At 34.6% G+C, this 72,089-nt stretch overlaps 4 protein-coding genes and 1 pseudogene across 8 annotated transcripts; 1 reads left to right on the top strand and 4 right to left on the bottom strand.

Moving 5' to 3' along the window:
* Positions 1-10,126: 10,126 nt before the first annotated feature.
* On the top strand, positions 10,127-11,303 carry LOC122274643. The gene is made up of 3 exons (XM_043083663.1): positions 10,127-10,386; positions 10,545-10,601; positions 10,703-11,303. Exons 1-3 carry the CDS (start codon positions 10,127-10,129, stop codon positions 11,301-11,303), a joined length of 918 nt encoding a protein of 305 aa, XP_042939597.1.
* Positions 11,304-16,164: 4,861 nt separating this feature from the next.
* Positions 16,165-19,436, bottom strand: LOC122319142. Of its 5 annotated transcripts, XM_043137071.1 has the most exons (6): positions 19,296-19,432; positions 18,848-18,897; positions 17,901-18,542; positions 17,638-17,696; positions 17,337-17,393; positions 16,165-16,637 (listed from the first exon to the last, which is right to left on the bottom strand). In XM_043137071.1, exons 3-6 carry the CDS (start codon positions 18,471-18,473, stop codon positions 16,481-16,483), a joined length of 846 nt encoding a protein of 281 aa, XP_042993005.1. In that variant the 5' UTR covers positions 18,474-18,542; positions 18,848-18,897; positions 19,296-19,432; the 3' UTR covers positions 16,165-16,480. The 5 variants fall into 5 exon arrangements, 4 of the variants coding, with proteins under 4 accessions (XP_042993005.1, XP_042993003.1, XP_042993004.1 ...); XM_043137069.1 differs by lacking the exon at positions 18,848-18,897 and having other exon boundaries at positions 19,296-19,436; XM_043137070.1 differs by lacking the exon at positions 19,296-19,432 and having other exon boundaries at positions 18,761-18,890.
* On the bottom strand, positions 19,017-22,623 carry LOC122319144 (annotated as a pseudogene).
* LOC122319140 (pentatricopeptide repeat-containing protein At1g09820) lies at positions 22,598-24,597 on the bottom strand. The gene has a single exon (XM_043137067.1). The coding sequence runs from the start codon at positions 24,493-24,495 to the stop codon at positions 22,678-22,680; it is 1,818 nt and encodes a 605-aa protein (XP_042993001.1). The 5' UTR covers positions 24,496-24,597; the 3' UTR covers positions 22,598-22,677.
* Positions 24,598-64,747: 40,150 nt separating this feature from the next.
* LOC122274642 lies at positions 64,748-67,379 on the bottom strand. The gene is made up of 6 exons (XM_043083662.1): positions 67,194-67,379; positions 66,386-66,637; positions 66,119-66,292; positions 65,927-66,033; positions 65,495-65,811; positions 64,748-65,380 (listed from the first exon to the last, which is right to left on the bottom strand). Exons 1-6 carry the CDS (start codon positions 67,377-67,379, stop codon positions 64,923-64,925), a joined length of 1,494 nt encoding a protein of 497 aa, XP_042939596.1. The 3' UTR covers positions 64,748-64,922.
* Between the last annotated feature and the right edge of the window lie 4,710 nt (positions 67,380-72,089).

The following is a 72,089-nucleotide window of genomic DNA, read 5'->3' as shown; positions in this document are numbered from 1 at the left end:
TAGAATTACTGGTATAATTATATATTAGATGGTAATACATATCCACATTTGACTTTGGGGGCATGTGAATATGAAATTTATTTATTTTTTTAAAATAAATATTTGAGACTTACACACTATAAAACTACAAATATTTTTTTCTCTCAAATTATTTAAAATGAGCCACGTTAAATTGTGAGAGGAAATGACAAATGTAAGATTTATTTATTTTCTTTAATAGTGTTAGCTTTTTTGACAAGTCCTCAAATTTATAGTAAATTTATATCTTGTTCTTAGGAAATAAATCTAAGATCAAGAGAGAACATTATAATATATATATATTTTTCTATAATAATAAGCATCTATGCTTCTGCTACAGTAATGAACAGTACAATCCCATTCCGTTTCCGTATTTCATGTCTTCACTCTTTGCTTCAATTTGTGTATTCCATCCGTGCAAAAGTCTTTAAATTCATTGGTTGTGCAGTCTAAATATGTGTTGTTTCATCAGTCAATGATTGAATTCTGTAATTTCCACCTGTTGCATTGGTACCAAGGCCTGCTGTTGTCCCCTCTTGTCAGTTATCAGTGCATGCGTATAGAACCTCCTTCAACTGGTCAGTGCATGCCTGTAGTTAATTGTGACTTTTGCATGCATATAGGTAATTGTGACTTTTACATCTATAACACATAGAATCACAAAAATCATTAAAAAAAATATTCTTAATCTGGATAAAAATAATAATTAAAATCTTAAAAACAAATAAAAAAAATCTTGCCCATTCAGGATAAAGAAGAAAAAATTGCTCAGTGTGTAGAAGAAAAAACAATTGCCATATGATTAATTAGGACAAAGAAAACAGTGCTCACTCCCTAAGGAGAAAAAACAAATACCATATGAAAAAATCACAAATATTTAATCTTGATAAATAAAAATGCAAGAAATAAAGAATCATAAAAACATTAAAATGTATAGTTAATCAGGATAAAGATTCATATGATGGCATGCCTTAGGAGGCTCCCTGGTCAGTGCATCAGTGCATGCATATAGTAACGTTTAAGACATGCATGTCTTACACGTGTTCTCTGCTGAAAAAGGAACAAATCATAGACATGCACACAATCTACATACAATAAATACAATCTCTGCTGAGAAAGGAACAAATCAGACATGCATACGGTAGGCTACTTTCGCTCAATCAATTATAACAATATTAATAATAAAAGCACTGCGTGTGTATTGCCATCTCTCACTAAATTTTGTCTTCTGTAATGAAAGCAATGGTGTCAAGTAATTGGGCAGACATCATACAAATATGACTCATGTTTTTTCTTTTCCCATACCTGTTTCATCGGTTTTCCATCAGTTTATTTGGTTGCAGCAGTGGTTTTGCAGGGTGATATGACATCTGGATGATTGAGGACAACAGGCACCTTAAAAGGGTCTTTATGGCTCATTTGTGTTCACTTCTAACTTGGTTTCTAACTTGGTCTCGTATAGCTGATTTGGTTTTTCTTTCAGAAGGTACATATTTCCTTAGTTTTATTTCTTTCTTCATGGTAAGGAAAATCTGCCTAAGAAAATTTTTATACTTTCCTGTGTATTCTTACAGTTTGTGAGTCAAAGTGTGGGCTGTATTCAAGACTTTCAGGGTTCCACACATTTCTAGTTTTTATCTTTGTAAGTATATAGTATGGTTTACTTTGTTATATTTCATTTGCTGTTGTTCAGATTTGTGCTATTTTTTGATTTGGTTCCTTGGTTATGTTCAATGTTGTGCTTGGTTATGTTCTTATGTTCTAAGAAGATGACAAACTCTACACTAAGCAAACCAAAAAGTTGTATTTGTTCTGTTCTTATTTCTACTTATGTGTTTTGTTGTATTTGTTTTTTTTTTTTTTAAACAATGACATGCAAACCAGAAAAAGTTGTTCTCGATATTGAGGGCAATACAATGTAGATGAGTTATATACCAACAAACCAACATAATAGATGAGTACATAGATTATGGGAAAAAAAAAAAAACTTACCCAAATCTGTTCAACATATGCATTGAACATAAGTAGGCCTTACCCAGATGTGTTATATACCACATATTTCAACATATGCATAAAGTCCATCAAGTAGGCCTTGAACAAAGTCATAAAAGTAATCAGGGTCGTCACAAACAGAGAATACATGAACCTACAAGTGAAAAATAGATATGAAATTAATTGACATGCCATGAACAGCAGATACGAAACTACATTATGAAGGACAAACCTTTGCATCCAACGTACTCAGTGATGATCCCAGAGAAAGACCAGCAATAGTACCTCCACTGAAAATCAACAATATATTAGTATAATCATCAACTTTATTTTTTCTGCATCATAATTTTTTATCATGCCTATCATCTTCCCACAAAAACTACAAATAAGGTGATTTTATTTTGCACTAAAAAAAAAAGGCCTTTCAGAAAAAGGAAATAATTGATACAAACCCAAGTTATACATAGAGCCTTCCCTATTCTCAATGTACAATGAGGCCTAAACTAAACTTTTTTGTTTCTCGATAATCTTCCTCAAGTCAAATATCCCAGTACTCTTTTTGCCATTTTCTTCTTACCGTTTTCGACTGTATGCTATTTAACTACCTTCAAAACATAAAACACGAAGTTAATCTGATTATTTAGTAAAGTTACTTCGTAATATCCCAAAACTAACATTTAAAATCTGCTTTTGAAACGTCAAAGCTTACTACGTTTTTTACTTTATCTCTTCTCTCATGCTTTGCATTTCTTAATCTGAAAAAAAAATAAAAAAAGAGAAATAAAAATCACAACTTTCAACCCACAACAACATCCCAAACCCAAATGAAACAATCGGTAAGACCTGCAAAAAAACCCACAAAACATAACGCAGAGAACCAAAGGCCCTTGCTCTTCGACAAGCACCACTGATTGAGTTGAAATATTGCATGTTTTAGCTATTTAAAACCAATGTATTTTAAATTCTTCATGACACTATTATTGGTTTTAGATGGAAAAATAGTTAATAAGCATACATACGAGTTGTGATTTTTAATTGATTGATATTATGTTTATGCTTAATTTTATAATTATGATTTAATGGGACAATATTTCCTCACATATATAGTCTGTTTTTGATAATTTATTTTTTAGTGTTATTTCTTTCTTCTTATTTTCAGTTTAAATAAAATTCAAATGAGATCTGGTTGGAACTTTTGATAAAAAATGCATACTAATTGAGAGGAAGGAAGGACGTACTTAGCAGCTGAAAAAGAAGACACAAAATGAAGAATCAGTGGTTATTTTCTTCCTTTGATTATTCAAGATGCATGTGATCTTCATGGTTGAACGAAACTCACGGAGGCTTGAGAATTTTTGGAGGTGCAACATTAAAGTCTAAAAATGGAGCTGAAACGTGAAGGCATGTGGGCTGAAAAAAAAAAGAAAGAAAGAAGGTTGGTGCAGCTAAAGTGGACGGAGAGAAGAGATAGGAAAGTGGGTGAGTAGAGAAGTGCCGTGTTTAATTTTTCAACAAGGGAGACGTGTAGGAGTGATGAGAGAAAATAGATGCTTGATTGAATTGAAGAGAGAAATCGGTGCATGAGTTGAATATTAGTTGGTTGGTGTGTAAAGAAAGAGAGGTGCCGTGATTGAAGGGAAGTGAAGAGGAAAATCGGTGGTGATTGAAAGAAAAAGGAATTGTGATTGGAGGAGGGAGTTTGGACGACTAGAAGCAGCTATATATATATATATGTTGCTGGACGTAAAGAAAAAAAGAAGTAATCGGTTGGAGAGGTGTAGAGTGAGAGGGTTACGTGGGGGATAGAGAGGGGTTGAGGTGTGTTGGTCATGAGTAGAGAGCGAGATTTGAGGTGAGAAGAGAAAGGGGAGCAATCGGTGTAGGGGTTGAGGTGTAATGTACGGGTTGGAATTGTGAGAAGAGAGGGGTACGTGGAGAGATATTGAGAGAATTAGAGTTGGATGTGAGTGAAAGAAGGCAGTCGGTGCATGATTAGAGTAGAAAGGAAAAAGTCGGTGGGATTAGAAGCTGGAAGTATAGGTGTTCTGATTTCATTGGATTTATTATTTTGGATGTGAGAGAAGCAGCTGGTCGGTGCATGATTAAATGGGGTTGAGAGAAGTGTCGGTCAGGTGAGGCTGGGGTTTATTTTGCTTAAGAGTTGAGAGACAATGAAAGAGTATGGACGTGGAAGGGAATTACTCTGTGGAGGAATTTATTTTTCTGCAGTTCATTTTCTTTATTTATGAATGGAAGGAAGTTAGGTGGGGACATTTGAAGTGTTATGTTGTGCTGGAAGTGAAATAAAGCAAAGTCGGTGGGTTTATTCTCTTGAAAGAGTTGGTGCATGAGCTGGAGTTTATTATTGAAGAGGGGACTTGTGAGGGGAAGAAAGGGAGATGTTTGTGTTGGGATAAAGAGGAAGACGTGGAGGGAGTTTGATGGGAGATGAGAAGTGGTAGTTAACTTTTTGTTGTTTTGTTTTGAGTCGGCGTGAGACGGACTCAACTCTCTGTTCTTATTTTCATTATGTTGGTTTCCATTTCCTTGCTTTTCATTCGGAGTGGATGTTTTTCACTTGTGGTGTAAAGCTCTTGTATTGATTCATTTTCATTTAGAAGAGACGGATGGAATTCAATCTCTGATTTATTCCTCTGTATCAATTGGATTTCAGATTTTGTTGTTTTTAAGTTATTGCTTAGTATTTCTTGTGTTAGTTATTTAATGGAGAATACTTATGTGATTTCTATAGTATTTGTAATAAATATGTTTGGCTAAATTTTCATACTAAGGTTAGAGGTGAAGTTTAATGATTTAAATATTGTTTCCGAATCCACGTAAAATTTATTTTGCGAGCTTGATCAATTGAAAGATTTTATTATTGGATATTTTGATTATCTATATACTCGTCTTGATTCATTGTGATTTCTAAATACAGTGAATGCTTGAGGAATCCCTGTGGTATTCAAATAGATTTGTAAATGTTTTAATCATCAATCGTTCACGCTCAATCATAAGCGACTATTTTTCTTGATCTTAAATGCTAAATCTTCCAATTAAACGGAATCATTATTTTAGTTTAATTGAAGTAAATCAATCAGAAACAATATCATAAATTATTAGACGGATCCTCGAAACCTTAGTCTTTCTCCATATCAATTCATTTTATCATTTTAGTTTGATTCAGTTATTTTATCAATCTTCATTTGATTGCATGTTTTTTTTAGTAATTTCGTTTCATTGTCTAAATTTGTTTCCTTTATCACAAAAGTCAATCCCTGTGGATTCGATCCTGTAAGATACTACAACACCTGTATACTTGCAGGTAAAACTGCACTAAATTTTTGGTTCATTAATTTGAGTCAAAGTTTAGGCGCAACAACCACCGAAAACAATATTAAAGCATAAACGCAGTGAAAGAGAAGTAAATACCAAGAGCCAACACATAAGGCAATATATGCAGAGAACGAAAGAGAATGAGAAGTTGAAAACCTGGAGAAACCAAGAGACAAAACCAACTACAGTGGATGGACGAAATGAAAGGCAACCCAAACAACCTAGGTAAATATCGAGCTAAAAGACAAAAAAAGACCTAAACACACTGAAACAAACTGGTATAAATCCATGTTAAAGGAAAAAAAAAAATTGGAAACGTAGGACTTACCGAAATGCTTGCTCAAAGATGGGGAGAGAGAGAGACAGAGGCTTACCAAAATGCCAGCGGTGAGGGTTTCGTCTGTTAGAGAGAGAGAGAGAGAGAGAGAGACGGGAGCCTAGAGACGAGATCACTAGGGTTTCTTTTGCTCGTGAGTTCTTCACTGCAGGAAGAAGGGAAGGGGGTCGGGGGTCGGGGGGGTTGCGGCATGGGTGATACGAATGAGGGGGAACTTTTTTTAGGGTTTTAATTAGTCTAAAACGGCACCGTTTTGAAGAGTTGGGACTGGGCTTCACATGCCACACGGGCTGGGCCCTAACTCATACACATAGCAGCCCAAGCAAACATCACTCAAAACACAATACACCAGCCAAATGTAAACGGCCCAATCCGAAAAACAAATTAACATGTTGTGTTGTGATTTACTAGTTAAAAAACACCTTAACACAAAATACACAATAATTTTTACAATAGTAAAATAAAATAAGGAAAACAATAATAATAAAATAAATAAATAAATTGAAATTAAAGAGTCAATAATAATATAAAATGTTATTAGAAAATTGAAGTTTATATAATTATATATTATTGTGACAAAACAAGTCTTTTTATATTTATTCTAACTATAAGTATAAAAATATACATTTCATACTATATTTTTAATCTTTGTCATTAATCCATTCATCTTTTAGTGCTTTCAACTCTCCTTATTTCACTTCAGTGGTATTATTATGGCTTTTTGCAAATAACGGATTAATAAATATTCTAAACCATAAAACTTATTCTTTAAATAAAAAACAAAGAAAAAACATGTGATATTTACAACCAGCAAATGGCGAATGCAAAATATTTTCCAACCATCTCATGGGATGTTTTGATTAAATTTGTCATTTGAATTATACTATTTATAGTTTTTTGTAAATTCTTCATCATGAAAGGCAATGGTTTTTTTGAATTTGTTAATTTGCTACATTATTAAAAAAAATTATGAAGTAATGATAAAACCAAAAACACTTAGGACATTCTTCCTTTCCAAGAAAAGAGAATATAATTTAACATATTTTTGAATTTGTGAATTCACTACATTACTCAAAAAATCAAAATTTATATTTTGATGATAAAACCAAAAAAACTTAGGATATTTTATGAAATATCTGTTTTTTTTAATCTCTTTTTCTATGCAAGGGATGAAAGTTTTCAGTGTTTTGAAAATTATTATTATAATAAGTTTTGTTATTGCTAAAAAATGTAATAAATATGCCAAATTCTAAATCTTTTTTCCTAAGTATTTTAGAAAAATTTTGGTTTTTTTTCCATTGTTTAATTTATTACTGAAAAGTTAAAAACTTTTTGGTTAATTTTATGCAACCAAATTTGTTACAACATACATTTTATTCTCTATGCATTAAATTATCGATTGAAATCAATTTTTAAGAGAAGAAAAAAAAATTCAACAATTTATATATGTGTGTGTGTGTATATATATATATATAATACAATTAAAACTTACAATGCCTTTTGTGTCTAAACAGGAATTGTCCTCATCAAGAGATCTAAATATATAAAAGACTCTCTATTGTTCATTTCAAGACCTGTAAGTGCCTTTATATATATATATATATATATTATATCTCTTTTTGCTGGTCCCTACTTATAATTGTTTTGTGGGTACTTGCTTTGAATAGCAAATTAATTTTGAGAAATATTTTATCCAAGAATTTTGATATGTGATATCAATCTATGCTTTTTATAAGTTCAATTTTTATGGTATTTTTTCATTCCATGTGTTATTTTGTTATCTTCATTTTCTTGTTGATTTAAAGTATAAATAATTTCGTTGTATGTATTTTTCAATATATGAATAAACGAAATTGTTTATAGCATTTAAAATGCATCATGGAGGTATGGATTTCGCATTAAGCAATTGTTATTTATTCATTTAGTTTTGGTTGTGTGGAACAGTATCCAACTTTTGGAAGAATCATTTGCTTCATTAACATAATGAGAAGTGGTAAGATTATGTTAATAAGTTATGTAGCATTTGTTTTGAAATAGTAAAAACAGTACAAGAATTTCAATGTCGTCTCTATTGATGCTGTACAGGATGAACAAAATGATGGATCAGAGTAAAAACATCAAATGACTCATATTTTGAATTGATGTTTTTGTTGGGCTCGTATTAAACTTATCACATGTGTTGGACTAAGTTATGTTTTGAACTAATGTTTTTGTTGGGCTTGTATTAAATTTATCACATGAAACTTTGCTAAAACTATCGATGTTATAAATATGTGTTAGACTATGTCATATTTTGAACTAATATTTTTATCTTTTAATCTATACAAGCATGTAATTATTATTAATACTTAACTATCATTATCTTAAATATTTGCTAGATTTCACAACTTTTTCTATAAGCTTTAAATTATTGATTGAAATCAATTTTTTCTATAAAATATATACTCTTTTTTTAAATAATTATTTCATTAAACTAGATCAATGTACACTGCACCTTGCTCCTACCTAGTATATATATATATATATGTGTATGTATGTGGGTGGAGTCAGTCATTTTTTATGTCATCTTCTTATACAATATTAAATAAGTGAAAAATGAGGTTGAGTGGTATTATCAATCTCCTTATTTCTTAAAAATGGCATTAAATGCAAATTGCACGATGAAAAAGACACTTTCCTTCTTTCCCAACCAAGAAAATAAATAAATTAGGACAACCTGATTTTATTTTCTAATTTTTTTTTTAATTCTATACCAATGAGGGATTTGACTAGCTTAATTAATTAATTAATTAAAGGGCTTTCTTTTTGATAGTCAAGGAAATGCAAATTGGATTACAACTTGAGATTAAATATAGTATACATAAATGGTGAGTCTCTCTCTCTAACATTTTCTCTGAAAACGACGGAGGAGAGTTTGTTAGTCCGTTTAATCTCTAAAGTGGCTTGCTACTGTGGACGAAGGCGGGAGTGTCTCTGTGTGCTGAGGTAGGCAGATGATTGACTATGGAGGAAATGACGAGGATCTGGGAGCGATTGAAGTTGAGTGAGGAAGAGAATACGCTGGTGGGAGTTCAGTGCATTTCCATGGAAAAAGTTTGAGATAAGGGAAAGAGGAGCGTAGTGGGGAAGATATGCTCTGAAAGGAAGATAGGGAAGGAAGTGATTAGATCTACAGTGGAGAAAATATGGAGGGTGGAGAGACTTATGGAATTTCAAGAAATTGGGAATAACAATTTTATTATTACTTTTGCATCGAAGAATGATAAGGAGAAAGTTATGGGAGGCTGTCCATGGTTGTTTAACAACTATTTGTTTGTGCTGAAGGACTACGATGGTGATACACAACCACATTTAATAAGCTTCGATAAGGTTAGTTTCTGGATTCATATGCTTAATTTGCCATTAAGTTGTATGACAATTGAGATGGGAAAGCAGATAGGTGATTCTGTAGGATTGGTTAGAGAGATTGATGTTCAGGAGGATGGTGTGGCTTGGGGCAGAGTGTTGAGGGTACGAATTGAATGTGACTTGAAGCAACCTTTGGCTAGGGTTCGAACCATTGATGTGGATGGGAAGAGGATGTGGATTCCTTTTCAGTATGAGAAACTACCAAAATTCTGTTACTGTTGTGGTAGAATTGTACATGAAAAGGGGGGGCTGTGGGGAAGGACAGAAGGGTAGACAAGGGTCAAAGGGAGGGGACTTGCAATATGGTGCTTGGATGAGATCCATTACAGGGAATCGTAGATGGATGGATAGGAAGAGAGAGTCAATGTTTACTGAATCTGGAAGTGATGATACTTAAGGATCATTTACAAGTTCAAAAGATGTGGGGGATTCTATGGATGGAAAGGAGAGGGAGAAGGAGGCTGAAGGGAGCAATGTGGAAGAGAAGGGGGTGGAAGGGAGTGTGGAAGGAAGTGGAAAGAAAAATATAGTAATTCATGAAGTAGTAAAGGAGGGTGAGGGGGTGGTGAGGAGTTCTAGTAAGAAAGAGAAGCAGGACAATCAGTTGATCCTAATTAATTTAGCTGTGCAAGATGAAGATGAAGTAACAAGGGAGGAGATGGTGGTGGAGGCAGTACAAGGAAGTCAGGAGAATTTGCATGAAGGTAAGAATACTAGTTGGAAGAGAAGAGCAAGAGGTAGACCACCCTTAGGTAAACTGAAATTTTCAAATGCTATGAAGAAAAGAGGGTCTGATTGTATAGAAAGAGAGGAGGTTGTTGAAGATGCTAAGAAAATTAGAATGGATGGGATGCGGGCTTTTGAGATGGAAAGGTTGGGGGCGGTGTCCGCTGAGTAGCCCCGCATGGCATTATGAAAATCATCAGCTGGAACTGTAGAGAGATTGGCAACCCTCGGACAGTTCAAAACCTTTGCCTGATGGCAAGGGAGAATAAGGTCAACATGGTTTTTTTTTTATTTTATTTTATTGAAACCATGAGTAAAGCAAGTAAATTAGAAAGATTAAAAAGAGGACTTGGTATGGAAGGTTGTTTTGTTGTAGATTTAGTTGGGAAGAAAGGGGGATTGGCTTTGTACTGGAAAAACAATGAGGAAGTGGAAATTAAGAGCTATTCTACTTGGCATATCAATGCTGAGGTTAGTGAGGAGGGACAAGGCACAAAGTGGTTATTCACTGGGTTCTATGGACATCCTGAGATAGGGAAGATGATGTTTTCTTGGGATATGTTGAGAAGGTTAAAACCTAGGGAGCAGGAACCATGGTGTGTGGTAGGAGACTTTAATAAGATTCTTGTTCAAACTGAAAAGGTAGGGGGTCGACAAAGAGCTGAATTTCAAATGAATTAATTTAGAGGAGCTTTAGAGGATACTTTGTTGTATGACTTGGATGCAGAAATGGTTTCTATACGTGGAGTAATAGGCATAATGACCTCTCTTTCACAAAGGAGAGGTTAGATAGATGTGTGGCCGATAACAAATGGATGGAAGTGTTCAAAAGTGCTAGTTGTCAACAAGTAGTTCAGACCATCTACCTTTGTTGGTATTAACAAGAGGAAATGAGGAGAGACTGAGAAGGGGGAAGATTCCTTTCAGATTTGAGGCAAGCTGGGTGAAAGAAGAAGATTGCGAAGAGAAAATAAAACAAGAATGGGTTAGAGGGCAGCAGTCAACTAATTTTGTCAAGAAAGTGCAGGCTAGGCTGAAATTCTGTTGTAGAATGCTAGTGAGATGTTTCAAAAGGAAAGATAAAGAGAGAACAAGTGAAATAGACCAGATTACAAGTAGAATAAAAGAAGTCCAAGAAGATCTGGGGCATCATAATATAGAGGAGTTGAAGAGCTTGCAGAAGCAAGTAGGGGGTGTTTTGGAGCAGGAGGATATCAAGTGGAGGCAAAGAGTAAAAAGAAACTGGTATAGCCTTGGTGATAAAAATGCAAGGTTTTTTCATGAGTGTGCAAACCAGAGAAGGAGTAGGAACAAGATCTATACAGTGGTTGACAGGAGAGGCTTCTCGAAAGAAGGGGAAGAAGAGATTGAGAAGGCTTTTCATGAACATTTTAAAGATGTGTACAAGAGTATTAAGCCAAAGGAAGAGTTGATCAGCAAATGCTCAATTACAGTAGATAAAAATGTTACTTGTGAGATGGAATGATTTTCTAGAAAAAGCTTTCAGGAGGGAGGAGGTGGAAGATGCTTTGAAAATGATGGGACCTCTAAAATCCTCAGGACCAGATGGGTTTGGAGCTTGTTTCTTCCAATCCTTCTGGCATATTGTTGGTGATGATGTGTGCAGTGCTGTGCTTCAGTTTCTTAATGGAGGAGAGATGGATCCTGCTCTAAACTATACCTATATAGCCCTTATTCCCAAAGTGAGTGATCAAAAAACTGTCCATGATTTTAGACCAATAAGCTTATGTAATGTGATGTACAAGCTTATAGCCAAAACACTTGCCAACAGATTAAAGAAAGTAATGGATGCTATTATCTCTAGAAGCCAAAGTGCCTTCATACTAGGGAGATTAATTTCAGATAATGTGATTGCAGCCTATGAGGTACTTCACTCTATGAATTTAAGGCAAAGAAGTAAGGGTGGGAGCATGGCTTTAAAACTGGATATTTCTAAGGCCTATGATAGGGTAGAATGGTGCTATCTTGAGGTAATAATGAGGAAGATGGGTTTTGGTGAAAGGTGGATTGGGTGGATAATGAAGTGCATATCATCTGTTACATATGTTGTTTTAGTTAATGGCAAGCCAGGGGAGACTATTGTGCCTTCAAGAGGATTAAGACAAGGAGATCCATTATCTCCTTACTTGCTCCTTTTGTGTGTTGAAGGACTAAGTGCTTTGCTTAATAAGGCTGAAAGTAGTTCAGAACTAAAAGGTGTGGCAGTGGCTAGAGGAGGCTTAAGGGTTACCCATCTGTTATTTGCAGATGATTGCATCATATTTGGGAAGGCTAGTTGGGTGGAATGGAGGAAGATAATGGATATTCTTGGAACTTATGAAGCAGCATTAGGCCAGAGCCTTAATAAACATAAAACCACAATGTTTTTCAGTCCAAAAGTCAAAGCTTCTGTGAAGGAAGGAATCATAAGAGAAATGGGGGCCAGGCAGCAGAGTTGTTGTGAAAAATACTTGGGTTTGCTAATTACAGTTGGTAGATCAAAGTATAAATCTTTTAGAGTTATCAAAGACAAAGTGTGGAATAAGTTTCAAAATTGGAAAAATCAGTTCTTGTCTCCCTCAGGGAAGGAAGTGTTGCTAAAGGTAGTTATACAATCCATCCCAACTTATTATATGAATGTTTTCAAGCTTCCAAAGAAGTTATGTAAGGAGATAGCAACACAGATGTCAAAGTTTTGGTGGGGCTATAAGAAAGAGGATAGTAAAATACAATGGAGAAGCTGGACCAAGATGGGGGTTTGGAAACATGGTGGTGGATTGGGATTTTGAGAGCTTGAGAGTTTCAATACGGCTCTTTTGGCCAAGCAATGCTGGAGAGTGTTAGTGAATCCACAAGCTTTGGCTGCAAGGATATTGAGAGACAAGTATTTTAGGCATGGGAAATTTCTAGATGCAAAGTTGGGTTATAGGCCTTCAACTATGTGGAGAAGCTTATGGGGTTCTTTGGATTTACTGAAGGAAGGATTGGTGTGGAGAGTTGGTGATGGGGAAAACATCAATATATGGGGTGATAGGTGGATACCAAAGCTGTCTACTTTCAAAGTTCAAACTCCCAGAAACTCTTTACCAGTTGATGCAAAGGTTTAAGATTTAATTGATGGGGTTACTAAGACATGGAAAGAGGAGATGATAAGGGATATTCTTGATGAAGAAGAGGCAAAACTGGTCTGCAGTTTACCAATTAGTCCTTCTAGTAAACCAGATAAGTTAATATGGGCCCCTACAAAAAATAGACAGTTTAATATAAAAAGTGCATACCACCTGGAGATGAGTAGGAAACATAGAGGAAAGGGGGAGGTATCGAAAGGTGTAACAGATATTTGGAAGAATATGTGGAAACTGAACATTTCTGGAGTAATTAAGATGTTTTTATGGAAAGCACTGAATAATTGCTTACCTACAATGTGGAATCTGGCTTGCAGGAAGGTTGTTAAGGATTTTTTCTGTCCAATATGCAAACTACAGAAGGAAACAGTTACAAATGCTCTTTGGAGTTGTGGTGTGGCTATGGATGTATGGGCAGACAATGCAAGTCCAGTACAGAAATGGGCATCTACTGAAAGAGATATGCAAGATCTATGGGCAGACTGGTGTGAAAAGATGCAGAAAGAGGAACTGGAGCTTATGGCTATAGTGTTGAGGAGGATATAGTTAAGGTGAAATCTCTTTATTTTTGAGAATAAATTTGAAGGGCCTGATGTGATATTTAGGCATGCTGCAGACATTTTATTTGAGTTTCAGCAAGCTCAGAAATAGAATGCAAGGTGTCAAATGGTTGGAACAAGGCAAAGAGACTTTTGTAGATGGAAAGTTCCTGCAACTGGTAAGATAAAAGTAAATTGGGATGCAACATTAAAATTAGAAGAAGGGAGAATGAGAGTAGGTGTAGTGATAAGGAATGAGAATGGGGACCTTATGGTATCTATGTGTTCTCAAAAGCAGCATGTATGCAGTTCTTTGGTAGCTGAGCTTCAGGCATTATGGTGTGCCTTGCAGATTTGTGCAGACCTTAATTTGACAGAGGTAGTTTTTGAAGGAGATGCTTTGAATATAGTTAAGGTTGTTAATAATACTGAAACTAATTGGGAATGGCATGGTCAACTGGTTGAAGATGTCAAGGATATACTGAGGAACAGACCAACGTGGAAGGTTATACATACATATAGAAAATGTAATAGAGTAGCTAATTTTCTTGCTAAATTTTCCTTAACTGTAAATGAGGAGCAAATATGGATAGAAGAAGGTCCTGCAGATATTCAATACTATGTAATGAAGGACAAAACTGTAATGACTATAGATGAATGAATATAAGATACAGAGGTTTTGTTTTCAAAAAAAAGGAAACACAAATTGGGTGAGATTGAATGAATGCATATATGATTCTTGTCCACTTTGAATATCTCAACTTGCAAGAAAAATAAAATAAAAAGAGTATTTGATATATTAAGAACAAAATGTCTTCTATTGTGTATTATTAATTGATACATAAAAAAATGTTCATTCAAATTCAATTTTCAAAGCCACGGCGTTCTTTTCCCACCTATACGACTACATTACTACCATTCTTTTTCTTTTATGAAGGTGATGGAAATAGGTAAGTTAAACAATTTGGGATGAGCCAAAATACACATATATAGATGCATCGACTCATAATTAAAGCCATCCTGTCCCTCCAAAAAGCCTAATTAAATGCTCTTAAAAATTGTAGCAAAGTCATGATCGGGGTTTAGTGTTTATTAAGCTATACTCTCCTTGCTTGGTCGCCAATCAATTATGTTGCATAGCCTATTAAAAGAGTTCTGTTACGTACAATTATTTTTGTGTATTTTTTACACACTCCATTAATGTAATTGGTCAAAACAGGATTGGCATTTTAAATTGAAAGTAGAGCCCGAACCCAATCAAACACATGTTTTGACATGGCATTTTGTGTCTTTTTAGTTCAAATCCTAGGTCAGTTCCTTCGCTAAAACAAATTAAAAACATTTTGGACAGTTATAAGTACCGTTTTGTTTACCTCCCATGAAGTTGAAAATTTATGACATACCCTTTTGGCAACTTAATTTTTAAAATATTTTTCTCACTGTCTTTTATATTTATTTTACTAGTGAGTCTCATATTAACAGTTTCTGTAATGAATTAACAAAAGAATAATGCCAAATATAGTTCTAGAATGTGCAAATATCGCAGATTATCTTTGAAAAAAAATTAAGTCTACTATTAAAAAATAATTTTTTCATATGGGTCTTAGATTTATCCATTTTTTTTAAAGGAAGTGCATGAGATTTATACATCCTAAAACTGCAAATATCATTTCTCTTTGTGATATGAGTACCACATCAGGGATTGTTGTGAAACATTTACTGAAAAATGATCAAACCTCATAAACCACTACAGTAATTTTCCATCAAAATTAAGTCCCCATCTTCACTTTGAGTCTGCATGGAGCTGCCACAAGCAAGCTTCACCATTCAATAAGCCACAAACACACAGTGCTAAAAGTTGTTTATGGACATCCTCAACGATGGATAAAAAAAATGGATGAGTCTCTTCCACTTTCTACATCACAGAGTGAGAAAATTTTGCTCATCTGAGAAGATGCAACTTAAACAATTCAGCTCACCCATATCAAACTACTTCAAACAATTTTCCAACTGATCTTTCAATGAGAAAAGTGACTTCACGATGTTGAGAATCTCATCATGAACTCTTTATGTATATGAATGAAGTCCTAAAACATTAGTGACTCACAACCTCTTCCAAAGCCATTATTGGGAACTGAAGATAAAAAATGAAGATGTTTTGCATCCTTTTCTGTGATGGCTGACATGAGGGGAGTGAGGATGAGGAAACAGGATAACTGCAATCGGCTTGACAAACTAGCTTTTTGCAAATAGCAACAGACCTTTTACACCTAAAACAATCTGGCACTAACCCCATAAGTACGAATCAGACATCGATGCACAGAATTTTGGGTTTGCACCTCAGAAAAGCAAAATGTCTAAAGATGGTATCATTTCACCATAATTTGGGAAGAATTTTGCTGCGCAATAGGGTCATTTTGATATCATTACAAACTAATCATTGAAAATAGAAGTAGAAATGATATCAATCCAAGATGTGGAGTGAAACACCTATATTACATGATTGTTAAAATGGAAAACATACGCACAGTAACATTTTGAACGAAGCAGTATATAGACACGAGGGACAATGTCTATGTATTGCTTGAATGTCTATATACTGCTTGAATGGATGATGCAGAAGCATCAGAAGTACTTTCAAAAATCAAGGAAAATGCATATGCAAGAATTATTTAGCATATGGTAATACAAGCTTAAATGAAACTGATATAAAAGAGATTCAATGGCCACGATACATCTTGAAATTTACGTGATACAAGTAAACAGTCAGGGGAATGAACACCGACTACTCAATTAAATCCCTTAAGCCATGCCATAGTCATCCCAGACAGCAACAAAAATGACTTCCACAAATCTGAGTTAGCTAACATGTCCCGATTCCTATAATTTCATACATGAATGTCTAATAAAGCTGACAAACTCTTTATCATTGTTGCCTTGTAATGCATTAGCTGAGGGTACAGTGTACATCAACTTAATGATTCAATAGCCTTCAGAGATTAAGGGGCTTCTCTATGTGGAGGAGCTACCAAGAGCTTTCGACCTGCACGTGTAACTATTTGATTGCCTTGGTGAGAAGTGGAAGCATTCCTTGAATATATCATTGTGGTGGAGCACAAAATGTCATCTCCAAATCCGCATGCTTTGAAAAACAATCTGACAAAACATTTAGGGAGATCACCAAGACATGAATTACAAACTCAAGCTTTTAGCTCATCTGTCACACTGGTAAAATATCTGCCCATGGTATACAGAATATGGACATGCATGGTTATGTTGCTTGTTAACTTCAAGATGGCCAATCTCCAGTGGTAATACAGGAGTGACCTACAGCCCTGACAAGGGAACTTTCCAAGTTTGGCCTGGCAGGACATTCTCACAATTTTTTTATGTCAAGTTCAAGTTTTTCAATTTTCTAACAACTTGTCTGTATGGATTGTGTCACAACCGATTTGTTCGCATAGATGACTCAATGTCTCAATCAATGTTAGAATATGTGGATTAAGGAAGGTGACCTTCAAACTCAGGTCTATAGGAGTAAAAATATTTATATATAATTTTTTTTATTCAATATTTAAGAAAGTATTGCTCAATAACAAGAAAATAAAATTTTGTAGTACTAAAAGAATCTTCATAAAAAAAAAAATGCCACTCCATCTTTGATGAGAATTATTGATATCAACCTCTTCCATTTACGTATGTGTGGATAGGCTGTAGTTTGTTATAGGTAAAGACTCGTCTGATTTAGTGAATGAAACCAGGATATTCATTCCTGGATAGTGGCAATTTTTATAAGAGAAGAAAGTTTGACCATAGAATTGATATTTTAAAGTTCAAGCAAATCAGTAAAAGTACCTCTCATTCTCTGAGCAAACTGCTGATATGTCATAAACGTCACTGTTTGCAAGCATTCTGAAAGGTACGGAATAATAATGTTTTAAAGATCATATGATTATATTAGTTGATTCCTCCAACAGTTGCCAGTATTCAGAGTAGCAGAAGTGAAAGAACAATATCGATTTCCAAGAACAAGTTAGATGAACTGGATAAAAGTAACTTGAGCAGAATAAAGAAGTTTAAATTTACCAATACTAAAGAAAAGGATAAGTACTCATGAGAGCTCAAATTAGTTTTTTATAACAAAGTACCGACTTACCTTACAATTCTTTTAACAATAATCCTGCCGATTCCCATTCCCCGTAATGAAGGGATAACCTGGGAGCCACTGAAGCATGATTATAAATATATGCAAATATTAATATCTAGTTGAAAGTAATAATGGATGGGCCCATTTTAATCTTGTAAACTTGTATAGAATCTGAAGTAGAAAGTAACCCTTTATTCACCCATAAGATTGGTGCAAGAATGGAATCCGACCCTTTAATCGTCATCATGAAAATAATAGTAGTCAGGACATACCATGATATCATAAATGGAAGCAGTCAATCCAAAATCAGAAACAGCACGGCCAAAGCCCACCAACTGACCATTGGATGGTGTTACCGGCAGCACTTTTTGGAACAAATCTCCCAAACCCAATGTCTTTCTTGGTTTTATCAAGTCTTCTAGAGAAGAAGAAGAAGAAGAAGATGACGATGACGACCACGTTTCAGTAGCACATAAAACATCAGTTGGTTTGCAGAAGACAGAGACGAGAACAGAGCTGTGGGAGAGAGCTACGTTGAGCTTGTGAATGTCCACCGGTTCAACTCTGACAGTGCCCTCAGAGTCCACATAGCTGGGGAATCGGTGGCAGGAGTGATTGGAGGCACTATAGAGGTCTTTGAGCTCCTCAGGATTTATGTGCGACGGGGTTGTGGATATATATATTGGGACTAATGCCGGTGGTATTAATGGTTTCTTTGGCAGCAGTACTCTCTTTTCCTTGTCAATTATTCTTTTCCTTCTGCTGCTGACCCATCTTAGTTCCATGCACCTGGACGGATAAGCCTGTTGTATTTGTTGCACGCAACCTCCAAACACAAAATCCATCTCTCTCTCTGTTTCTCTCTCTCTAGAGAGTCAATCACAGACCATTTGTAACAATCCAAGGAAGGTCATCTACGTACATAACAATTCAAAAATTATGGTACACATGCTCTATTGACAAAAGCAAAATTATTGGGCATGGAAATTTTTATTCCACATGAATGTGGATATCAGCCAAATCTGATATCCACATTCACCGGCAAAGACCAACAATGAACCAAATTTAGCATATAATAACATGCATATAGATTAGAGAATCAAAATATAATTGGAAAGAAAAAAATGCCAACCACATCCATGACCAAAGTGGCTAAACGCATGCAACTCATCCTCAAAAGATAGATGCGTGAAACGAAGATGGACAGCGAGTGACCTACACTGGAAACGTTTGAACCCCGACAATGAGAGAGACGCAAATTCGCAAAACCTAGAAAGAGACTGTTTTTTAGAATCGATAAACCAATTCGAATTTAAAGAGGAAAAAGAAAAAGAACCCACTTACGCCATTCCCAAGTAAAGTTTTTTTTTTTTTTTTTTAAGTATTCCCAAGGAAAGTTTTCACATTTTAAACAGACACGAATTAATCTATGAAAAATAAACTCGAACATTGGTTTGTGGTTAGTTCAGGTTCTTCAAACGTTAGGAAATTTTAAATTGGAAATTTTAGAAAAACGAAAAAAATACAATAACCCAACACTAACTTGTTGCGTTACAATGAGACTTTCATCAAACTTGTGGTGTGCTAGACTTCTCTTGAAATCCAAACAATTTTACCACCCCTGTAGGCCGGACAGTGGACGTGTTACATAGCAGAGAGAAGCTAACCTGGACGAACGGCTGTGATAAGGTGCTGTCAGTGTTATCCTCGATGATCCACTGCTTCTAAAAATATCGAATGACGTTCAGGTCATAGTCCTGAAATCTCCGGAGAGCTAAGGTTTTCAGGAAACCAGAGATAAACGTGTCTCTCTGTCACAGTTTCGAAGTAGTTACTTTGGTGGAGGATATGAGAGAGAGAGAGAGAGAGAGAGAGAGAGAGAGAATAGTAAATTATCTCTGTTTTTTTAATCATCGAGAAATAAGCAGGAGTTTCATAAACCTGGGAATTTTCCTACTCTTTCAATACTCATGTACGAAGGTCTCGCCAAGACTCCCAACTTGGAAAGAAATCCACCAGTAGAACGCCTCGTTTGGTTATATCAACCCAAACCAAACCTAAGAGACATGAAAAATTGTTCCTATAAGTATGTATTTGTGTGTTTGACGAGAGAGAAACGATAAAAGTTTCAAATACCGCAAGAGAATAATGGATAAGATTTTTCTCTTTTTAAAACATTGTTCTTATGGGTGGGAGTCATTGTCTGCAAAAAATGTCCATGATTTTCTCGTTTCGACCGCAAACTCTATTTAGGCTATTCTCATGTATACCCGCGGTGTACTTCAGCTTTGCATACTTCTATAAATAAAACTTCTTTGATTACCTATAAATAAATAAATAAAAAGCAGGAGGTTCAAAAGCTTCGGAATTTTTGCAAGCTGACATTTCACGGACTGCATTTTCTTCAGTTTGAACAAATTGAAGCAAGTAATGCACTCCAACCCAACTGCCCAATTCACTTCCCACAAGATAGCCAACCTTCCCAAGTCTTTGCTCTCCTAGGAGACCACCAGCATATGTGCCAAACAATGTTCCATTGCCTCTGAGGAACCCTTCTTTCATGGTACCACCATAATATATTGCTTCAAAAAAAGTCCCATCCAGAAGAGATAATGGGGCCTATTATGCGTTCGGCTTGCCGGGTCACCAACTTTGCCGCCTTTGCACCTTCTTTCTGTGCTTGTTTGGCTGCATCTTTAGCAGACATTCCCTGTGACAATGCATCAACTAAAGCAGCCTCAATTGGAGAATGCCTTTTCAACATGAGCCAACTCTGATGTTGTAGAAATACAACTTCACACTCTCCTTCACAGCACAAGCTACAGATCCAGAGCCCATGTCAAAACAGTTCAAGAATGTAAACTTTCCACTCTGAGATGATGCTTCTTCCCTGATCAGCTGCCGACATTTTTCAGCTATAAAAAGTAAAAGCAAGGTAAACTTTCTATATCTCTATTGGAACAAGATGCATAGAACAGGAAACCAAGTGAAGATATGTAAACATACACAATTAAAAATCACAGAAGCAATTTACAGATAAAATAAAACCCAATTTCTATATTTTGGTATTCATAAATATTGTTTAACACCATTGGGTTGAAAGCTCAGCTCTCTTTTCAAGAAAAAACAAAATAGGGAGACTCAAAAACATCAAAGATTTCTCAAAACGCCCCCAAAGGATTTTACCTTGACATAAGTGTCACCAAGAACAAAATGTAAGAGCTTATTTTAAAATTTGATCTTAACAAAATCGGAAACTAATCATTATTATCACTAAGTTTTACTAATGGGTTGAGAGTATGTGCAGAATAAAAAAAAAAATCAGAAACATATGCAAACCAAAACTAGTCAGACCCAAAAGTTGGTAAAATTGCAATAGCTAATCAAAATTCAAGTCCAGAAAAGTTATAGTAGGAAGGAAGATGAGAAGGCATGGAATAGAAGCAACTCTAAAGTAGATGATCAAGAACAATCAATATAACCACACACCAGATTGTTCCACCAAATAAAGGATGAAAACATAAATTAGTTTAATGTATAGTGCCACAACATATCATATCCATCTTACAGAAAAGTTGGAAAAGCACCAGAAGAGTGATGAAATGAGAAAATCAAGTGTGCAGTTATGAGGATGAATGATTAATACCATTCTGCAAAAGATAACAGATGCAGGTAATGTTTAAGACCTTACGGGCAAATTGTAATCCCTATCTCAAAAACCTAGCTCCCTACAACCGTTCCATATTAATGAATATAAAATCATTCCAAGCATACTGAGTCAATGCACGGCAATAGAGGCCAGAACCAAGCTAACATAAGAAATCAAGATTCAAACATTTTTAACTTCTTTTCACGTATCTTCATCGACCTATATGGCTGTATGTCACCTCTCCCATACTTACCAACAGAAAAAAAAAAGTATTACTTTACAACATTGATTAGTTCAGAAACATTGAGGAAAGCTTGAATTATCGGCATACGTTGTGACCCACCTTGGACCATTTCTTTCTGGTATTGTACATATATAAAACGGCCAACATTATTGAGCTCAACGTCCTTCACTCATAACTAAGCCTTTTACTTCCTTTTACTTCATTAGCCACAACTTACAACAGATGAAGATAAAACCAACGATAGGTCATAAGCAGCATTAATAACTGAAGGGGGAAGAAAGCTTCAGGAAAAAACTATGGACCAAAGCAACTTATAATTGTGAATCTTGGAAAAACTTTGAATTTATAACCCGGAATAGCTTATGATGTCAAATTTTAAATCTTATATTGATTAAGAATTTTTTTATAAGTAAAATTAATAATACTACTGATCTGAAAATTTTTGTAAAAAATCCATGTAACACTAGATTCCAATTTCCTTAAAAATTCAATATGACAATTATTTTCTTTCATTTCCTGCATTTTCTCAGCAACCAACCATGCATAACTCGAGACTTCAATTAAAAAAAGAAGCAAACAGCATATGATCACATGACAGCCAGATACTATAAACAATTCCATCATATACAAGGCACACACACATATATATATATATATTATATTTGAGTACCTGGGATACTGAGAGTGATGATACAGGTGATGAGGAGCAGAAGCTGAATCCGCCTCTTCTGAAAATCCATGCACTCCAAAGAAAACCCTAACAAACATTCAATATCTATTTTTTACAATACATACAGATATAGACATATACTTAGGGACCCTTGACATGATCAAGATTTCTATACTGAATTTTACTTATCATCCACACTACACAGGCATATCCACTAAGCATTCGAAAAAGACAATGCAAGTGAATTGGACAACCTCTGCATACTTTTAACAGTGAGGAAAGATATACCTTTTAAGGAACATGAAGGATGTGTGCTTGGTCTTGAACTGCAACAATCTAAACATGGCAGGTCCGGTTAGACTTGTGTAACTAGTGCAATGAGGACCCATTCTGCATTTTCTTTTTATCTAGTTGCATCCCATGATACATCGGTGATGGTTATAATAGTTCAGTTCTCACTTCTATGGTCAAGAGCTGATAGAGAGGTCAAGAGCTGATAGAGACATTATACAGATGCCCTTCTATGTCCGGAATAAAACCTTTCTCCATCATTTCCTCTCTTACTATTTCATAAGTAGTCCGATTTGGGATCAAACCCCTTTCCAACATCTCGTTAAGAAGTCCATTTGCATCTTTCAACTTGCCCTTTCTACAAAATCCTTTAATTAGTACATTGTAAGTAACAACATTTGCCCGCCTTCCTTTGTTTTCCATTTGCATCCTCACATTCAGGGCTGCCTTGAGGTTACCTTCCATACAGAAGCCATCCATCAAAGTATTGTATGTCACATGACTTGGGCTCAAACCCACCTTAAACATCACATTCAAGAGTTTTGCAGCCTTTCTTGACTCCCCTTCCTGGCATAATGCACCTATCAAAATATTATATGTTATATGATCAGCTCTCAGTCCCTTATCCTCCATTTCAAATATAAGCTTTCTGGCTGCTTTTATATCCCCATTTATACACAAACCTCCAATTAAGCAATTATAGGTTGAAGTGCATGGGAAAACCCCCTTCTCTAACATGGAACTTTGCAGCACAAATGCTTCCTCCATCATCCCATTCTTGCAATAAGCATCAATCAATGTATTAAATGTTATAGCATTGGGAGCCAACCCATGTTCCCTCATATCATCAAACAAGTCTCTAGCTTCCTTCATCATCTTCCTCTGACAAAACCCATTCATAAGCACGTTATAAGTAACAACATTTCGGTTCAAACCCAAGCCCAGCATTTCATCCCATAACTCAATGGCCTCATCAAGCTTTCCATCGCAACACAGCCCATTAATCAGAGAATTACATGTGACAACATTGGGTTTCAAGCCCTGTCTTTGCATCTCTTCAAACAACTTTTTTGCAGCCGATACATTCTCATCCTTACAGAATCCATCAATCAAAATATTATAGGTAACCTCGTTTGGGCAAACTTTATTTTCCACCATCTCCTTCAGAATGGCATCAGCCTTATACATTTTTCCCACCCTACCCATCTTGCAATACCCATCAATAAGAGTATTATATGTAACCACATTTGTCGGAATGCCCCATGCCTTCATGTCCTCAATCACATCCCTAGCCTTGTTCAGCTTCCCAACCTTACACAACCCATTAACCACAACATTAAATGTAATCACATTAGGCTCAATCCTCCTTCTCATCATCTCCTTATACACATAGTCCACATCCCCAATTGCATTATCCTTGACCAAAGCACTCAATAGCGGGTTACACGAAAACACAGATAACCTATACCCATAATCCCCAGCTCGCTTAAACGCCTCAAAACCCAAACGGGTCCTCAAATTTCTCACATAGGCTAACACTAACATATCGGCTATTATCGAATTAGCACAGAATTTGTTACTGCAAATTGAAAGTGCATGAAAAATAGAAGAATTCGAGTGCAAGTTCTCGTCTTGAACAAATTTGTGTAAGAAAGCCCTGATTTTGGAGTACTTTTTGGCAGTGGCTAACGAGTGTAGCAGCCCAAAAGAGAGTTCAAGAGGGTGTGAGATTCTGAGCTCTTTCTGGGACCAGTTGTAGTACCTGAGAATGATCTCTGGATCGGCATTTGAGCTAAGCAAACGGCAGAGAAGCGCGGTGGGATCTGTTTCTTTGAGGTGGATCTTGACCTCTGACCAGTGTTGCTTTGATACGAGCTCTTTGAGAATTGGGATGGTGAGGGAGTGTGAGGTTAGGGTTGATGCGGTGGAGTCTAAAGAACAGAAAGGTCTCGGGAAAATAATAAGTTTTCCATGGAAAAATTTTCCCCCAAAAACCTTGGAGCTCCGATGCATAAAGATATCCGGAAGACTTCACACACACACACACTGACACAGAGAGAATAGGGTAACCAGAAGACGAAAGCAAGGTTTGAAGACGTGTTTATCCGATATATAATTGAAAAGACACAAATGCCAACCACATCCGTATAGATTGTATAATAACATGCATGTAGATTAGCGAATCAAAATGTAATCGGAAAGACACAAATGCCTGTTGGGAATTTGGACCTCCCAAATTCACCCCTCTAGAATCTACCCTTTGCAGAAATAACAAGAAAAATAGAGAAATAATAACAACACAAGAAATTTACGTGGAAACTCCAAAACAGGAGAAAAATCACCAGACCCAGAGAAGAAAATTCACTATGTAAAAAATGGTTACAATCACACAATTTTTCTCCTCACCACACCCACAAAGCTACCCCACTAGTAAATCTTTAACTCTCCACCTCTTCCCCTTTTACAAAAAGTTAATAGAGGAATTTAACTAAAATCAAAAGTTACTAGATAAGCTTTTAACTGGTGCACTTAAACTAAGAGGCTAAGCCTCTTATTTATAACCTCAAAAATCTGCCCCTTTATTATTTCCCACCGGTGTGGGACTAAAAGGAGCAAAAAACAACAATCTTCACCTTGCGACTTTGACTGGTCCCACAGCCAAACTCCACCTCAATGAAGATCTTCATAGCTTTCGCTATCATGCTTCACCATAAAAGCATACCCACTTAGAATAAACCAATTCCATGCATTTCATTTTGGCCCATGTCGAAAATAACCTTGCTGAAAATTATGGTGTAACTTTCACGTTTGGCTCTCCTGGAAGTTCATCAGCCATCGACATGAATTTCCACCACACACCCTGCATCAATGCCAAACCAATGCCTGTGTGCAAACTTGTGGACCCGCTAACATTAACACATCCTCTATCATGACAACTTTGGGAATTAGCGACATGCCATGAGGATGTACATGTCTCTTTTTAAAGAGCAAAATCTTCCATGGAGAGAGACACAATATTAGCATCATTTCCAGTATCTCCATTTACTGACTTGGAGCCACTTGCCGAACCTGCTCCAGCTCTTGGACAATTTTTCTTGACGTGCCCAGATTGTCCACACTCCCAGCAGACTACTTTCTTCTTCATGGAGTTCTTCATCTTTCCATTTCCAGCTGCTACCATTACTGAGTTCTTAAGTGGAGCATTACTTCCACTACTTAGTCTTCTCTCTTCAGAAAAGATTTTACTGGTAACTTCTGAAAAAATTATTTTCTCCTTCTCATGTATCAAAATAGGTTTCATGTGCTCATAGGAAAGTGGAAGAGATCAGATGAGTATCAAGGCTTGATCCTCATCATCAATTTTAACTCCAATAGCTTCTAGCTCAGCGACAATGCCATTGAGAACACTTAAATGATCTGAAATAGTTGTACCTTCATTCATCCGCAGTGTATGAAACTGCTCCTTCAGGTACACACGATTTGAGACGCCTTTCGTCTGATACAACTTTTCAAGTTTTTCCCAGAGTTCCTTTGCCGTAGATATTCCATGCACATTTGCAAGAACATTTTTGGCCAGACACAGACATATTGCACTTGCTGTTCTCAAATCCAGATCCTCCCAATCTTCATCGCTCATTTTATATCTGCTACTTTCACCAGTCACACTAGTACCAGTGCTGACTTCATGTGTTGGTCTGCCCTTCAATGCCTTGTGTAATCCTGATTGAATTAAGACATCCTTGACTTGTACTTGCCACAAGCCAAAATTGATTCTCCCATCAAATTTCTCTACCTCAAATTTGACAAGATTTGAAGGCCTACTTCCTGACATTGCTTTGATGAATTTACTGTAGAAATGAATAGTACCTCACTAAGTCAGTTCCCAGGAAAGATTGGAGGGTCACAATGGACACACTTAAAATTTCCAATCTCCTAGACAGAACCTCCTTAGACTGTACGTATCCACACTACCACATCAAAGCTCCACCCCACAAAAAGAACCTAGTGGCTCTGATACCAATTGTTGGGAATTTGGACCTCCCAAATTCACCCCCCCTAGGATCTACCCTTTGCAGAAATAACAAGAAAAATAAAGAAATAATAACAACACAAGAAATTTACGTGGAAACTCCAAAACAGGAGAAAAACCACTAGACCCAGAGAAGAAAATTCACTATGTGAAAAATTGTTACAATCACACAATTTTTCTCCTCACCACACCCACAAAGCTACCCCACTAGTAAATCTTTAACTCTACACCTCTTCCCCTTTTACAAAAGGTTAATAGAGGAATTTAACTAAAGTCAAAAGTTACTAGATAAGCTTTCAACTGGTGCACTTAAACTAAGAGACTAAGCCTCTTATTTATAACCTCAAAAATCTGCCCCTTTATTATTTCCTACCGTTGTGGGACTAAAAGGAGCAAAAAACAACAATGCCAACCACATCCGTGGCCAAACTGGCTAAACGCATGCAACTCATCCTCAAAAGATACATGCGTGAAACGAAGATAGGCAGTGAGTGACCTAAACTGGAAACGTTTGAACCCCAACAAGGAGAGAGACGCAAAAGTCGCAAAACCCAAAGAGACTATTTTTCAGAATCGAAAAACTAAATCGAACTTAAAGAGAAAAAAAAGTAAAAGAACAAAAACCAATTCGAATTTAAAGAGGAATAAAGCAAAGAAAACTGCTACAGGCAACAGTTGGAGGTAATCGTGGGGGAACCGACTTGCCACGTAAGTCAATATATTTATTAAAAAGAAAAGGAAAAAAAAAAGAAAGAAAAAGATGAAATGAAACGGAGGGAGGGAAAATTTCAGATTTGTCATTTTCTCAGACGAAACCAGAACTGGGGTCTGCGACACTGCGTCTCGTGTGGCTGTCTCCGTCTGGGCATTGTTGGGTCTGGGACGCTGTATCTAGTGTGGCTGTCTCCGTGGGTGTCGTCCATCTCTGTGGGTGTCTCTGAATAAGTAGCTTCGTGTGGGTGTTTCTTCCATCTCTGTCGGTGTCTTGTCCAAATTTTTGTTGTGTGGGTTTCTCCGTGGCTAGCTTCAGGTAAAATGTCGACTCTTAATAATACATTCTGTGTTGTGGTGCTGCATGTTGCTACTTGGGATCTTGGATTTTTACGTTCCTTGGATGAAATATGTCTATTTTGGGGCTCTGTCAAGTACCAAATTTCTTGCACTAGTAGTTATTACAGACCGCATTAAAATGGTGGAAATTTGGGGTTTTATTAGACGAAGGAAGAATAGAGGATTTCGAGGGAGTTCTGGAAGACAAAGGAGGAAAGGGGAATCGTCTTCTAGGAAGGAAGGTGGAAGACAAAGAAGGAGAAAGTAGGATTCGAGGGAGCTCTGGAAGACGTAAGGGAAAAGGATTTTGGATGTCTCGAAAATTTTAGAAGGAAAAAGAGGGAATTCTATCAAAGATTGAAATGGCGTCGTTTCAATTTGCCACGTGGGATGCGGTTCCTCTGGCCGGTTGTATAGAGTTTTTCTAAAGGAAAACAACCAAAACTTCTTTATTGATTTAGTCAAATTCATCTTTAAATTTGATTAATATCAATACTTGTTTATACTTATTTATTTTATCTAAATTAAATTTTCATATTGAATTAATTATTCATTTTCTATATAATAATAAAATATTATTAAATTAATAATTTTTTATTTAATTTATTATATCATATTTTGTAGTTCTACTAATTAAATATTAATAATAATTATATTCTAATTAAATTAATATTAAAAAAGTATTGTTAAATGTTGATAATAATTATATTATATTAAAAAAATATTATTAAATATTACTAATAATTATATTCTAAATGTAATGTTAATTATATTCTAATTTATTTAATTTATTTGTTTGGAATGAAAAATTAATATTTTAATATTTAATGAATAAATGGTGGTTATCTATCTTTGACCAAGCGCTGTAACTAAATCTAAATTATTTTAGATATACCCAATCCAATGTGTGGTTTTTTTGACACATATTATTCAAATTTTGGCCAACCTCATCATTTGGTTAAGCCAATGAAGATGCTCTTACGGTATTATCAAGTAAAAGTTCTATTTTTTAGTTATTTCCAAGTAAAGTTTTCACATTATAAAGAGACATCAATGAAAATAAACTCGAATATTGGTTTGTGGTTTACTCAAGTTCTTCAAACGGTAGGAAACTTTAAATAGGGAATTTTAGATAAATGAAAAAAATACAATAACTCAATACTATCTTTTTGCGTTACAAATTAATAAAATAATTAGGACTGTTAATACATGGCCAAAAATATCCTAGAAAAACTCAATTTTCCTTGGGTGGCAGATTTTCTTGATGGAAACTAAAAAGGGGAGAAAAAGTTAAAAAAGCCACTGTAAGTCTAGAAAGAAAAGGACCCATTACTAAACAAAAATGGTTTGACCAGAGGAAGAAAAATAGGAAAACTTCTAGATGCAAAAATCTCTAAGAAAAACATTGATAAAATGGCGAAGGAACTCAAGGATTGACAACAGAGTAACAACTACCAAGTGGCGACAGAATATGCAATTCCAGTGACCCCATGACTGCAACCCAACTATCAATTTCCACCTTATTTTTAATTTGGTTGTTTCCATCAATTTACAAGCAAGTTCATGTATTGATTTAAATGCCTTGTTTGGTTTTGCTCATTTACATTTACATTTATCCCTCCTGGATAAGAAGTAAAGAAGGATCAAGGTGCAAAGCTTATAAAAGGAGGTTTAGCCTCCTCCTTAATAAAATGCACCATTGAGAAGTTTAGTTAGAAATCTTTGACTTTAATAAAATTTTTCTATTGACCTTTTCTTATAAAAGGGAAAGAGAAGGGGTGAGAGTTAAAGTTTTGATAGTGAGGAATTTTTTGTGGGTGTATTTGGGGTGAGAAGAGAAATTATGTAATTGTAACAATTTTTTACATAGTAATTTTTCTTATCTGGATCTGGTAGTTTTTATCCTATTTTGAGAGTTTTCTCATAAAATATTGTGTTGTTATTATTTTTCTATTTTTCTTGATATTCTTACAAATGGTAGATCCTAGGGGGTGAATTTAGGAGGTCTAAATTTTCAACAAGTGGTATCAAAGCCTAGGTCCTTTTGATAAGAGTGGAGCTTTGGTGTGATAGTATGAATATTGTCTAAGAAAGTTCTGCTTAGAATATTAGAATTTAAGCAAGACCATTGTGACCCTCCAATCTTTCCTGGAAACTTACTAAGGTACTATTAATTTATACGGTAAAATTCATCAAGACAATATCAAGATGTTTTAGAGAAATTGGATAACAGAAGGCGTTGAAGGGCAGATCAACCCCTAAAATCAATAGTGATACTAGCGACTAGTGAAACGGCTAATACAAGGAGCAAGTTCAGCAAGTAGTTCCAAGTCAGTAAATGGAGATACTAATATTGATGCTAACATGATATTTCTTTTCATGGAAAAAAGGACATGTATATCCTTATGACATGCTGCTAATTTCCAAAGTTGTCATGATAGAGAATGTGTCAATGTTAGTGGATCCACAAGTTTGCATACAGGCATTGGCTTGACATTGATGTAGGGTGTGGTAGAAATTCATGTCGATACCTTATGAACTTTCAGGAAAGCCAAATGTAGAAGTTACACCAAAATTTTTAGTAAGGTTGTTTTCAACATGGGCCGAAGTAAAATGTTTGGAATTGGTTTATTCTGAGTGGGTATACTTTTATGGTTGAGCATGATAGCAGAAGTTATGAAGATATTCATTGAGGCGTAACGTGGCTGTGGGACCAGTTAAAGTCGCAAGGTGGAGATTGTTGATTTTTTACTCATTTGTCTTAGTGCCACATTGGTTGGGAATGAAGGAGGAGCAAAAGTCCAAGGCCTATAAAAGGAGGCGGCTTAGCCTCCTTGATAAAGTGCACAAATCAGAAGCTTAACTAAAAATTTTTTACTTTAGTAAAATTCATCTGTGAGCTTTTTTTGTAAAAGGGGAAGAGGTGAGAGTTAAAGTTTTGATAGCGAGGAAGCTTTTGTGGGTGTATTTGGGGTGAGGAGAGAAATTGTGTGAATGTAATAATTTTTCACATAGTGAATTTATTTCTCTATGTCTGATGGTCTTTCTCATGTTTTGGGAGTTTTCCATGTAAAATCTTTTATTGTAATTATTTCTCTATATTTCTTAATATTCCTACAAATAGTAGATTCTAAGAGGTGAATTTAGGAGGTCCAAATTCCCAACATGTCTTTGGATGTAATCAACCAGATGATAAACTCGATTCTAATTTTTACAAGAGAATGGGCAATCTAAATGTGAGAGAGAGCGAGCGAGAGAGAGAAGAGTTGATGTGCTCACTGTGCGAGAGGATTTGAGAGCGAGGAGAAATTCTACATGCAGTCCCTTGTTAGTGAATACCCTGAGCACGACGTAAAGTGTAAGAGGCCACGCATGGCTGAAACAAAAAGACTCGTGAGCAAAAGGGAACTTTCTTTTCGTGTAGAATGAAATCGTGCTATTGAGCTGCTATTGAAACGGTGCGTAGAGGAGATGCTAGAGGACAAAATCCTAGTAGAGTGGATTGTGTAGAAGACGATGCTTTGAGCTGTCGGTCCTTCAATTGCCCTGTAACCTAAGCTGTCTTCTCCTTCCATTACCCTAACCTAGCTCAGTAAAAGGGACCCTTCCACCACCGTCGACCAATAGGTATGAGTTTTGTAATATAATTTGCATGAATAATGTTACACGTCGAAGCTGAAGGGCTAGGGCACAGAAGGAGTAAAAACTAAAGGAAGGGAAGTGGAAACTTATGTTTGAGATCAGAAGTGAATCATGAAGTACGAGGGTCAAGAGTTGCTGTTGACTTAGTGTGGGCTGAGGGCTCACCAACTTGTTATCTTTAATTTCGATATTCCTTCACTCAATGGATTAACCAAAGTTAAAAGGAGGTTTGCTATAGAGCAATAAATGTAGCAGTGTACACATTATACACACTACATGGCTGCCTTTAAAAAAAAAAAAAAACCAAAGCAATCGTTTTGATGAGGGATTAAAGTCGATTTCGAGTTTTCCCCATTCAAATTTCAAATTACAAATGAAGCAATGGCGGACTCAGACTCAGCCTCTCCCCCTTCGAGCCCCATTCACCTCGTCCCACCAATTCTAGTACCACCATTACCCACCGAACCAGTGTTCACATTCCCTCAGAAGTTGCCCATAAGAGTAACCTCCAAGTTTGACAATGATGGCTCTGTTTTCTTTCACAAAATCTCCTGCCAGTTCCTCGACAAGGTTACCAAGTTCAAGTTCTCCTTCCAGGAGATATTCTAAATGCAGTCCCCTCTCAATGGAGACCTCAAGCACAACCTAACGTGTAGGAGGCCATGTATGGCTGAAATGAAGGGACTCATGAGTGGGAGGGAACTTTCTTTATGCTTAGAATGAAATTGTACTATTGAGCTGCTATTGAAACGACACGTAGAGGAGATGCTAGAGGACGAAACCCTAGCAGAGGGGATTGTGTAGAGGACAATGCTCTAAGTTGCCGATCCTTCAAATGCCCTGTAACCTGAGCTGTCGCCACTTCAAGCTGTTGTCCCCTTCCGTTGCCTTAACCTAGCTTAGCAGACAGACCTTTCAACCACCGTTGGCTAGTAGGTATGAGTTTTGGTAATGCAATTTGCATGAATAATTTTACACGTCGGCGCTGAAGGGATAGGGCACAAAAGGAGTAAAAACTGAAGGAAGGGAAGCGAAGACTTGTATTCGAAATTAGAGGTGATTCGTGAAGTATAGGGGTCAAGAGTTACTGTTGACTTAGCATGGGCTGAGGGCTCATGGGCTCGTTGTCTTTATTTTAGTATTATTTTACTCAATGGATTAGCCAAAATTAAAAAGAGGTTTGCTATGGAGCAGCTACTGTAGCAGTGCACACATTATACACACTACGTGGCTGCTTTAAAAATAAAAAATAAAAAACCAAAACATGCATTTTGATGAGGGACAAAAGTCGATTTCGAATTCTCCCCATTCGAATCTCAAATTACAAATGAAGCAATGGCAGACTCAATCCTAGCCCCTCCCCCTCCGAGCCCTAGTCACCTCATCTCACCAGTTCTAGCACCACCATTATCTACCAAACCCGTGTTCACCTTCCCTCGGAGGTTGCCTTTAAGAGTAACATCCGAGCTCTACAGTGATGCAATGTTTCCTTTCAAAAAATCTCCTGCAAGTTTCTCGACAAGCTTGCCAAGCCCAAGTTCTTCTTCTAGGAGAAATTCTAAATGCAGTCCCCTACTAGTGGAGACCCCGAGCACGACTTGACGTGTAGGAGGCCATCTATGGTTGAAACGAAGGGACTCATGAGTGGGAGGGAACTTTCTTTCCGCTTAGAATGAAATCGTGCTATTGAGCTACCATTGAAATGGTGCGTAGAGGAGATGCTAGAGGACGAAACCCTAGCAAAAGGGATTGTGTAGAAGATAATGCTATGAGCTACCAGTCTTTCAAATGCCTTATAACCTGAGTTGTTGCCACTTCGAGCTGTCATCCCCTTCCGTGACCCTAACCTAGCTCAGTGAAGGGACCCTTCCACCACCGTCGGCCGATAGGTATGAGTTTTGTAATACAATTTGCATGAATAATATTACACATCGGCACTGAAGGGCTAGGGCACAGAAGGAGTAAAAAATAAAAGAATGGAAGTAGAGACTAGTGTTCGAGATCAGAAGTGATTCATAAAGTACAAGGGTTAAGAGTTGCTATTGACTTAGCATGAGCTAAGGGCTCACAAGCTCGTTATCTTTAATTTTAGTATTGATTCACTCAATGGATTATTCAAAGTTAAAAGGAGCTTCGCTATAGTGCAGCCACTGTAGCAGTGCACACATTGTACGCACTACGTGGCTGTTTTCTTTTTCTTTTCTTTTTTTTTTAACCAAAATGTGTGTTTTGATGAGGGACAAAAGTCGGTTTCGAGTTTTTTTTTTCTCCATTCAAGTTTCAAATTACAAATGAAGCAATGGCAGACTCTGCCACAGCCCCTCCACCTCCGAGCCCCAATCACCTCATCCCACTAGTTTCAGTAGCATCATTTGCCACCGAACTCGCATTCACCTTCCCTCAAAGGCCGCCCATAAGAATAATATCCAAGTTCGACAGTGACGGCTCTATTTACTTTCACAAAATCTCCTGCAAGTTCTTCAACAAGCTTGCCAAGTTCAACTTCTCCTTCCAAGAGAAATACTAAATGCAGTCTCGTGTCAGTTGAGACCTTGAGCATGACCTGATATATAGGAGGCCACATATGGCTGAAATGAAGGGACTCATGAGCAAGAGGCAACTTTTTTTTTTTTTTTTTTTTTCACGTAGAATGAAACCGTGCTATTGAACTGCTATTGAAATGGTGCGTAGAGGACGATGCTTTGAGATGTCGGTCCTTCAAGAGTTGCTGTTGACTAAGCGTGGGCTGAGGTCTCACGGGTTCGTTATCTTTAATTTTAGTATTACTTCACTCAATGGATTAGCCAAAGTTAAAAGGAGATTTGCTATAGAATAGTCACTGTAGCAATGCACACATTGTGAAAAAAAAAATGCATTTTGATGTGGGACAAAAGTAGGTTTCGAGTTTTTCCCATTCAAATTTCAAATTACAAACGAAGCAATAGCAGATTTGGCCCCAACCCCTCAGAGCCCTAATCACCTTGTCCCATCAGTTCCAGCACTACCATTACCAACCAAACCCACGTTCACCTTCCCTTAGAGGCCACCCATAAGATTAACCTCTGAGTTCAACAGTGACGACTCTGTTTTCTTTCACAAAATCTCCTGTGAGTTCCTCGACAAGCTTGCCAAGATCAAGTTCTCCTTCTAGAACCACATCGATGGAGATATTATCGAATCCTAAGTCAGCTTCATCTCCAAGCACCTCTCCATCCACTACGATATGGAGGACCAGAATGCCCTTCTCAATGCCTCCCTCGAGGTTGGCCTTAGGTTGCAACTTAGAGCTATCCATGATGTCAATGTCCAAAACACTATCTTTTATGTCTACAATTATGGTTTTTCAATATATTAATTGATTTTGGAAGACGAGTTTGTTTCTTTCTGAGCACTTGATATAGAAGTTTCCAAGACGTAGGGGTGGGGGAGAGGATGGATGCTGAATTTCAAATGGGTGAAACCAAAGAGAGGAGTTGCAATGTGGAAGGAGAAGAAGAAAAAATTACTTGGGCCACATCATGTGTGTGTTTGGTTGATGCCAAACAGTGGCTACACCCCATATTTTTTCACGTTAAAAGTACACTTTTAGCTAATGTGAGATAAATTTAGTTTTGGTTAATTTAATCCCCATATTGAAATATTTATTTTTCATTATATAATAATAAAATAATATGAGATGAACTTGATTTTAGTTATTCCATTTACATCAAATTTTCATATTAGATTATTCATTTATTCATTATATAGTAATAAAATAATATTATTAAAAATATTTAATTTGTTTAATTATTAATTTATTTAATTTTATCATTCTATCTATTATATGTGAATTAGTAAACATATTCTAATTAAATTAATGCTATGTCATATGAAGTAGATAAAATTTTGTAACATACCAAAAGGAGATTAAATGACATCATAATTCAACTAGAAAAGAGAGAGGAAAGAAGTCCAAGAGTTTGATGAGAAAGAGGAAATAGAAATAATTGATAAAGTATGTATTTGGTCTATCTACAGTAATCTTTAAGTTTGGAAATTATTTTACAACTCACCGTAGTTCAAGTCCAATTATTTGGAATTTAGCTAATCCATTGTGATCATATTTTATTCTCTAATAGCTAAATACTTAATGGATTTAACTTCTAGCTAATCTAATCTATTGAGGATGCTCTTATGCTATTTCTATAAGAATCTTATTATAATAGTTGCTAGGATATAGGGATGTAGCCCATAAACTTTAAGCGTTGGGTTGAAGTTTACTAATATTTAATTGGGTGTGGCCTTAGGTTCAAGCCTTTTACATTGTACTGTACAGGAGGGCTTTGTAGCTTTTTCATTTGAAAAGTAATAAAAAATCATCTTTTTCCTTCTTATTCTTGTTTTCTTCTGGAGGTCTCTCACTCTCGAAGTGAGGAAACTTTATATTTCAATATTTTCAAAGTTACACAGGAGTGTTACAAATAAAATCATTTGCACAATTCAGTGGATCTAGAAAGCTTGTTATAATACGTTACACCTAAAACAAACATAGATTCTAGAACTCAATCTTGGGTGCTGTTTGTTTGGGTGCTTGGCCTATGTTTCTGCTAGAAAGAAAAGTTTGGTTTATGGTATATAACTATCTTTTAAAAAAACAAAATAAGAAACTTTCCATTAATGAAGAAACATGGCATCAGCTAGTACAAGAAGCTAAATACTATCTGATATATACTCCACACGAACTCTTATCACTGATTAAATCCACTTCAGTTTCTCTAATGTTGCAAAAAAGATAACATTCTAAATTTCTAGGAGTGTCTTTTGGCCAATGATAAAATCCTCAGGATTCTTTTGCAAAGCTACCTCCACTTGTTTAGCATCCAAAAATGTCTCAATATGCTGAATATGTAATATTGTATTCTCTCTCTCTCTCTCTCTCTCTCTCTCTCTCTCTCTCTCATGTGTTTGGTTTCTATTGCTGTGATATTGAGACTAAACTATGTGAACAGCTCATTACGTTTTAAAGCCTACTTTTTAAGTCAAATGAGTGAGAATGAGTATGACAGCATAATCATGCAAAGTTGATTAGTCCATAGCACTTCCACTTTTTGATTCCTTAGTTTTCAAAACCATTATTTCTTCCTCTCTCCCACACGTTGTTCAGAATAATTGATTTTGAGACATATTCACTCCCATTTTCTTCCATTTAATGAACATGCCATTAGCTATATAGGGAAGGAGCAATACTATGATGACGTCGTCGTAGCAGAGGAAGAACTTCGTAAAAGAGAGTTAGAAATCTAAAAGAGAGAATAAGAACTCCAAAATGCAGAGAAAGAGATCCAAAAAAAGGGAGAGGACATCTCAAAGGAGTGTTGGGACTTCTTAATGATTGGGATGAGCTTGAAAGTCTAATATCACGTTGTTTGGATCAAGATCAATTGTGGATTAAGTAACTATTACATTTGTCTATATGTTGGAAACGAGAGGTTTAGCAACAATGTTAAGTTAATAATATTCTAATGTAGTCCAATTGTGTACCAAACTAGTGACATGTAATATTTAAGTTATAATATGCAGTGTTGTTATGTTTTCAATGTAGCAATGTTTTCCCAAAACTCAGAATCTATATATATATATATATATATATATATATATATTTATCATAAATTTATGAAATTGCCATGAGTGCCTTTCTCTTATAATGGTTTACTCGAACAAGGGGATTGGGTACAACAGGTCGAGTAGGGAAGAATAGAGAGAAGTGGGGAGGGAAATTAGAACTCGGGAGGGAAAATAAAAGACTCCAGAGAATTTTGGCGCCCCAGACTTAAACCCGACAATTGTTTGAGCATTGCAAAAGGTTTTTCGGTTTCCCAATGAAAACTTTCACTGCAAAACCCCTATTAATTACTGTAAATTCCAAAATGGGGACCATGCAGTTTAAAAGTAAACAGCGGCTCAAAAAACATAGCGGTGATTATAAAATCACTGCAAAATGTAACCTATTGCAGCTAATGTTTTTCTGACAAAACAAAAATTGTTGCAATTGATGAATTTTCTTGTGGTGATTGTCAAGTCCTTTCCATTTGTTAGGATTGATGAATTTCCTAACAAAGTGGCCAGATCCAAAACTCGTTGCAACATAGGATATTATTCATAAAAAACACACTAGTGGATTTTAATTTGTGAAAATACACAATTACCAACTAGAATTCTAAGAGTTATTCTATTCTCAATTAGTTCGGCCTCTCTCTCTCTCTCTCTCTCTCTCTCTCTCTCTCTCTCTCTCCCCCTGCGCAAGAGTTTAGCTTTGGATTTTTTTTATATTTCTGGGAGGGTAGGAGGGTTTGGGCAAGGTGGGCGAACGATTGTGGGGGTCAATCTATCTCTTAGCATTCAGACAGGGGCACTCACCCATAGTGGGTGGGGTCGAATCTTGGGGCATATCTCCCTAACCCTACCCCCGTGTGGGGCAGAGGCGGGACTGGGCTAGCCCTAGTTCAAGAGTGCTAGTAGCACCCATACTCTATACAGTGACTTGATAATATAATTTTTTTAAAATTTTAAACAATTTTTTTTAAAGATTATGACATGGCATTAAATTAACAGGAGTTAGATTTTGATTGGTGTAATTGTAAAAATTTTAAAACTTGAAGAGTTAATTACTGAGATTAAAAAATCCAATGAGCATTTTACATTCATGTACATGAGTTGGTCACCAACGGGTTAAGAGAATTGTTTGCTCTAAAAAAATCTTATAACAATTTACTTAGGTTCTGTTTGGTCACTAAGAATTTTCAGATAAAAATTTTGAGTTTTAAGATAAAATATTAAAATATTATATTTTAATATTATTATTGTTTTGAGATTTAAAAAAGTTAAGAAAAAGTTGAATTATTTATTATATTTTGTATTGGGATTTGAGAAGGTTGTAATGATGAGATGAGAATTTTAAATTTGAGATGAAAATTTTAAGTGGCCAAACACAACCTTACAAACTAACGTGACTTGATTTATTATGTCAAATTATAAATCTCTTATTATTGTTAAGTAGATTTGAAATTTCAAATCAAATCAAATCAATTTGTAAATTTACTTTTATATGATCACTTGTGTCTACAGTTCTTTTCTTGGATCAATGAGTTAATCACAAAAGGAGTTATGCCAATTCTTATAACTGCAGAGTTCTTATTTAGATGCATGCATGCATGTATATTAATACATGCACAAATGGGATTATGTTCAAGTTACATATGGTATAACATTTTTTTTTTCCGTTTCTTTCCTCCAAATTAACTTCATAATTTCTATAGAAAATGATATATTTGTCGAAGTACCCACCGTTAGATTGAGTATCAATTAATCCTCTTTAAGCTAATCAAGCGAGCTAGCTACCACGGGTTCCATTAAAATCCCCAGCAGCCATCAGTAACTCGTGACAAATTGATATTTCTAAAAAAATTGCAACTCAAATATCTAAATACGAAATGCGTCCCCAACATTAATGATTAATGCATTAATCCGATCGAAGCTATACATAATTAAGTACTTGAAGATGTAAAACCCGATCATGTCAACACGACAGCCAAACCAAGATTGCTGGAAGACAATGTTGGGGATTAATCTCCTTCTGCAGCTTGCATGCATGCGGCCTTGTTGGGGATTAATGTTGTTGACGTATCAATCTCTCGTATTCTTTAATAATCTGATGAAATCTGCAAAATCATCGTCAGTTGCATCCATCCTTTTCTTTGAAAATGGACTTCTGTAATATGTACCTGTTCTGATCATGATCATCACTGCACTGAAGAAGTTCGACGTCACTCGAATTCAGTTGGTTTAAAATTCCATTCAGATCGTGTCTTTGAGATTCTGAACTAAACCTCCCCACTTGCTCATCAGCATAATTAGGAGCCGATCCACTGTAGTTTTGATTATAGTTTTGAAAAGGTATGGCTGGATTCATTTGGATTTCTAAAGGAATATTTATGTACGGATCTTGAATCTGATCTCTCAAAAGATCTGATGATGTAGCTAATATTGAATTAAATGGTTCTTGAATCTCATCTCTTCCCAGGATATTTGCAGAATGGATCATTCCTTGACCCCAGATCATTCCCATCGTTGGATTTTCTGCTCCTTGGTTTCTAATAATCTCATCTAAATGCAGAGGGTAATCCATAACCATCCCTTCACAAAAGGATTGGAAAAAAGAGTTAAAAGAGCATGCAGTTCTATTTTGGGTGTCAAAACCTTGACATGCATAGTTCTGAGAAGGAAGAAAATTACTGCATTTCAATATATACCTGTTGGATCATTGATACTAAAGCATGGTTGGTGGGTTTGTGCGTAAGCTTGAACTTGTTGCATGTCAACCAATGGAGTAGGGACAATATTCGAGAAAGGCGACTGCAAATTACTGGAGCTGGTATTTGGCCTATCTCTATTGAAATCCAAAGAAAATTCTCTTGTCCCATTGTAGAAATGATCTTCCGAGTGGAAGAAAGGAGAACCCAGACTTGGGAATGGTCTCATGCTCAACATTAACATCCGGCTGTCGCATTGAAGGAGTTTCTCATAGTGTTTGTCAAGGGCACCTGGAGGAAATTCAAGATAGTGCCTCCTATATATAGATAGCATGTCAATGAGAAAATTCAATAAAGTTGCATGGAAATAACAAATGAAGCAAGGAAATTATGCGCATATATAAGCATATTGTTTATGGAAAACGAATAAACCTGTGAATTAGAGCTTGACCATCAGTGAAATCTGAACTATTTTTCCAAAGAGTATGTTTCCTTGGCCTTGGAGCAGCTTCTATATAGAATGCAGGTGGACTATTGAGCTGAAAAAAGTTACAACACTAAGAATTGAGACTCGAACAAGGAAAAAAAAAACTATATCAATCAAGGATATATAAAGAGAATGACCTCAACTTCAAGAATTCCTGGCTGACCTTCCACCATTGAAGCTCTAATTGCAAGAACTTCAGACCACTGTATTTCAATCTTGCTCTTCAAACTATCCTTCAAAATTTCCCACACCATCTTTTTCTTTGCATAGTAACACTTTGCCACCAAAGCACCTTCACGTTTAGCAACAACCTGCTCATTTTTCAGCCAGATATTCTTATTTTTTAAAATTTGATTGTCTTTTTCATTATTTATTAATTACAGATTTCAAATTCGGGGTATCACCTTCCAAGAGCCGATTCTAATAAATGATGCGCAGAAGTTTGAAGCCTTCCACTTCTTATTATCAGTACAGGCCTTTCCTTGAACCCCAGAATGGCATGAGCTATGACTACCAGTCCCAGCAACAGCATCAGTACATATAGTAGTGTTTTCTGCATGGGAAACGCCCATCTCATCCAAGCCCAAGAAAGGGGCCATGTTCGAGAGTGTCAAACCAATAGGAGGCAAGCACAGAAGAACTTCACTCAACTTAACCTACAAATTATGTTTAAGTGGCAAAAAATAAAAAATAAAAAGAAGAAGAAGAAGAAGAAGGAGAAGCAGAAGAGAGGAGAGAAGAAGTTCAGAACTTAAGCGTGTAATTCATGAATAATATCAGAACAACAGAAACCAACCTAATTAATTAATTTATATCAATGCATGCGCAAAGAACAGAAATCTACATTGTTCGCTTCCAAAAATGGTGAAAAGAATAAAAAGATCAAATCTTTTGAACAGAAACCGAACTTGAGATGGATAGAGTTTAATATAAATATATATATCCATATATGCATACACTACATATAGGCCCCTGCAATGGGTAGTACAGATGCTGCATGCAGTTACCAAAACCCCCATGCAGATGCACAAAACCTTTCCAAAACCTCAAACCAGAACAACACGCCTGAGGCAACCACAGACATGACTGTCTGAAACCCATGCATAAACCCGCGGACAAACAGCCATAAACTCAGCAAGAAAAAGATCAAGAAAACCAGACGTCAATTGAAAAACAATGAATCTTGGGAGAAAGAAAAGAGTGCTTCAAGACACCTTTTTCCAAGTGTCTGCTGGTGTTTGCAACAGCCTCTGATTTGCTGCTTCTTGGATTTGAAGCGCACAAACAGAGCTTCTATTGTTATTGCTAGACTCAAACGGCGGGTTCTTTACCTGATCATGAGACTCAAAGAACGCACAATGCTTCTCCTTCAACGAGACAAACTTCCAATCATGAACCATGTCTTCGTTTTTACTCTTCTTTTAAGCAAACTATTTGAGAGAATAACCCACACCCACTTTCAAATGAATTCGGAAATCCTTCAGTCGGAGGATAGAATATATATATATATATATAAATATGTAGGTAGAGAGAGAGAGAGAGAGAGATTGGGCGCCAATAGGAACAGATGGCGCGTGTAGTTAGGTAGGAATCGAAGAAACAGGGGAAAGCAGAGAGTGTTAATGATGAGTTGGATGAGAAAGAAGTCTTTGTGAGGCAGGACTGACGACGGAACTCTTTCTTTCAAACTAATTAACGAAAACTAGTAAAAACAAATTAAATTGGGTTCCGACGCAAATGCCTAATACTTAGGGGCTCTTAGATTAGTTGCCAGATGCGATCTGAAAATAAAACAGATTTTTAAGTCGAGAGCAGAAAATGAGGCAACACCCGAAAAAAAATGCTCTTCCGACCCGATCAGATCTAGAGTTATTCCGATTGGCCGATTAACTAATTAGACGACCCTAAAATTATTTCCGAAAAAAGGGATATTACAACCAGACCCAAAATAAGAAAGAAATTTACCTTTTGGATTCATTTATATATATATATTTAAAAATTATATAACAAAAATTTAAAATTTGAAATTATTTAATATGATCATCAAATTTTTAATAAAAACTCATTAAAAGCTTATCAGGAGAAATTATATTTACAGTCCTCAAATGGAAATTACATGTGCAGACCCTTTATTAAAGGAAAAAATATTATTTTAGAAGAGATATGTTAGAAAGTTTAAAAAATTTTAAAGATAAAATTATTTATACCAGTATTGCAGTCCTCAAATAGAAACTATATGTATCATTGTTTATCAAATAGTGCACCATTGGCTGAATATGATAATTATTTTAGGGTAATTTTATTTGTGATATTTTATTATAAAAATATTTTCTAATTTATTTTTATGTCGTTTGGATAGTCGTAAGAATTACTTCTCTTAATTGAAAGAGAAATTCAAATTCAAAATTCGTTCTCCTCTTTTTAGCAGTTTCTTTATACTAATTAAAATAAGTTTGTTTTAAAAAGCTCACAATCTACGTGTCTCCCTCCAATTGGAAGCAGTCTTCTACTGTGTAACTAAAGTGTCCTATTAAGTGCCACCACAGCGTCACGCACGCTTGTGAGTCCAGCATATCCTCACTTCAATGCTGATAGGATTCCACTTGTCAAATTCATCCCGAATTCTCGTTAAAAGGAAGAGGGAGGGAGGAGGGAGAATACGTCTCGTAACTTTAATTGTTAAGAATTCTATATTTTAATTTTTAGTTTATAGATATTAATATACCTTATACTTAAATTATCAAAAAAAATATTTCTCACTCTTGTTTAAGATATTATTGTCAAAATTATTTATTATTTATTATCTGTTTTAATAGTTGAAATTAAAGCTCTGTTTGATTGTTAGGCTCAACTGAGAATAATCCAGTTCAGTTTAATTTTAAGTTAAATTTAACATCTAAACACTCAATTATTAAATTACTAAATTCATCTCAATTTAAAACCTCTTTATACGTGAAACTCACAACTTTTTTCAACTCAACACCTATTTATAAATGGGATCCACAACCTTATTCAACTTTTCATAGATATCTTTAAATTCATTTTAACATCTTAACATATATAAACTCATCTTAGGTGGGCCCACAAAACTTATTCCACCATTTTAACTAATTACTATTTATAAAAAATTCAACTTATCTCAATTCACCCCAACATCCAGATGAAAGTATAAAATTATGATGGTATAAAGAGTGCAAAGCATAATTTTTTAAGCAATCTTCACATATGAGACTTCTTTTTTATAAATACAATACTCTTTTCGTCTAAGTGTGAATTAAGAGAATTGATATTTATAATATTAGGTATGCAAGTTTTGTTCTATTTATTTAAAAAAATGGTTAAATATGCATGAGACTTAGAAGAAAAAATTATTTTTTTAATGGTGGATCCCACTTTTTTCCTTTTTCAAAATTAATGTGCGAGGCTTATACATCTTAAAACAATATATAACATTATTTCAAAACTAATATATGGTTGTTGACCTAAATATTAAAAAAATTATAATGAGCACTATTCGTTAATACAACTATCAAAATTGTATCATACAAGAAGTGATATAGTCATAAAACTATCTCATAAAAATAAACTCATAAAATAATAAAATTTTATATTATACATTATATTTAATTTATAATAAAAATAATTTTATAATTTAATATATTATATCAAATCACGTCAATTTATTATTTATTTTTATACTAGTAGTTGGAAAAACATTCCTTTTATTTTCACATTAATTCTAAAGTTGAATGTGAGTGCTGTACGGTACTTTTCTTCGTAAGACGACAAACCAAAATGCCATGACCATGTAATCAATGTACTGAGAAGGGACAAATATTGAAGATGCTGTTGGATGTACAATGTACTTGATTAGCACTAATTAGTATTAGACTATTTATTAGTTGGTGATAAGCATGCATGGAGTTGTGACTGTTATAAGCTAGGAAAGTTCATGGGGATTCTTTTCATTTATGTTTGTTTGCTTCTTCTTTTTTTAAGCATGGAGTTGGGACTGTTATAAGCTAGGGAAGTTAATGGGGATTCTTTATATCTATCTTTGTTTGCTTCTTCTTCTTCTTTTTTAATATATTTAGATAATCGGGTCATATGACATTAGATCATTAGGTTCTTGGCATATTATGTTAGTATTGTTTGATAAAAATATAGCAATTTTGTTTAATAAAGTTGTGAATTAAAAAGAAATGGTTGAGAAATTGTGAACTCTAATTCCTCTCTTTTTATATATATTCTAGAGGGTGAAGATTGGGAAATTTAGATATCATTATAATTACTTATTTTATGATATCATGACACTCATGATCAACTTGAGTGATGTTTTAGGTCATAATCCAAGGGTTTTCCTAATTGTTTAATGCTTTTAAGACATGAGAATAAAATGCCGGGAATATGACTTGGAGGCTGCTAGCGAGCTAGCTTTTAACTCTTGCCTTTACATAAACAATTAAGAAATGACTATTATAATATAATTATTCTACAATTTATTTTACGATCATCGATCGACGAATGCGATAACATCAATTCATTAAAAATCTGATTTTAATTTCAATTTTTTTTAATCCTATAAATTAAAGAAATAAATAAGTGGTAGTGGGTAAATAATGTTTGTAACGTGGAAGCTGTTGTAAAAAGTGAGGGTATCATGTTGTGTATTATAATTGGAATTAAGTAATAATTAATTATTTTTAAGAGGATGATGATGATCTATTAGGGGAGCATGCATGCATGCATGTTCACATAGACTGTGGATAAGAATGAGGTGTCACACTGAGTAGGAAACAATTCATCATTGTGCTCATGGTGGAGGTTCTTTATGAATATATTCATACGCATGCAAATGGATTGTACATTTTTTTTAGAGTAACGACAAGCAATCCATAAGTTTATAACTCCCAAGTCTACATATATGCATCCACTTCTTAATATTGCATTAATTTCGCTACATGTTTTGACAAATAATTAAAATTTACACGTGAATGTTGAATCAAATTGAGATGAATTAAATTCTTTATGAATAATAATGAGTTGAAATGGTGAAGTGACTTTTGTAGAGTCCACCTAAAATGAATTTAGATGTATTTGGTTTTTAAGATAAGTTTAGATATATTTATGGACATTTGAAAAGGATTGTGAATCCCACATGCAAAAAAATATTGAGTTGAAAAAAATTATAAGTCTCACGTGTAGAGAGGTTTGAGTTAAGATGAGTTTAATAATTTAAGAGTTAAGTATTTAGATGTTAGACTCAAATCTGGTTTGGATATTGAGTTGAGTTCAGATGAGATAAAAGTTAAATAAAATCTTATTATAATATTATTTTTTAATATTAATATTATTTTGAAATTTGAAAAAGTTGAATTATTTATTATATTTTGTGTTAGAATTTGAGAAAGTTGTAATGATTGGATGAGATGAGTTGAGAGGAATTGAGGAGCCAAACACAGTTTCAATTTAAAATTAGATTGAACTGAATTGATTTCAGTTGAATCTAAGTACTTACAAACTGGACTGTCACAATTTGATGGAAGCCTCAAAACTTAGAAAGTATCCGAATGGGATTTTTTGAATTTTTTAGAAAACTTTCAAATTCAAGATATATATTTATTAAGATATATATATATATATTATTAAGAAGGTTATTATCTTTGGATGTTAAAAAACAACTATCAAGAATACCCCAAAAATCTTCCAATTATAAACAGCCCCTCTGATCGTTTGCTCTAATAAAATTGAAGTGTACGTACACAATGCAAATTTAAGTAGCAATTGACTTGTCACTGAGCAAGTAACTTACCAGTTTGCCATTCGTACGTATACGTATACATATAGTCTACTCTACTCTGAAATGAATTTTATAAAAAATAAAAATAAAACGTTTTACAACAATTAGTGGGTTGTCTTATATTATTGTGATCAGTCTTATTTATCGATATATTTGCTTAAAAGAACCCAAAACAACATTAACAAGAAAATTTTATTCATAATTCAGTGTAATCTTTAACATCACAATAATGTATTCTACACTCGATCTTAATATGACAGGATTTGATTTATATGAAAAATTCACAAATTTAGTTTGCAAATCAAATTGTGACACATCAATAATGTATTCTTATACCATCTTATAAATAGAATGATTAAAAAATATAATATTTTCCTTTCTATCGCGGTTCTAAATCCTAGTTTGTGGTAAGCATAATTAATTTAGGCTAGGTCTAGATATAAAGATGGTTTCAACTCATCTCAATTCATCTCATCTCATCATTATAATTTTTTCAAATTTTCACACAAAATATCATAAACAATTCATCAAATTCTAAAATAATAATAATATCAAAAAATAACTTTCAACTTTCATCTAAAACTATCTCATCTCATCTCATTATCCAAACCTCACATTAGAATTAATGCTTATCTAGTTAGAGAGTGAGTAGACATCTACTTATTTATTTGATTGGCTTTGTTCTTGCTTTAAAGAATAATGGATGTATCTTATTAAGGAAGCATCCATTTTTACCTCTCTTTTTTTTAGGTTCATTTAATTTTGTTTCCATTGGTTGTGGAAGGGTGGATGTGGTATTTGGTTTTAACAAAGTTCTTCTTGAATTACAAATGGTATGAGGTCTATTTCATCCAAGGCATAAGGTTCGAACTCTAGGCCATCAAAGCCTCATTCTTTTATCACAATCATGGATTTTGCACACTAACTGTAGCTCTAAGAAAATAATCATGACATATGATCTTCACCTAATCCTCCCTGCAAGCGTCTGTAGTCAACTTTTCTATCCTTAAAGAAGGTAGCCCCACGTTATATGTATAAAGATTAGAACCATATATAAAATATAAGAATTTTATCCACAATCATTTTTACGTATTTTTTATATATTTTATTAATATGATTGGCTGTATTATTTTTTTAATATAAAATAACTGTTTTGACCAATTATATTAATAGAACACGTAAAAAATATATAAAAGTAACTGAAATATGAGATCATCATCGTTTAATACTTGTATATAATATATAGATTCAATAAGGAAAGTTAGTATCCAAAGATTCCAACTTTGTTTAAAAAATATTTATTGTGATTTGGAGATAAATCCGTCTAATGTCCCTCGTGAGATTTAAGAATGCATGGGTTGGCTGCAAAAAGCTGTTGAAGTGGATAATGGTAGTTAGGCGCCTACTATTTCAGAGAGCAAAAGCAAAGCTCGTGCTTGTTGCTATTCTAAATTCAACCACACTTTCCATTCATCTAATAGAAAGGAAAATAAATTTTAAAAAAATTATCCAACTTTTGAATATTAATTTTCACGTCACAGAAGATGATGATCATCCTCCTTTTAGAGAAGCAATCACTAGCTTTGATTGTGATGGTTTCAACTATGTAAAATGGCCTCAGAATCCATAGCTGGCCTGCAAGAACAAACAATCTCTCTCAATTTCTTGGTGGAAGTATGACCCAACATCTCTCTCTCTCTCTCTCTCTCTCTCTCTCTCATGCATGAGATCTTTGAGAGTCCATTATAATTGGTTCTTTCTAATACACCATAAAGTCTTTAAAGATCTTATTATTACCAAGGCTTTCCTTTCCTGACAATCTGTTTAGTCATTCATGCTAGGGGTCCACATGAAGACCCTCCAAAGATATTACTTCATATATACTTGTCATAGTCTTGCTAGTGAGTGACAATGATTTCATGATAATGAGTCTTATCTGTTGCTCAGATGACTAATATAAGAGGGAGGTGAATTGAGTTGTATTAAAAAATAATAATTATAAATCAAATATATAATATAAAATATAAAAAAAAATATGAAATAATAATAAATATAAAGAGTAAGGGTAAGAGAGAAATAAACTCAGTATGTTAACGAGGTTCGGCCCCACTGTCTACGTCCTCGCCTCAAGCTACCCCTTGATGATTCCCAAATTTACTATTCAACCTCCTTCAGGTGGAGATAGAAACCTATTACACTTTTGAACAACACCGCTACAAAGGATCCGTGTAGAACACCCTCTACACTTGCAATCACTTTACACGTGGTGATTCAACTATTCCTCGTGTAGAATACTTTCTACACGCACAAGGGTTATACACACCATTTTTCTGGTACAAAAACTGATAGTGGGTAAGTTATCAGAAAACACTCCTCAATGAGTGAAATAAGAACAATACAGCGCAAACTATATCTCTCAAAATGAACAACAATTAAGGCTCAATGCTTAGAAAAGAGAGAATGAAAGTTTTGAATGAATGTTGTATGCTCTTGGTGTTGTGAATGTGAAGCTCTCAAATAATCTATTTATAGGCATATGAGACTTCATATTCAAATTTAAAAAGATTCACATGTCAAAAACAACATCATTCACTTTTTCAAAAAAATCAAACCTAATCTTTTACTTTTGGCATATGACAAAAGGAGCACACTTTCATTTTTAAAAAATTCAAATCTAATCTTTTACTTTTTGCATATGACAAAAGGAGCACACTTTCTTTTTCAAAAAATTCAAACCTAATCTTTTACTTTTTGTATATGACAAAAGGAGCACACTTTACTTTTCAAATTTTTCAAACAAAATTATCTACCTTTTGTATAAGTCTAAAAAAGCATCAATCACTTTTGAAAATATTCAAATAAAACATGCACATGTGAAAAATGACAATCAATCATCTTTAATATTTTCAAAATTCAACCCTTTAATCAAGGCATGCACATGTAAAAGATGACAATCAATCATCTTTTAAAATTTTCAAATTTAATTTTCAAAAATATTTATGCATATGTGGAAAATGTATTTTAATTCTTTATGATAAAATATTAATTTTGAGCATTAATCATAATTTCGAATTTTAAGAGATTTACAACATTACTTTATGACTTTAATGTGAACTTATTTCCTTCTTGCTCATGCTTGGTTCTTTGATGTGCTTGACTCCATTCTGCGGACAACTTGAGTTTGGAACTCCTTTATTCTTTGAATTCATTTGTTATTATCAAAATCCATGTGTAGATTAATAATCACATAAAACTTGAAACCTTGGGTTCAACAATCTCTCCCTTTTTGATGATGATAAATACTTGATAGAACTTGAAACATGTATTAATACTTAAACTCCCCCTGAAAATATGCGTTAGTTTTTCAAGCAAAGTATAAATATAATTCCAAACATATATAACAAGTTTAGCAATTTAAACAATGTTAATGTTCTAGTCTAAAACTTCTCCCCCTTTTGGCATCATTAAAAAAGATCGGTAGCAAGTAAATGAACTGAAAAAACTATGCGTTTAATAATCACTGTAGATAGTTGAAATAGGAGCCGTCCGTGACCCGACAAATGCTGCAAAGTCTCAAGGCCTAACTCTATGAATTTAGTGCGGCTGGAGATTTAAACAATCGCCTGATGTTGTTGACAAACGTGATTGAAAGCTCTGAGTTTCTATAAAAAAAAATGAGCATTTTCATCTATCGGATGCCAAAAAAATACATCGCTTCTTGACTTGAGTTCTGTTTTTCCACAACGATAGAATGGCTGAGCAATTCTCTTCCACTAATGTTCCAGACTTGAATCAGGAACTCTTGACGCATCAATCATCAATCTTCTCTCATGAGGCCGTCAATACCATGATAGGAGTAGAGAACTGCTTTTCAAATAAGGCTGATTCTGAGATTATTGCAGAATCAAGAATGCTCAGTAGTGAATATGCTGCCTCTATTACGATCATGTCTCGAAGGTTAATGGCGAGGGTGAGTGAGATTGATTATCTTAACATGCAAATATCTGAGTTACGACAGAAACTTGCTAATAAAGATAGTGAGAATAAAAGACTAAAGCAAGAAAACTAAGAGTTGAAAAAATTTACAGATTGGTATGCTCATGATCTGCAATCACGAATAGAGGAGCTGAAACGAGAAAGGGTTCAGATACAAGGTCAATATCGGCAGATAATAGCAGAGGTTCATCGTTTATTAGAAAAATAGGGACAATCTACTGTTAATCTCACTGGCTTAGTAAGAAAACTTTTGACAATGTGTGTTCAGCATATCTTGTATTTCTTTTGATTAAATAAGATTTGAAGAGATAATAGTTTGTCTTATTCTTTATGTTATCTCTATAAAATCAGTCCTGAAGTTCATTCAATCCGCATCAAGTTTTCTTCTCATCTCTATAACTCATCTGCATTCCTTCAACATTCTCGTTTTAAACCTTCTATTCTTTTCTCAATGGCTCATTCTTCTAACATTTCTCTAGATCCATCCACGAGGCATTCTGCATCTCAACCTCCTGTCCTTTTTGCAGCTACCATTGGTGCCATGTTGCAGCAGGAAAATAATAATCTGACTAATAAGTCAGATTCTGATGCTATTTATGACTTGGTGAGTCTTGGGACTCGCTACTCTTCCTCTATTGTTGCTTTTTCTCAACGGCTATAAGGCAAAAATCATGAAGTTGAAAAGCTCAAAGAACAAATTGTTGTACTTCAACGAATTGTTCAAGAGTCTCACACAAGGGAATGAATCATTCGGCAGACGAATAAATAGTTGAAATCTTTATTAGATTCTTCATTTCGCTTGCTGGTTCCCATGGATAAGAATGGCATGATATTGAATGAAGAGAATGAGCGTCTCAAACATGAGGCTAAGAATCTCAAGTTTATATAAAAGTATTTAAAAAAATCTATCTCTATTTTTATTAACTCTACTCTATCTTTTAAGAGATATTCATAGCATGCATCATACCTATTTCTCTTCTGATCATACATAATCTATTTTCTGGTAAAGGCTTTGTGAAAATATCTGCTAACTGATCGTGTGTGTTTGTGAATTCTAGTACTATATCGCCTTTCTGCACATGATCTCGAAGAAAATGATATCTTATTTCAATATGCTTAGTTCTAGAATGTTGTATTGAGTTCTTTGAAAGATTTATAGCACTTGTATTATCACATTAGATTGAAATGTGATTATACATGAGTTTAAAATATTCAAGTTGTTACTTTATGTAAAGAACTTCAGCACAACAACTACCCGCAGCAACATATTCTGCCTCAGCAATAGATAGTGCAATAGAATTTTGTTTTTTACTAAACCAGGAAACTAGTGCATGACCTAAGAAATGACATGCTCCACTAGTGCTTTTTCGATCTATTTTACAGCCAGAATAATCTGCATCTGTGTAGCTGATTAGATCGAAAGATATGTGTTTAGGGTACCATAACCCTAGGTTAATTGTACCACTAAGATATCTAAGAATGCGCTTAACAATTAAATGTGATTCTTTTGGAGATGATTGAAAGCGTGCATATAAGCACACACTAAACATAATATCTGGTCTACTGGCTGTTAAATATAATAAGCTACCAATCATACCTCGATATATCTTCGAGTCAACTGACTTACCAGATTCATCTTTATCAAGTTTAGTTGATGGGCTCATTGGTGTTCTAATTTCCTTAGCATTTTCCATCCCAAACTTCTTTAGTAATTCCTTAATATATTTTGATTGATTGATGAACGTCCCACTTTTTGCTTGCTTAATTTGCAATCCGAGAAAGAATGTAAGTTCTCCCATTATGCTCATCTCAAATTCTTGCTGCATAGTCTTAGCAAAAACTTGACACATATTTTCATTAGTAGCACCGAATATTATATCATCAACATAAATCTGAATCAAAAGAATATCATCATTTTCATATTTAATGAAAAGAGTTGTGTCAATTTTTTCTCTTGAAAAACATTTTTCAATCAAGAAACCACTGAGTCTCTCGTACCAAGCTCTAAGAGCTTGTTTAAGTCTATATAGTGCTTTTGTGAGTTTAAAAATATGATTTGGGGAAATATGATTTTCAAAAGCTGGAGGTTGCTCAACATCTACCTCTTCATTTATAAAACCATTTAAGAAAGCACTTTTAACATCCATTTGAAAAAGTTTGAAATCTTTATAACAAGCATATGCAAGTAGCATTCGAATAGCTTTTAATCTTGTGACTGGTGCATATGTCTCATCATAATCGATTCATTCTTCTTGATTAAAACCTTGGGCTACAAGTCAAGCCTTATTTTTAGTAATGACTCCGGACTTATCTTTCTTGTTTCTAAAAACCCATTTTGTTCCAATAATAGTATGATTTTTGGGTCTGGGAACAAGTGTCCAAACATCATTTCTTTCAAATTGATTCAGCTCTTCTTGCATAGTTAGAATCCAAGATTCATCAAGAAATGCGTCATCAATATTTTTGGGTTCAATTTGAGATAGAAAAGCAGTATGATTGCAAATATTTCTAAGAGATGATCGAGTACTTACACCTCGTGAAGGTTCTCCCAAAATTTGTTCTACTAGATGATCTTTCACAAATTTTCACTGTTTCGTTGCATCTTGTATTAAATTTTGATGATATTTCCTGATGGTTCCATGTTGAACTTCTTCTATTGTGTTCTCTTTGTTGAGATTGAGACTTTCTGTGTTATTTATACCTCCTGTTTTTTCATCAATAGATTTCTTGGAAAGTGAAGAATTAGATTCATCAAATACTATATGTATAGATTCTTGTACAGTTAAAATCTTTTTATTGAATACTCTATAAGATTTACTATTAGTAGAATACCCGAGAAAAATACCTTCATCAGATTTTGCATCAAACTTGCCAAAATTATCTCTGTCATTCAAAATAAAACATTTGCATCCAAATATATGAAAGTAACCAATGTAGGGCTTTTTCTCATTCCAAAGCTCATAGGGAGTTTTATCTAATTTAGACCTTAGCATAACTCTATTTATAACATAACATGCAGTACTTACCGCTTTGACCCAAAAATAACTAGGCAAGTTGTTCTCATTGAGTATTGTTCTTGCCATCTCTTGAATAGATCTATTTTTCCTCTCTACTATCCCATTTTGTTGAGGAGTTCGAGGAGCAGAAAAATTATGCACAAAACCATTTTCATCACAAAATGTTTCAATATTTTTATTAACAAACTCTTTTCCCCTATCACTTCGGATATTTGAAATAGTATAGCCCTTTTCATTTTGAATTCTCTTGCATAACTTGGTAAAGGCATTATGTGCCTCATCTTTATGAGCAAGAAAGATGACCTAAGTATATCTAGAGAAATCATCAACAATAACAAATGCATAATATTTTCCTCCTAAACTTGCAACTCTATTTGGTCCAAAAATATCCATGTGTATCAGTTGCAATGGTCTAGTAGTGGAAATATGTTTCTTAGTTTTAAAAGAAGTTTTTATTTGTTTACCAAATTGGCATGCATCACAAATTTTATCTTTAAGAAAATTTGTTTTTGATAAGTCTCTCACAAAATCATTTTTTGAAAGTTTGGAAATAAGTTCCATGTTGGCATGACCTAATCTTCTATGCCATAGTCAACTAGTTTCATTTTGAGCTGAAAAGCAAATAGCATCTTGTGAGGTAATTTCTTCAAAATCGATTGTATAAACATTATTGTTTCTAAAAGCAATAAAACAAATATTACAATCATGATGATTCAAAATAATGCACTTATCCAGTTTGAAAGTAACTGTAAATCATTTATCACATAAGATTATGTTTTAGACCTTCAACAAGTAGAACATCTTCAATTATGAGAGAAGATTCATTACCAATTTTACTTATTCCCAAGATCTTCCCTTTCGAGTTGTCTCCAAATGTCACGTGTCCTTCTTCTTTAGATTTAAGATCAAAGAACTTAGTCTTGTCTCCCGTCATGTGTCTTGAACATCCACTATCTAAAAACTATTTGTTTTTGCTTGTGGATGACTTCATACATACCTATAAAAACAATTAAAATGATTTTTTTTGTACCCAAGTTCTTTGGGTCCTTTATTTATTAGTATTAGAAGAAACAAGATTTTTAAGTACCCATATGACCCTAATAGTCATTGTATGATTTCTTCTAATAGGACAAGTATGATAATTATGACCATTTCTATTACAGAAATTGCAAATAGCATGTGCCATATATAAAGAACTTGAATGATTATAATAATATCTTTTTTTTGACAAAATTATTTTTATGAAAAAAATTTTGATTATTGATCTTTGATGTAGAATGATTATCAAAGAAATTTTTATAAGGTTTGTATTTTTGTTTTGGCACATATCCCAAATCTGCCTTATCAAAAACACATCTTTGACTATCAAGAAGTTTTTCAAAATTTCTTTTTCCATTCGTAAAGTTTTCAACAATATTTTCTAAATTGGTTTTCTTCTTATTCAATTCAAGATTTCCATCTTTCAAAATGATACTTTCTTTTCTTAAAATATCAATTTCATTTGTTAAAGAAGAATTTTTCTTTTTCAAAGCAGTATATTTGATACCCAATTTTTCAAATTCCTCATAAACCTCTTCTAAAATATTTTGCAATTCTTCATATGAAGGATCTTCAATATTATCAAGATTTGTTACCTTAATATCATCTTTAGCCATAAGACAAAGATTTGCTGATTTTTCATTGCTTGCTTCACTATCTGAGCTACTTGAATCATCATCTCATGTAACTTTCATTGCTTTCTTGCCCTTGTTTCGATCTTTCTTTAGCAGAGGACAATCTGCCTTGATATGACCAGACTTATTACATTTATAACAAATTAAAGTGTCATTTTTACCTGAATTTTTCTTGGAAAACTTTTTGAAGGATTTCCTCGAAAGAATTTTATTTTTCTTTAAAAACCTATGAATTCTTCTTGTTATCATCGCAACTTCTTCATTTTTGTCTTCATTTTCCTTATCTTCATCACTTTCACTTTCATGAGGAACAACTTTAAGTGCCAAGCTCTTCTTTGGCTTTCCTTCTTCTTCTCCTCTTTTCAATGTGTACTCATGGGTGATAAGTGACCCGATGAGTTCATTCACTTCGAGTTTCTTGAGGTTTCTAGCTTTAAGAATCGCTGTCACTTTTGATTCTCAGCGTTTTGGTAGAAAGTTGAGAATTTTTCTTACTATCTCCACCTTGGAATAAACTTTGCCAAGAGCTGTCAAGCTGTTTATGATATTAGTAAAACGAATGTGTATACTAAAAATAGATTCATCATCATTCATCTTAAACATTTCATATTCATGAGTAAGAATATAAATTTTTGATTCCTTGACTTGCGAAGTTCCTTCATAAGTAACTTCCAAATTATCCCAAATTTCTTTTGCCGTAGCACAAGTCATTATTCTATTAAACTCATTTCCATTGAGAGTATTAAATAATAAATTCATAACAGTTAAATTCAAAGTATAAAGTCTATTGTCTTCACGATCAAACTCTTCTTCTTCCTTTTTGACCTTTACTCCATCAACCACTTTTGTTGGAATATAAGTTCCATTTACAATACATTTCCAGATTTCTCGACCTTAAGCCTGTAGGAATATTCTCCTTCTAACTTTTCAGAATGAGTAATTATCTCCACAAAAGAGTGGAGGCCGACTGCTAAATTGACCTTCACCAAATGAAGCTGCAATGTTAGCCATAAGATCTTAACTCAAAAGATAGTTAATCTTATAATAGAGCTCTTAGCTCTGATACCAATTGTTACTGATCATAGGCTGCACCTATGTCACCTAACAATTGTACCTACCAGACTAGCCGGCCACCGTCTCTACCGGTGCACCGTCACTCATGGTCGGAGAGTCTTGCTTCGGTGACACAGTCACAAGCCAGAATTCCCATGAGTGATCTGCCTGTATGAACAGTACAGGTCAACTAGCTCTGATACCAATTGTTGCCCAGATAACTAACACAAGAGGGGGATGAATTGAGTTGTATTAAAAAAATAACAATTATAAATCAAATATATAATATAAAATATAAACAAAATATGAAATAACAATAAATATAAAGAGTAAGGGTAAGAGAGAAGCAAATCAGTATGTTAACGAAGTTCGGCCCCACTGCCTACGTCCTCGCCTCAAGCTACCCCTTGAGGATTCCCAAATTCACTATTCAACCTCCTTCAGGTGGAGATAGAAACCTATTACACTTTTGAACAACACCGCTACAAAGGATCCGTGTAGAACACCCTCTACACTTGCAATCACCTTACACGTGGTGATTCAACTATTCCCCGTATAGAATACTTTCTACACGCACAAGGGTTATACACACCCTTTTTTCTGGTACAAAAGTTGATAGTGAGTAGGTTATCAGAAAACACTCCTCAATGAGTGAAATAAGAACAATACAACGCAAACTATATCTCTCAAAATGAATAAGGGTTAAGGCTCAATGCTTAGAGAAGAGAGAATGAAAACTTTGAATGAATGTTGTATGTTCTTGGTGTTGTAAATGTGAAACTCTCAAATGATCTATTTATACGCATATGAGACTTCATATTCAAATTTAAAAAGATTCACATGTCAAAAACAATATCATTCATTTTTTCAAAAAAATCAAACCTAATCTTTTACTTTTGGCATATGACAAAAGGAGCACACTTTCATTTTCAAAAAATTCAAATCTAATCTTTTACTCTTTGCATATGACAAAAGGAGCACACTTTCCTTTTCAAAAAATTCAAACCTAATCTTTTACTTTTTGTATATGACAAAGGGAGCACACTTTGTATAAGTCTAAAAAAGCATCAATCACTTTTGAAAATATTCAAATAAAACATGCACATGTGAAAAATGACAATCAATCATCTTTAATATTTTCAAAATTCAACCCTTTAATCAAGGCATGCACATGTAAAAGATGACAATCAATCATCTTTTAAAATTTTCAAATTTAATTTTCAAAAATATTCATGCATATGTGGAAAATGTATCTTAATGCTTTATGATAAAATATTAATTTTGAGCATTAATCCTAATTTTGAATTTTAAGAGATTTACAACATTACTTTATGACTTTAATGTGAACTTATTTCCTTCTTGCTCATGCTTGGTTCTTTGATGTGCTTTACTCCATTGTGTGGACAAATTGAACTTGAAACTCCTTTATTCTTTGAATTCATTTGTTATCATCAAAATCTATGTGTAGATTTATAATCATATGAAACTTGAAACATTGGGTTCAACATTATCCATTAATCATGCTTCTTTGTGTCTAACCGATCCTCACGGATCACCGCGTGACACAAAAACATGTAAATAATCTCATAATTAGAAGGTAAAAATTCTTACTAATTGTTGCAAGATCTTAACGAGGTGCCATTAAAATGCAAGCACAAAGAAAGGTATCAAAGAGAAACATGATTTTAGTGTATATCATTTTAGATACAAACAAATATTTGTGAGACCAATTTTCTTACTTTCCCACCCTAAAAACTCCAATCAATTTTGAAAAAGAAAAGAGAGAGACTATAATCATAAGTGAAATGCATGCTTTGAAGTGAGATTTGAGGGCATTTGTGCGAGTCCAGATCCTCTTAGGTCTAGCCTCAATCAGCGGGACACATGATCCAACAGCCCACAAAGATTTTCTTTCCAAAAGAGTCACTCAATGGATTAGCCAAAGTTAAAAGGAGTTTTGCTATAGTGCAGCCACTGTAGCAGTGCACACATTGTACGCACTACGTGGCTGTTTTCTTTTTTCTTTTTAAACCAAAATGTGTGTTTTGATGAGGGATGAAAGTCGGTTTCGAGTTTTTTTTTTTTTTTTGCCTTTCAAGTTTCAAATTACAAATGAAGCAATGGCAGACTCTGCCATAGCTCCTCCCCCTCCGAGCCCCAATCAACTCATCCCACTAGTTCCAGCAACACCATTTGCTACCGAGCTCGCGTTCATCTTCCCTCAGAGGCCGCCCATAAGAGTAATATCCAAGTTCGACAGTGATGGCTCTATTTACTTTCACAAAATCTCCTACAAGTTCCTCAACAAGCTTGCCAAGTTCAACTTCTCCTTCCAAGAGAAATTATAAATGCATCCCGTGTCAGTTGAGACCTTGAGCATGACCTAATGTGTAGGAGGCCACATATGGCTAAAATGAAGGGACTCATGAGCAAGAGGCAACTTTTTTTTTACGTAGAATGAAACCGTGCTATTGAGCTGCTGTTGAAATGGTGCATAGAGGACGATGCTTTGAGATGCCGGTCCTTCAAGAGTTGCTGTTGACTTAGCGTGGGCTGAGGTCTCACTGGCTCGTTATCTTTAATTTTAGTATTACTTCACTCAATGGATTAGCCAAAGTTAAAAGGAGGTTCGTTATAGAACAGCCACTGTAGCAATGCACACATTATTTAAAAAAAAATGCATTTTGATGTGAGACAAAAGTAAGTTTCGAGTTTTTTCCATTCAAATTTCAAATTACAAACGAAGCAATGGCAGACTCAGCCCCAACACGTCTGAGCCCTAATCACCTTATTCCACCAGTTCCAGCACTACCATTACCAACCAAACCCATGTTCACCTTCCCTTAGAGGCTGCCTATAAGATTAACCTCTGAGTTTGACAGTGACGACTCTGTTTTCTTTCACAAAATCTCCTGCGAGTTCCTCGACAAGCTTGCCAAGATCAAGTTCTCCTTCTAGAACCACATCAATGGAGATATTGTCGAACCCTAAGTCAGCTTCATCTCCAAGCACCTCTCCATCCACTACGATATGGAGGACCAGAATGCCCTTCTCAATGCCTCCCTCGAGATCGGCCTCAGGTTGCAACTTAGAGCTATCCATGATGTCAAGGTCCAAAACACCACCTTTCATGTCTACAATCATGGTTTTTCAATATATTAATTGATTTTGGGAGACGAGTTTGTTTCTTTCTGAACACTTGATATGGAAGTTTTCAAGACATGGGGGTGGGGGAGAGGATGGATGCTGAATTTCAAATGGGTGAAATCGGAGAGAGGAGTTGCAATGTGCAAGGAGAAGAAGAAAAATTTACTTGGGCCACATCATGTGTGTGTTTGGCTGATGCCAAACAGTGGCTGCACCCCATATTTTTTCAAGTTAAAAGTACACTTTTAGCTATTCCATTTACATCAAATTTTCATATTAGATTATTCATTTATTCATTATATAGTAATAAAATAATATTACTTTAAAAATATTTAATTTGTTTAATTATTAATTTATTTAATTTTATTATTCTATCTATTATATGTGAATTAGTAATCATATTCTAATTAAATTAATGTTGTATTATATGAAGTAGATAAAATTTTGTAACATACCAAAAGGAGATTAAATGACATCATAATTCAACTAGGAAAGAGAGAGGAAAGAAGTCTAAGTGGTTGATGAGAAAGAGGAAAGAGAAATAATTAATAAAATATGTATTTGGTCTATCTACAGTAATTTTTAAGTTTGGAAATTATTTTACAAGTCATTGTAGTTCAAGTCCAATTATTTGGAATTTAGCTAATCCATTGTGATCATATTTTGTTCTCTAATACCTAAATACTCAATGAATTTAACTTTTAGCTAATCCATTGAGGATGCTTTTATGCTATTTCTGTAAGAATCTTATTATAATAGTTGCTAAGATATTGGGCTATAGCCCATAAACTTTAAGCGTTGGGTTGAAGTTTACTAATATTTAATTGGGTGTGGCCTTAGGTCCAAGTCTTTTACATTGTACTGTACATCAGGGCTACGTAGCTTTTTCATCTAAGAAGTAATAAAAAAATCATCTTTTTCCTTCTTATTCTTGTTTTCTTCTGGAGGTCTTCACTCTCAAATGTGGAAACTTTATATTTCAATATTTTCAAAGTTACACGAGTGTTACAGATAACATCATTTGTATAATTTAGTGGATCTAGAAAGCCTGCTATTGACCCATATTACACCTAAAATAAATATAGATTCTAGAACTCAATCCTTGCGTGTTGTTTGCTTGGGTGCTGTATGTTGGCCTATGTTTCTGCTAGAAAGAAAAGTTTGGTTTATGGTATATAACTATCTTTTAAAAAAAATAAATAAATAAGAAACTTTTCATTAATGAAGAAACATGGCATCAGCTAGTACAAGAGGCCAAATACTATCTGATATATACTCCGTACGAACTCTTATCATTGATTAAATTCACTTTAGTTTCTCTAATGCTGCAAATAAGATGATATTCTAAATTTCTACGAGTGTCTTTTGGCCAATGATAAAATCTTCAGGATCCTTCAGTAAAGCTACCTCCACTTGTTTAGCGTCCAAAAATGTCCCAATATGCTAGATATGTAATATTGTATTCTCTCTCTTGTTGACTTTTATGCTACTTTTTAGTCCCACACCGGTGGGTGAGTAAATGAGGGGCAAATCCTAAAACTATAAATAGGAGGCTTGGCCTCTTAGTTTAAGTGTACTAGTTGAAAGCTTGTCTAGTAAGTTTTGACTTTAGTTAAATTCCTCTATTAGCCTTTTGTAAAAGGAGAAGAGGTGTAAAATTAAAGTTTTACTAGTGGGGTAGCTTTGTGGGTGTGGTGAGGAGAAAAATTGTGTGATTGTAACAATTTTTCACATAGTGAATTTTCTTCTCTGGATCTGGTGGTTTTTCTCCTGTTTTGGAGTTTCCACGTAAATTTTTTGTGTTGTTATTATTTCTCTATTTTTCTTGTTATTCCTGCAAAGGGTAGATCCTAGGGGGTGAATTTGAGAGGTCCAAATTTTCAACAATTGGTATCAGAGCCACTAGGTTCTTTTTTTGTAGGGTGGAGTTTTGGTGTGATAGTGTGGATACGTACAGTCTAAAGAAGTTCTGTCTAGGAGATTGAAAATTTTAAGTGTGTCCATTGTGACCCTCCAATCTTTCCTGAGAACTGACTTAGTGAGGTACTATTCATTTCTACAGTAAATTCATCAAAGCAATGTTAGGAAGTATGGTTTCAAATCTTGTCAAATTTGAGGTAGAGAAATTTGATGGCAGAATCAATTTTGGCTTGTTGCAAGTACAAGTCAAGGATGTCTTGATTTAATCAGGATTACACAAGGTATTGAAAGGCAGACCGACACCTAAAGTTAGCACTGGTACTAGTGTGACTGGTGAAATGAGCAGATCTAAAATGAGCAATGAAGATTGAGAGGATCTGGATTTGAGAACAGCAAGTGTGATACGTCTGTGCTTGGCCAAAAATGTTCTTACAAATGTGCATGGAATATCTACGGCAAAAAAACTCTGAGAAAAACTTGAAAAGTTGTATTAGACGAAGGGCGTCTCAAATCATGTGTACTTGAAGGAGCAGTTTCATATATTACGGATGAGTGAAGGTACAACTATTTCAGATCATTTAAGCATTCTCAATGGCATTGTCATTGAGTTAGAAGCTATTGGAGTTAAAATTGATGATGAGGATCAAGCCTTGAGACTCATCTAGTCTCTTCCACCTTCCTATGAGCACATGAAACCTATTTTAATATATGAGAATGAGAAAATAATTTTTTCAGAGGTTACCAGTAAAATCTTTTCTGAAGAGAAAAGACTAAGTAGTGGAAGTAATGTTACACTTGAAAACTTAGTAATGGTAGCAGCTGGAAATAAGAAGATGAAGAATTCCATGAAGAAGAAAGTAGTCTGCTGGGAGTGTGGACAATCTGGGCACGTCAAGAAAAATAGTCTAAGAGGTGGAGCAGGTTCGGTAAGTGGCTTCAAGTTAGTAAATGAAGATACTGGAAATGATGCTAATGTTGTGTCTCTCTCTATAGAAGATTTTGATCTTTAAAAAAGAGACATGTATATCCTCATAGCATGCCACTAATTCCCAAAGTTGTCATAATAGAGGATGTATTAATGTTAGTGGGTCCACAAGTTTGCACACAGGCATTGGTTTGGCATTGATGCAAAGTGTGTGGTGGAAATTCATGTCAATGACTGATGAACTTCCAGGAGAGCCAAATATGGAAGTTATACCATAATTTTTCAACAAGGTTGTTTTTCGAGTGGGTATACTTTTATGGCGAAATATGATAGCTGAAACTATGAAGATCTTCATTGAGGTGGAGCTTGGCTGTAGGACCAGTCAAAGTCACAAGGTGGAGATTGTTGACTTTTATGCTACTTTTTAGTCCTACACCAGTGGGTGAATAAATGAGGGGCAAATCCTAAGGTTATAAATAAAAGGCTTAGCCTCTTAGTTTAAGTGCCAGTTAAAAACTTATCTAGTAACTTTTGACTTTAGTTAAATTCCCCTATTAGCCTTTTGTAAAAGGAGAAGAGGTGTAAAGTTAAAATTTTACTAGTGGGGTAGCTTTGTGGGTGTGGTGAGGAGAAAAATTGTGTGATTATAATAATTTTTCATATAGTGAATTTTCTTATCTGAGTCTGGTGGTTTTTCTCCTGTTTTGGAGTTTCCACGTAAATTTCTTGTGTTATTATTATTTTTCTCTTTTTCTTGTTATTCCTACAAAGGGAAGATCCTAGGAGGGTGAATTTGAGAGATCCAAATTTTTAACATCTCTCTCTCTCTCTCTCTCTCTCTCTCTCTCTCTCTCTCTCTCTCTCTCTCATGTGTTTGGTTTCTATTGTTGTGATGTTGAGACTAAACTATGTGAATAGCTCATTATGTTTTAAAGCCTACGTTTTAAGCCTAATGAGTGAGAATGCGTATGACAACACAATCATACAAAGTTGATTAGTCCACAACACTTCCACTTTTTGATTCCTTAGTTTTCAAAACCATTCGTTCTTCCTCTCTCCCATACTTTGTTCAGAATAATTGATTTTGAGACATATTCACTCCCATTTTCTTCCATTTCATGTCGTTGGCTACAGGGAAGGAACCATACTACGATGACGTTGCTAGAGAGGAAGAACTTTGTAAGAGAGAGGAAAAAGTTCAAAAAAGAGAATAAGAACTCCAAAATGCAGGGAAAGAGATCCAAAAAAAGGGGAGGACATCTCAAAGAGAGTGTTGGAACTTCTTAATGATTGAGATAAGCTTGATAGTCTAATATCATGTTGTTTTAGGATCAAGATCAATTGCGGATTAAGTAAATATTAGATTTGTCTATATAGGTTTAGCAACTTTGTTAAGTTAATAATCTTCTAATGTAGTCCAATTGTGTACCAAACTAGTAACATGTAATATTTAAGTTATAATGTGCAGTGTTGTTTGTTTTCAATGTAGCAATATTTTCCCAAAACTCAGAATTTATATATATATATATTTGTTTATTTATCATAAATTTACGGAATTGCCATGAGTGTCTTTCTCTTGGAATGGTTTACTCGAATAAGGGAATGGGTACGATGGTTCGAATAGAGAAAAGTGGGGAGGGATATTAGAACTCGGGCCGAGGGGGGGGGGGGGGAATAAAAGACTCCAGAGGATTTTGGTGCCTCAGACTTAAACCCAATGATTGTTTGAGTGTTGCAAAAGGTTTTTAGATTTTCCAGTGAAAACTTTCGCAGCAAAACCCTTATTAATCGTTGCAAATTCCAAAATGGGGACCACACACTTTAAAAGTAAATAGCGGCTCAAAAAACACAACAGTGATTATAAAACTGCAATATGTAATCTATTGCGGTGAATGTTTTTCCAACAAAACAAAAATCACCGCAATTGATGAATTTTCTTGTAGTGATTGTCAAGTGTTTTCCATTCGTTAGGATTGATGAATTTCCTAACAAAGTAGTCAAATCCAAAACTCGTTGCAACATAGGATATTATTAATAAAAAATACAATAAAGGTGGATTTCAATTTGTGAAAATAGATAATTACTTACTAGAATTCTAAGAGTTATTCTATTCTCAAGTCCGGCCTCTCTCTCTCTCTCTCTCTCTCTCTCTCTCTCTCTTTGCACAAGAGTTCAGCTTTGAATTTTTCTTGTTTTTCTGGGAGGGGAGGAGGGTTTGGGCGGGGTGGGCAGACAGCTGTGGGGGTCAATTTGTCCCCTAGCATTCAGACACGGGGCACTCGCCCATAGTGGGTGGGGTCAGATCATGGCGGCCCATCTCCCTACCCTTGCCCCCGTGTGGGGCAAGAGGCAGGACCAGGCTGGCCCTCGTCCAGGAATGCTAGTAGCGCCTATACTCTACACAGCAACTTGATAATAAAATTTTTCAAGCTTTAAACAATTTTTTTAAAAGATGTATGACGTGGTATTAAATTATCAGGAGTTGGGTTTTGATTGGTGTAATTGTCAAAATTTTAAAACTTGAAGAGTTAATTACTAAGACTAAAAAATCCAAAGAGCATTTTACATTAATGTACGTGAGTTGGTCACCAACGGGTTAAAAGAATTGTTTGCTCTAAAAAAAATCTTATAACAATATACTTACAAACTAATGTGATTTGATATACTATGTTAAATTATAAATCTCTAATTATTGTTAAGTAGATTTGAAATTTCACATCAAATCAAATCGGTTTGTAAATTTACTTTTATATGATCATTTTGTATGTACAGTACTTTTCATGGATCAATGAGTTAATCACAGAAGTAGTTATGCCAATTCTTGTAACTGCAGAGTTCTTATTTAGATGCATGCATGCATGTATATTAATACATGTACAAATGGGATTATGTTCGAGTTACATATGGTATAACATTTTTTTTCCCTTTTCTTTCCTCCAAATTAACTTCATAATTTCTATAGAAAATGATATATTTGTCGAAGTACCCACCGTTAGATTGAGTATCAATTAATCCTCTTTAAGCTAACCAAGCTGGCCTGCTATCACGGGTTCCATTAAAATCCCCAGCAGCCACCAGCAACTCATGACAAATTGATATTTCTAAATAAATTGCAACTCAAATATCTAAATATGAAATGCGTCCCCAACATTCATGATTAATCCATGCAAAGCATGCATTAATCCGATCGAAGCTATACATAATTAAGTTGAAGATGTAAAACCTGATCATGTCAACACGACAGCCAAACCAAGATTGCTGGAAGACAATGTTGGGGATTAATCTCCTTCTGCAGCATGTAGTGAGACTTTGGAGGCAGCTTGCATGCATGCGGCCTTGTTGGGGATTAATGTTGTTGATGTATTAATCTTTCGTATTCTTTAATAATCTGATGAAATCTGCAAAATCATCGTCAGTTGCATCCATCCTTTTCTTTGAAAATGGACTTCTGTAATATGTACCTGTTCTGATCATGATCATCACTGCACTGAAGAAGTTCGACGTCACTCGGATTCAGTTGGTTTAAAATTCCATTCAGATCGTGTCTTTGAGATTCTGAACTAAACCTCCCCACTTGCTCATCAGCATAATTAGGAGCCGATCCACTGTAGTTTTGATTATAGTTTTGAAAAGGTATGGCTGGATTCATTTGGATTTCTAAAGGAATATTTATGTACGGATCTTGAATCTGATCTCTCAAATGATGTGATGATGTAGCTAATATTGAAAATGGTTCTTGAATCTGATCTCTTCCCAGGATATTTGCAGAATGGATCATTCCTTGACCCCAGATCATTCCCGTCATTGGATTTTCTGCTCCTTCGTTTCTAATAATCTCATCTAAATGCAGAGGGTAATCCATAACCATCCCTTCACAAAAGGATTGGAAAAGAGAGTTAAAGAGCATGCAGTACTGTTTTTGGGTGTCAAAACCTTGACATGCATAGTTCTGAAAAGGGAAAATTACTGCATTTCAATATATACCTGTTGGATCATTGATACTAAAGCATGGTTGGTTGGTTTGTTCATAAGCTTGAACTTGTTGCATGTCAACCAATGGAGTAGGGACAATATTCGAGAAAGGCGACTGCAAATTACTGGAGCTGGTATTTGGCCTATCTCTATTGAAATCCAAAGAAAATTCTCTTGTCCCATTGTAGAAATGATCTTCTGAGTGGAAGAAAGGAGACCTCAGACTTGGGAATGGTCTCATGCTCAACATTAACATCCGGCTGTCGCATTGAAGGAGTTTCTCATAGTGTTTGTCAAGGGCACCTGGAGGAAATTCAAGATAGTGCCTCCTATATATAGATAGCATGTCGATGAGAAAATTCAATAGAGTTGCATGGAAACAACAAATGAATCAAGGAAATTATGCGTATATATAAGCATATTGCTTATGGAAAACGAATAAACCTGTGAATTAGAGCTTGACCATCAGTGAAATCTGAACTATTTTTCCAAAGAGTATGTTTCCTCGGCCTTGGAGTAGCTTCTATATAGAATGCAGGTGGACTATTGAGCTGAGAAAAGTTACAACACTAAGAATTGAGACTCGAAGAAGGAAAAAAAAAACTATATCAATCAAGGATATATAAAGAGAATGACCTCAACTTCAAGAATTCCTGGCTGACCTTCCACCATTGAAGCTCTAATTGCAAGAACTTCAGACCACTGTATTTCAATCTTACTCTTCAAACTATCCTTCAAAATTTCCCACACCATCTTTTTCTTTGCATAGTAACACTTTGCCACCAAAGCACCTTCACGTTTAGCAACAACCTGCTCATTTTTCAGCCAGATATTCTTATTTTTTAAAATTTTATTGTCTTTTTCATTATTTATTAATTACAGATTTCAAATTCGGGGTATCACCTTCCAAGAGCCGATTCTAATAAATGATGCGCAGAAGTTTGAAGCCTTCCACTTCTTATTAGCAGTACAGGCCTTTCCTTGAACCCCAGAATGGCATGAGCTATGACTACCAGTCCCAGCAACAGCATCAGTACATATAGTAGTGTTTTCTGCATGGGAAACGCCCATCTCATCCAAGCCCAAGAAAGGGGCCATGTTCGAGAGTGTCAAACCAATAGGAGGCAAGCACAGAAGAACTTCACTCAACTTAACCTACAAATTATGTTTAAGTGGCAAAAAATAAAAAAAAAAAAAGAAGAAGAAGAAGAAGAAGGAGAAGCAGAAGAGAGGAGAGAAGAAGTTCAGAACTTAAGCGTGTAATTCATGAATAATATCAGAACAACAGAAACCAACCTAATTAATTAATTTATATCAATGCATGCGCAAAGAACAGAAATCGACATTGTTCGCTTCCAAAAATGGCGAAAAGAATAAAAAGATCAAATCTTTTGAACAGAAACCGAACTTGAGATCGATAGAGTTTAATATAAATATATATCCATATATGCATACACTATATATAGGCCCCTGCAATGGGTAGTACAGATGCTGCATGCAGTTACCAAAACCCCCATGCAGATGCACAAAACCTTTCCAAAACTCAAACCAGAACAACACGCCTGAGGCAACCACAGACATGACTGTTTGAAACCCATGCATAAACCCGCGGATAAACAGCCATAAACTCAGCAAGAAAAAGATCAAGAAAACCAGAAGTCAATTGAAAAACAATGAATCTTGGGAGAAAGAAAAGAGTGCTTCAAGACACCTTTTTCTCAGTGTCTGCTGGTGTTTGCATCAGCCTCTGATTTGCTGCTTCTTGGATTTGAAGCGCACAAACAGAGCTTCTATTGTTATTGCTAGACTCAAACGGCGGGTTCTTTACCTGATCATGAGACTCAAAGAACGCACAATGCTTCTCCTTCAACGAGACAAACTTCCAATCATGATCCATGTCTTCGTTTTTACTCTTCTTTTAAGCAAACTATTTGAGAGAATAACCCACACCCACTTTCAAATGAATTCGGAAATCCTTCAGTCGGAGGATATAATATATATATATATATAAATATGTAGAGAGAGAGAGAGAGAGAGAGAGAGAGAGAGAGAGAGAGAGAGATTGGGCGCCAATAGGAACAGATGGCGCGTGTAGTTAGGTAGGAATCGAAGAAACAGGGGAAAGCAGAGAGTGTTAATGTTGAGTTGGATGAGAAAGAAGTCTTTGTGAGGCAGGACTGACGACGGAACTCTTTCTTTCAAACTAATTAACGAAAACTTGTAAAAACAAATTAAATTGGGTTCCGACGCAAACGCCTAATACTTAGGGGCTCTTAGATTATTTGTCAGATGCGATCTGAAAATAAAACAGATTTTTTAGTTGAGAGCAGAAAATAAATGCTCTTCCGACCCGATCGGATTCAGAGTCATTCCGATTGACTGATTAACATTAGCCGACTTAATATTATTTCCCAAAAAAAAAACAGATATTACAACCTTTTGGATTCATTTATCTATATATTTTAAAAATTATATAACGAAAAATTTAAAATTTGAAATGATTTAATGTGATCATAATAAAAATTCATTAAAAGTTTAATTAAATAGTGCACCATTGGCTGAATATGATAATTATTTTAGGGTAATTTTATTTTTGATATTTTCTTATAAAAATATTTTCTAATTTATTTTTATGTCCTTTGGATAGTCATAGGAATTACTTCTCTTAATTGAAAGAAAAATTCAAATTCAAAATTCGTTCTCCTTTTTTTACCAGTTTCTTTATACTAATTAAAATAAGTTTGTTTTAAAAAGCTCACAATCTACGTGTCTCCCTCTAATTGGAAGCAGTCTTCTATTGTGTAACTAAAAGGTCCTATTAGGCACCACCACAGCGTCACGCACGCTTGTAGGTCCGACATATCCTCACTTCAGTGCTGATAGGATTCCATTTGTCAAATTCATCCCGAATTCTCGTTAGAAGGAGGGAGGGAGGAGAGAGAATACGTCTCATAACTTTAATTGTTTAGAATTCTATATTTTAATTTTTAGTTTATAAATATTAATATACCTTATACTTAAATTATCCAAAAAAAAAAAAATTCCCACTCTTTGTTAATATATGAAATTAAGATCTCGTTTGATTGTTAGACTCAACTGAAAATAACTCAGTTTAGTTTAATTTTAAGTTGAATCTAACATCTAAACATTCAACTCTTAAATTACTAAATTTATCTCAATTCAAAATATCTTTATACGTAAAACCCATAACTTTTTTCAACTCAACACCTATTTATACGTGGGATCCACAATCTTATTCAATTTTTTATAAATATTTTTAAATTCATCTTAACATTTAAACATATATAAACTCATTTTAGGTAAATCTCATAAAACTTATTCTACTATTTTAACTCATTACTATTTATAAAAAAATTCAACTTATCTCAATTTAGTTCAACATTCAAATAGGATCTAAAAGTATAAAATTATGATGGTATAAAGAGTGGAAAGTATAATTTTTTAAGCAATCTTCACATATGAGACTTCTTTTTTATAAGTATAATATTCTTTTCGTCTAAGTGGCAGAATTAAGAGAATTGATATTTATAATATTAGGATATACAAGTTTTGTACTATTCATTTAAAAAAATAGTTAAATATGTATGAAACCTATATGAAAAAATTATTTTTTTAATAGTAGACCCCATCCTTTTTTAAAATGAGTGTAACGAGACTTATATATCTTAAGACTGTATCTAACATTATTTCGTAACTAATATATGGTTGTCGATCTAAATATTAAAAAACAATTATAATGAGCACTATTCGTTAATACAACCATCAAAATTGCATCTCTCTCTTTTACTCCTCCTCCGTTGTTGTTGTTGAGAGAGATATCTCTCTCTTTTCCTCCTCCTCCGTTGTTGTTGTTGAGAGAGATTTTAATTTCAATTTTAATTTTTTATTTTTTAATCCTATAAATTAAAGAAATAAATAAGTGGTAGTGGGTAAATAATGTTTGTAACGTGGAAGCTGTTGTAAAAAGAGAGGGTATAATGTTGTGTATTATAATTGGAATTAAGTAATAATTAATTATTTTTAAGGGTATGGTGATCATATATATTAGGGGAGCATGTATGTTCACATAGACTGGATAAGAATGAGATGTCACACTGAGTAGGAATCAATTCATCATTGTGCTCATGGTGGAGGGCCTTTATGAATATATTCATACGTACGCATGCAAATGGATAGTACTACGTGTACATAACGTACATATTTTTTTAGAGTAACGACAAGCAATCGATAAGTTTATAACTCCAAGTCTCCCTCCAGACATGCATCCACTTCTTAATATTTCATTAATTTCGCTGCATGTTTTGACAAATAATTAAATCCTTACAAGAATTCATGAGGACAAAAATAGATATAATTCAAGAGAAAATGTTGTTCCTCATCATTTATATGATCAGATGACGGACGTAACGTATTTTGAGTTCTTTTTTTTTTCTTTTTTTTTAATCTTTTTATTTAAATGATTCACATATATATCAACTGTTCGTATATCATCATATCAATTGATTTAACTGGGGAGTAAAAAAAAAAAAAAATCAGAATGAAGAATTATATTACTCATAAATCTGTTACTATTTGGATACTAAGAATATCTGTAAATAGTAGTGAAGTAATATAAGAATATATAAAATTAATGGTGTTATCAAGCATAGCTTTTTAGATCCCGTTTGGATGTTGAGCTGAGTTGAGATGAATTGAGTTCTTTATGAATATTAATGAATTAAGATGGTAGAGTGAGTTTTGTAGAGTTCACCTAAAATGAATTTAGATATGTTTGATTATTAATATAAGTTTAGATATATTTATGGAAAGTTGAAAAAGGTTGTGGATCTCACGTGTAAAAAAGTTGAGTTAAAAAAATTGTAGATCCCACGTGTAAAGAGGTTTTAAATTGAGATGAGTTTAATAATTTGAGAGTAATTAGTGTTTAGATGTTGACTCAATTTAAAATTAGACTGAACTGAATTGATTTTAGTTGAATCTAAGTTATAAAGAAAAATCTAATTGTAAGCACAACTGCACACTAATATTCGAATAAGATATTATTGAATTTTTTAGAAAACTTTCAAGTTCAAGATATATATATATATATATTATAGGGTTCAAGTTATATATATTAAGATATATTTTTTTATTAAGAAGTTTATTATCTTTGGATGTTAAAAAACTAGTCTCAAGAATCAGTTCTTCTACACACAGTCAGGTAATGTAGTCGGCATACAGTCGGCCATGTCACATCAGCTGGTTTAAAAAAAATGAAATGAAGAAATGCGGGAAGATGAAATACGGCTTTGGCTTCTTTTCCAAGCTTTCTGAATGGCGATTGTGGTCTGAGCTAGTTGCATCCGTGTGGTCTGAAATTTGGTTTGTTCACCATGTCTTTCTGCTCGTCTTCAGCGTCGTCGGCTGTATGAAAAACTGGTAAGAGCTACAACTGGGTTTGGGTCTTCTTCTTTGTATAAATGTTTTTCGTGTGGGTCTTTAGCATGTGGGTTTATCTGTTATATTAATGGAGAAGTGATTTGGACTCCTATGATTTTTGCTAAAAACTCTTACCTTTTTTTTTTTCGTTGCTGAAGTTAGGATCTTTGCATGATAGTCTCAGTTTAGCAAGTTGGTAGTCTGACAGAGGCGCCTACAAACTCTTCCGCCATCTTTTGACACCACGTACCGGTTGCCTCCTTCTTCAATAATGTGATTGAAGCTCTGTTTGAACCTCTATTCATCCCACTGAAATAGAGCCTATAAGCTTTGGACAGATGAGAAGAGAGTAACCTGCTCTAGAGGTAAATGCTCTGCATTAATACATGTTGTGATTACAAAGGAAAAATAATTTTTTTAGTCTCCTAGGTCCAAATCCAATCGAGGCAGGTCTATTATTTCATTCCCTCAATGCCATATTCCATGTTGTTTTGGTTAATAAATTGAAGGCTAAATCCAATCGGCTGCCCACAGCGTTTTTGGTGTGGGACTAACGAGAAATGGCACTAATAAGCATGATGAAATTGCACTTTGGTGATTTTATATTTTGAACCATTTTTATGGAAGAAACTAATGATAAATATTAATTTTAATGAGCAGTTTGGTTAATAAATCATTAAGTTATATTCGGATTCTATGATTGGTTTGCTAAATGAATCATCAATTGCCATATTCAAGGCGATGTTGTGGTGGAGTGCATTAGCTTGAGTGTGTTAGCTTGAATGGTGAAATGACACGTGAGTACAAGTGCAGGTTTTTTTTTTTTAATTTTTGTTCTGACTTTTCTTGGTGGTGAAAGAGGCATTGTGATGCCATCTGAATGGAATGGAAATTATTTATGTTGTTGACGTTACAAAGTCATTTACAGAAGCTAATGTCTTGTAAGTATGTTGTTTCTAGTATCAATGGCTAACAACAAGCCTCGTATTTACTGCACTTACTTATCTCATCTCATGACTTGTTTATTTGTAGGAAATAAAACTCCATGGTAAACTGGATACTGTGTAATATACGAGGGGGACCAAAATTTACTAGAAAAGTGTAAAAAAAACTCGTACAAAAAAAACATATTTGGGAGGGTATGGTCCTTCTCCTCAAGCCCGCTGGC

This window comes from Carya illinoinensis, chromosome 8, assembly GCF_018687715.1.
Source record: "Carya illinoinensis cultivar Pawnee chromosome 8, C.illinoinensisPawnee_v1, whole genome shotgun sequence".
Taxonomy (NCBI): Eukaryota; Viridiplantae; Streptophyta; class Magnoliopsida; order Fagales; family Juglandaceae; genus Carya; species Carya illinoinensis.
Note: the sequence above shows the minus strand (reverse complement) of the source record. Positions and strands in the feature narration are given on the sequence as shown.

What these genes read in the sequence shown, in the direction of transcription:
- LOC122274643 (XM_043083663.1), top strand. Translation starts at nt 10,127, where the DNA reads ATGAGTAAAGCAAGTAAATTAGAAAGATTAAAAAGAGGACTTGGTATG. An exon ending in TCTTGGGATATGTTGAGAAG is followed by an intron (nt 10,387 to 10,544) that starts GTTAAAACCTAG and finishes ACTTGGATGCAG; the next exon opens with AAATGGTTTCTATACGTGGA. An exon ending in CTCTCTTTCACAAAGGAGAG is followed by an intron (nt 10,602 to 10,702) that starts GTTAGATAGATG and finishes GGTATTAACAAG; the next exon opens with AGGAAATGAGGAGAGACTGA.
- LOC122274642 (XM_043083662.1), bottom strand. Translation starts at nt 67,379, where the DNA reads ATGGATCATGATTGGAAGTTTGTCTCGTTGAAGGAGAAGCATTGTGCG. An exon ending in CAGGAATTCTTGAAGTTGAG is followed by an intron (nt 66,034 to 66,118) that starts GTCATTCTCTTT and finishes AACTTTTCTCAG; the next exon opens with CTCAATAGTCCACCTGCATT. An exon ending in GGTCAAGCTCTAATTCACAG is followed by an intron (nt 65,812 to 65,926) that starts GTTTATTCGTTT and finishes ATCTATATATAG; the next exon opens with GAGGCACTATCTTGAATTTC.
- LOC122319140 (XM_043137067.1), bottom strand. Translation starts at nt 24,495, where the DNA reads ATGCATCGGAGCTCCAAGGTTTTTGGGGGAAAATTTTTCCATGGAAAA.
- LOC122319142 (XM_043137069.1), bottom strand. Translation starts at nt 18,473, where the DNA reads ATGGATTTTGTGTTTGGAGGTTGCGTGCAACAAATACAACAGGCTTAT. An exon ending in ATTGTTAAAAGAATTGTAAG is followed by an intron (nt 17,394 to 17,637) that starts GTAAGTCGGTAC and finishes CGTACCTTTCAG; the next exon opens with AATGCTTGCAAACAGTGACG. An exon ending in GTTTGCTCAGAGAATGAGAG is followed by an intron (nt 16,638 to 17,336) that starts GTACTTTTACTG and finishes ATGTTTTGTCAG; the next exon opens with ATTGTTTTTCAAAGCATGCG.